The sequence below is a fragment of the Canis lupus genome, chromosome 7 (assembly GCF_003254725.2).
Source record: "Canis lupus dingo isolate Sandy chromosome 7, ASM325472v2, whole genome shotgun sequence".
Classification (NCBI taxonomy): Eukaryota; Metazoa; Chordata; class Mammalia; order Carnivora; family Canidae; genus Canis; species Canis lupus.
This window is the reverse complement of record NC_064249.1, coordinates 28,537,983-28,607,208: the sequence shown is the minus strand read 5'-3', so window position 1 is coordinate 28,607,208 and position 69,226 is coordinate 28,537,983. Positions and strand designations below refer to the sequence as shown.

The 69,226-nt window shown below is 40.2% G+C and overlaps 2 protein-coding genes, 1 long non-coding RNA gene and 1 pseudogene across 4 annotated transcripts in view; 1 reads left to right on the top strand and 3 right to left on the bottom strand.

Moving 5' to 3' along the window:
- Window positions 1–9,152: 9,152 nt before the first annotated feature.
- Window positions 9,153–30,337, bottom strand: SELL (selectin L). Of its 2 annotated transcripts, none has more exons than XM_025430423.3 (9): window positions 30,179–30,337; window positions 29,244–29,325; window positions 26,696–27,082; window positions 25,634–25,741; window positions 22,154–22,339; window positions 20,546–20,731; window positions 18,925–19,053; window positions 14,555–14,573; window positions 9,153–9,540 (listed from the first exon to the last, which is right to left on the bottom strand). In XM_025430423.3, exons 1-9 carry the CDS (start codon window positions 30,179–30,181, stop codon window positions 9,522–9,524), a joined length of 1,119 nt encoding a protein of 372 aa, XP_025286208.1. In that variant the 5' UTR covers window positions 30,182–30,337; the 3' UTR covers window positions 9,153–9,521. The 2 variants fall into 2 exon arrangements, with proteins under 2 accessions (XP_025286208.1, XP_035575258.1); XM_035719365.2 differs by lacking the exon at window positions 30,179–30,337 and adding an exon at window positions 28,560–28,639 and having other exon boundaries at window positions 29,244–29,303.
- Window positions 30,338–32,801: 2,464 nt separating this feature from the next.
- On the top strand, window positions 32,802–35,346 carry LOC112648246 (cyclin-K-like; annotated as a pseudogene).
- A 2,978-nt stretch (window positions 35,347–38,324) lies between these two features.
- Window positions 38,325–48,636, bottom strand: SELE (selectin E). The gene is made up of 14 exons (XM_025430420.3): window positions 48,514–48,636; window positions 48,099–48,182; window positions 47,147–47,533; window positions 46,476–46,583; window positions 45,900–46,085; window positions 44,903–45,088; window positions 44,614–44,802; window positions 43,481–43,669; window positions 43,175–43,363; window positions 42,791–42,967; window positions 42,184–42,294; window positions 41,433–41,454; window positions 41,253–41,325; window positions 38,325–40,339 (listed from the first exon to the last, which is right to left on the bottom strand). The coding sequence occupies exons 2-13, from the start codon at window positions 48,154–48,156 to the stop codon at window positions 41,277–41,279; spliced, it is 1,851 nt and encodes a 616-aa protein (XP_025286205.1). The 5' UTR covers window positions 48,157–48,182; window positions 48,514–48,636; the 3' UTR covers window positions 38,325–40,339; window positions 41,253–41,276.
- A 7,120-nt stretch (window positions 48,637–55,756) lies between these two features.
- LOC112648334 (uncharacterized) overlaps window positions 55,757–69,226 on the bottom strand; it is a 17,191-nt gene continuing 3,721 nt past the window's right edge. Inside the window, exon 2 of the long non-coding RNA XR_003128935.3 lies at window positions 55,757–55,966. This is a non-coding gene — a long non-coding RNA (uncharacterized LOC112648334). The remainder of the gene's footprint in view (window positions 55,967–69,226) is intronic.

Genomic DNA, 69,226 nt, shown 5'->3' with positions numbered 1-69,226 from the left:
TTGGTCATATCAACTCCCTTGTGTACCCCATCTCTCTTCTGCATCCAGGGGCAGTTCAGCTGGTGCTCACAGTCAGGACAGAGGGACGGAATATACAGAAAGACCCTCCTCTGCAATCCGACCAACCGGATATTGGCAATAACAAATTGCTTCTGAGGAAAAGTGAGTCTCTTGGCATGTCCCTTGTCAGCATTACAAAGCTGATAGCTAAATTTATCTTCACTTATACCAACACACTCTGTTATCCAAATTGTTATCTGTTTGCATTGCTACTGTTGCTACCAGGGCATGAATCAGGCTCCGACTCAGATGTTTCCCTAGGACTTTCTTCTGAGCATCATCTGAAAATGTTCGATGAGTACACTTTCAGCCAACCCGGGGGCTGACTAGCACTTGGCCAGGGAGGCTTCAGCCAAGCCTGGGCATTACTTTTCAACAAAGCAGGAAGGGGAAGTGGTGACCTGTAACCTCAGGGAACTTTTCCAGATGGCCCACCCAATATCTGTCGTCCTCTGAGGAAGTGGCCCAGCCTAGACAACTCACATATGGGAGAAATACAAACCCTAACCAGGAGAAGCAGACCCTTAGCCAGGGGTGATGGTTCAGGACCACCACCAGTTTCTGTTTAAAGTTTTTTGAAGGCATTCAGGTGTTGTCAAAAATAAATGATCTTGGGTTAACTGTAACTAGAATATTGGCTTTCCCCTTGTGGAAGAGTTGGCCAATCACATCTGTCTCTACTCATTTGCCCAAAGAAAAGAAAATATACTGAGGCTTCAGCAAGAGGGATTTAAGCTAGATGTAAAAAACTTCTTGTAATACTAGTTTAATTACATGTCACAACTACTTTTTCAGGGAGGTACTGTTCAGGATCCTTCCTGGAAAAGGAAAGCTAAAATGATCTTGCAGCTAAGCAGAACTCTGCAGGGTTTGGGTCCACAATGACATATTATCCCTGTCATGAAGTATGGTGGAATGAGTGGGAGTGTTTTGTGTTAGAATGTTTCTATTCTTGGGATCCCTGGATGGCTCAGCAGTTTAGCGCCTGCCTTGGGCCTAGGGTGTGATCCTGGAGTCCTGGAATCAAGTCCCACATCAGACTCCCTGCATGGAGCCTGCTTCTCCCTCTGCCTCTCTCTCTCTCTCTCTCTCTTTGTGTGTGTGTGTCTCATAAATAAATAAATAAAATCTTTAAAAAAAGAATGTTTTTATTCCTATTTACAAGGCATAAATAGATGGGTTACATTTTTATCTTGGTTTCACTCTAACATTTACTGAGCCCAGCTGCGAGCAGTTTTCAGGCCTTAATCATCTGGCCATTGACAATACTTTAGGAGCTAATCATCTGGAAGAAGAATTATATACCAAATATGTGACAGATTGTGATCAATACTGTAATTCCACAGAGTGTTGTTGAATTTTAGTACAGGAAGAGATGACTCCAATTTGGGGATTTGGGAGAAATCCCCTTTCATGAGCTAGGTCTTGAAGGATGAGCTAGACTTGAATAAATGGGGATCGGGAAAGGTTTAGGCAACAGCTCAAGTGAAGATTTGGAAACAAGAAAGCACAGAGCAAATTCAGGAAAGGCAACTACTCTAGGGTGTCTAGAGCCTAAGTCGAGGACCAGAGACTGCACCAGCCAGACCTTGGGCACACAGCATAATGGAGAATTGAAGTAGTGATGATAGTGTGTCAGGTCAGGTTCTCCAATACACAGGCACTTAGATGGGTAGACAGATATTTAACTCACCATCTGGTTCAAGAGTTGTGTTGAAAGAAACACCCATGGATGCTAAATGGAACAAATCAGTTGGGAGGAAGAACCTTTAGAATGGAATGCAAGCATGACTCCTATAAAAGAAGGGGGAAGGAAGGGAGAATGGGTAGCAGGCACACCAGATGGTAGCACAGCCCTGACACAGCTTCAGCCAGCCCAGCTGGGAATCCTCTAGGCAAAGTCCTGCATGAGAGGAGCCCCACACCCATACAATGAGCCTGTACTGAGAAGAGATGTGTGGGAAATATCAGAAAGGGAGACAGAACGTAAAGACTGCTAACTCTGGGAAACGAACTAGGGGTGGTAGAAGGGGAGGAGGGCAGGGGGTGGGAGTGAATGGGTGACGGGCACTGGGGGTTATTCTGTATGTTAGTAAATTGAACACCAATAAAAAATAAATTAAAAAAATAAAAAATAAAAAAAATTTAAAAAATAGCACAAAAGAACTATAAACACCATAAAAAAAAAAATGAGCCTGTACTACATGGTGAATGTTGTGGGCAATTCCCTTTTATGACTTGCCAAAAGTTTTCCTTTTTAAAAATCATAAGTTTTTTTTTGTTTGTTTTTGCAATTTTGAGATGCTTATATAGTTTTTATTTTCTAATCTATTAATTGGTGATTTATAAAGATTTTCTAAGTTAAATTCTCCCCTTATACTCCACAAATAGACCTAGATTGAACACAAGGTTATATTTTTTTGTTTTCTGTATATTTGGCTTATTAATACTATGTGTAGAATTTTTTCACATATATTCATGAGTGACATGGGACTATAATTGTTTTTTTCTTCCAAAATTTTTATCTGGTTTATGAATCTAGAATATTTTGGCCTCATAGAATAGTTGGAGAATAGTTCATTATTTTATATCTCTAGAAATTGTTGAACGTATGTGATAAAATCTGGAGTTTCTTTGTTTGCTTGCTTGAAAATTGGTAGAACCCACCTGTAGAACTATCTAAGTCTGATGTTTTATTTCCTTTTAAAGATTTTGTTTATCTATTTGAGAGAGAGAATGTGGGGGCCAGAGGGAGAGAGAAACAGACTCCCTGCTGAGTGGGGTCCCAAACTGGGGCTAGGTCCCAGGACCCTGAGATCATGAGCTGAGCAAAAGTTAGAGACTTAACTGAGCCACTCAGGCACCCTGAGACTGATGAAAACATGTGATATGAGTTTTAACTCCAGGTTCAAATTTTTTAATGATTATAGGAGACCATTCAGTCTTTCTATTTTGGGGGGAATAAAATTCTCAAGTAAATTTTTTTCTTTAGCAAATGTGTTTAAATTGATATTACCAAATGTAATTTTAGTAAATTGTTCTTACTGTTTTCTTAATTTTAAAAAAATCACCCATCGGGCAGCCCAATTGGCTCAGTGGTTTAGTGCTGCCTTCCGCCCAGGGCATGATCCGGGAGGCCCGGGATCCAGTCCCATGTCGGCCTCTCTGCATGGAGCCTGCTTCTCCCTCTGCCTGTGTCTCTGCCTCTCTCTCTGTCTCTGTGTCTCTCATGAATAAATAAATAAAATCTTTAAAAAAAAATCATCCACGATATCTTTAAATATATGTATTTTATACTTCTAATTTTGTACATTTATACCATTTTTCTTTTTTTATTAGGTTGTCTACTTTTGATCCTCTTTGATCCTATTGTCCTTTGTTTCTGTATATTAATTTCTTCTCTTAAATATATTCTTTCCATCTTTTTACTTGCTTATGGCTTGTTCTATCATTTGCTTCTCTAATTCCTTAAATTGAATGTTTAAGTTTTAGCCTTCTTGGCTTTTCTACTATAAGCATTACAATGATAAATTTTCTTTGACATTTTTTTTTGCTGGTATGCACTATTTTTAATATCATTCAATTATAATAGTTCAAAATTTTCTTTCTGATTTTTTTGACTTATGAGTTATTTAAATATATTTAAATATTAAGGATACTAGAATTTTTAAAAATTTATTTTTTTATTAACTTAAAACAAATAGAAGTCTTTGATCTGCATAATTCTAGTTCCTAGAAATTTATTGACACTTGCTTTATGGTTCAATATATGGTTTATTTCTGTATATATTCCAAATGTAGTAGAATTGCCTAATTGTTAAGTGAGATGTTCTATACACATTCATGAAATCAAGCATAGGTCTTTTTGCATGGGGTTTGCAGGTGAATACACAATCTGATGAAGATGAAAAGACTGATTATCTGTAAAGTTGGGCTTTTTTTTTTTTTTTTTAGATTTTTATTTATTCGTTCATGAGAGACCCAAAGAGAGAGGCAGAGACGTAGGCAGAGACATAGGCAGAGGGAGAAGCAGGCTTCTCGAAGAGAGCCCGATGTGGGACTCGATTCCCTGACCAGATCAGGCCCTGAGCTGAAGCCAGTTGCTCAACCTCTGAGCCACCCAGGTGTCCCAAAGTTGGCCTCTTTAAAGAAATTGCAGGGATGCCTGGGTGGCATTAGTCTGTTAAGCATATGAATTCTGCTCTGGTTGGTTGGGACCTGAGGGTCCTAGGATCAACCCCAGGGCAGCTCTGCACTCAGCGGGCAGTCTGCTGCTTCCCCCATTCATGCTCTTGCTCCTGCTGGAGCTCATGCGTGTGTTCTCTCTCTCAAAAGTTTTTTTTATTTTTTTAAATTTATTTATGATAGCTACACACAGAGAGAGAGAGAGAGAGAGAGGCAGAGACAAAGGTAGAGGGAGAAGCAGGCTCCATGCACCAGGAGCCCGACGTGGGATTCGATCCTGGGTCTCCAGGATCGCGCCCTGGGCCAAAGGCAGGCGCCAAACCGCTGCACCACCCAGGGATCTCTCAAAAAAAAAAATTTTTTTTAAATCTTGTTTAAAAATTGTAGTGTGGAAACAAGCAGTGATTTTTAAATTTCTGGGCCTTAGCTACCCCCTCTAGGCAAGAAGTCTTTTTTTTTTTTAAATCATCCATACATAAATCTGTATTTTCTCAACTAGTGGATAGTAAAAATAACTACTATCTTGCAATTTTGTAACTTTAACGAGAATTCCTCATAATAGAAAAGTTTGGATTCCTGCAGTTACATGCTTTCTAAAGAGATACTGATTTCTCTAGGAAGTTCATCCAAAACTCCAGAGGTAATTAGCACAATCAAGCATGTCTTGTGCACCATCAAACTTGCCTTCCGCTTAAGTCTAAATCCAGATGAAACTGACCACTCAGTCCAAGTGAGCCCTACCCACAGACATTTCCAGAAGCTTCCCAGCGCATTGAGACAGTGTTGGCCTGTCTGCATTAGAGTCTCTGTCAAAATGGCATTTCTGAAACTAAACTCATATTGCTTTCATTTAAGGAGTCAGAATTGATTCAAACCCACATTTTTAAGATCTTTGAGTTTGGGGGCTTTTCCTCTCCTTCCTATCCTCGGTCTCACCACTTGCCTTCATGAATCCAGAGCCATTCTGACTGTATCCCTGACTCAGTCCTATATTAACAATAAAGGAGATATGTTCATGAAGAGGAAATATAACAAAGAAGGGACTTTCCTACAAGTTCTTTGAAAAAGAGAATATTTGCATAAACCATATTTAACCAGAACCTTTGTTTTATGTTTTTCCTTTCTGAATGCTTTGTTGCAGCTCCTTACAGTTGCCCTCTCTGTCCCTCCACCCCAGCGAGTCAGAGACCAAAGCCTTGACAATGTTTCACCCTGAGATCTTCCTGGCCCCCACCCAAATCATCAGGCCTGAATAATTACATTCACTGACTAGTCTCCCTGCTTCCGTTTCTCTGGACTCTTAAACCCTTGGAAGTGAACATCTTCCCAGAATGTCACTATGATCCTGTCACTCTCTTGCTCAAGGGTTCCCAGAAACCCCAGAATAAATTTTGCAGCCTTTCACCTGGGATTTAAAGCTGTTTTATGCCTTTGTCATTGCTGGTTCTCTGCTAAGCCCATAAAACCTGTCTGACATCTCTGACTTCAATACCTTTACATTGGTTGCTTAACTTACCTTCTGGTTCCTAATTAGACCTCATTCAGGATCTAATTCTATCTATAAATTCTGCTGCCTTTTGCCATGTGATCCCTCCCTTCTCTGAACCACAGCATCTCTGGCTTGCACTCCTCAGCATGCCATGGCATATGCTGCCTCGACTTGCAGTTAGAGATACTTTTCCCTCCCACCTCTAGATGCTCTGTGTGTCCACAGCCTCTGGTAACGTTTCTCGTAATGTTCTTCTACCTGAGAGCCTTATCAAGAAAGGACAGTTTTCTCCTGATATAATATGGATTTGGATTTTTAAAATTTATTTATTTATTTATTCATGAAAGACACACACACACAGAGAGAGAGAGAGAGAGAGAGAGAGAGGCAGAAACACAGGCAGAGGGAGAAGAAGGCTCCATGCAGGGAGCCCAACATGGGACTCGATCCCAATTCTCCAGGATCACACCCTGGGTGAAGGCGGCGCTAAACCGCTGAGCCACCCGGGCTGCCCGAATTTGGATGTTAAATAAGATAAGTGGATGTCACCTAAAACAAGTTTAAGATAATTAACTTTAAAAATCCCTTACCCTAATAATATGATCATCATGCTACCTACTACTATTACAACTATTAGTACACTACCATCAGATCTGTTGCTTCGACCAAGGTACTGAGTAAAGCTTAGCTCTAATTAGCCTTTCAGGGTCACACAGGGAAGGCTGTACCTCATGGAATGCTGACAGCCACTAATAAGACAAGACTGCCAAGGCCGAAGGGAAATTAAAAAATCTCATTATTTCTACTAATTATTCTGCTAATAATTTCCCTGTCCTTTATCACAGGTAATGGATTGTTTTGGTTCTAGTGACTTTTATTCCCTGAATGGATCATGTAAACAGAGGGAAGAATCAAATTTCTAGAGTCAAGACATGGAAATGTTCAAAGAACTTTGGGAAAAGACAATGAAGAGACAGCTGACAGAGAATAGGATCTTTGAGGATGAAGAGCATAGATGTCTAAAGGATAACTTTATTAATTTTCCACAGTCTGATTTGGATATGAAGCCTTTTACTTGACTCATCTGTTTCTCATTAAATCATTATGGAGCTATGTCTGTTTCAGAGTGTATCAAAGAAGAGAGCACAGTCCTGTGGAGGTCAAGGGTGAAAACTAGGGCATACATGGGAAGTGTGTGACACTCAGATGATAGGTTTTCCTTAACAGAGCTAAGGTCATAAAATTAAATATCAATTTAATGAAATATTTCCCGAGGAAACTGCATTAATATAGCCCAGGCTCACTGAGCTCTAGTGAACAAATACATAGAAATGGGTGTATCCCTTGGACTCTTGTCAATTTCACAAAGGCTGGTATTCTGGGTTATGAGAGAAAGGGCTTATTTCTTTTACTCTGGAGCACAACTGTGTGAGGAAGATAATGGTAGCCTCATTTCATAAATAAATCTGAAATTCAGAAAGTTAATGACTTGCAGGGTCACATCATAGGGGCAGGGGCAGGATTCCCACTGAGGGGGGTTCCCCAGCCTGTGCCCTTCCATGTCACCCCAGCAAGAGTGCAGGTAGCAGAGCTGACCTGTGGTGAAAATCTAAGCACCAGGTTCCTATTTGAACACAAATGTAGAACCCTCTGGTTTCTAAGCTCAGGACAAATTCTCAGACCTGCTTCTGCTCAAGCTTATGCATAAGATCCAAAATCCTACACCGAGAAAGCATGGAAAGCAAGATTTGGGTAGAAAACAACCTATTTTTAATGTTCAGGTCACAAATCAGTTTCATACCTGACTCAATCATCGCAATAACTCCAGGAGCAAATAAGGCATATTTCATTCTTATGTTATGAGTAAGGAAACAGGAAACTAAGTCTCAGGGATGTTAAACCCAAGGTCTTTGGAGAAATTTATCTTATGAGTCCTTATTTATTTTTTTATGAATGTTGTGAATATTTATCTAACAGATGTAGCATGACATAATTCCTAAGATCACATATTAGCTTAATGGCTTAAACAAAGGACTGTGTTTTTAAGTCCATACACATCTTATTCTCAAGAAATAGCCACCATATGGGTTCTTTGATTCTGATGTCTTAGTTGAATAAGGCCTTGCAATCAGGGCTGCTGTGTGAGTCTGTGCAGGTCGTGCACTGTACAACTCTACAGGATATATCTTAAATTACATGAATGTGAATGGTATAGCCTAGATTTATATTGTATAATATGGAGAATTTTTTTCAACAGCCCATACTGTAATGCAGGATCTGAGATGGATTTGAGAAAAGAAAATATAATCATTATGAAAAAATCATCCTCACAACATGTGTAATTTTGTATGAAAGCAGTATTGGTCGTGGGGCAAGAAGGTATTTCAACTAGTTTTTACCAGGTCCCTATTCTGTTATAGGAAGCTAGTCACATTAGATGAGTATCTGTTCAAGTCATCATATGCCATGGAGAGATGTTTTACTGCAATTTATATCTAGAGTACGCTACATGCTCTTTCTGAGTTACATGAATACACAGTTACTGAGTGTCCAGTAATGAGCTAGACACTCTAGGGATGTGACAATCTCTGCTTTTAAGGTGGATAGAATTTCATTGGGAGAAAACATACACATGACAATTTTTAAAACAACAGACTAAGTAACATTTAAAAAAGACTAAATACAAAACTGCATGTTATAGACCAATTTTGCATCAAGAAGCCACAAATCTGGACCAGCTTTGAAAGGAGTAGCTATGAAAGAAGTGGGTGTGGGCAGTGGGTGGTGGAGAGGGTGCCCGAGATGGATCTTAAAGACTAGAGAGACTCTCCATAGATGGGTTAGAGGGCTGGGGTGGAGGAATCTCTTTTCACTTGTTTTAACTCTTCATGTAACATTGAAGACGTGTTCCCTGCAGTTAGCATCCTAGTGATGTTTCATTATTAACAATATAGTGGTCACTAAAAAAAAAAAAAAAAGCATCCAATACAAGACATCTTGGTGGGCCTAATAAAAAGAGCAACACTGAAAACCAAAAACAAATCAGTGCAGGCTATCTCCGTGTTCTCTCTCTCTCGGTTTCGTGCTCCTGAGATGCTACATGTGGAAGCCAGCCAACTAAGAAGAGGAGACAGAAGGTGGGGAGGCTGGAGGCAGTTAAATAGGATGGTCTCAATTTATAGCAGGTGAGGCTACCATGCAAGTAGGACTTTCTCTGTTTGGAGCAGAACCCCATTACTTTGCTGGAGTTGGAAAGCAAGGGTAACATCACTTTTAGGAACTTCTCTCTAAGAATATACCCTTAGAGGTGACTGGAGGGCAGGGGAGATCAAACATGAATATACTCCTAGAGGTGACTGGAGGGCAGGCGAGATCAAACATGACTCACAACAAAATGGAGTCTGTAAGTACACATGTATCAAGTTTCCACTGTATTTAAAGTCATCAGGTAGAGCGTTGGGTTGAAATTGGAAGTAGAGTTAAGACAGCAAAATCAGACATCTTCACAATCCATAGCAATCTTCTCCCCCCGCAGGGTCCACAAGTAAGAGACTAAAACACTGAGCTATATAAAGCACTGTAGGTGAGGGTGCGGGAGTGGGTGAGGGACACAATGGGAGCAGAAATTGCTGCTGGTCCTGTTGAAATCTTTCCAGATGTGCTGAAAGAGACGCACTCCATCTTCAATGTAGGAGACACCACCACGTACTACTATTCAGGGAGGGATTTGAAGCATCCAGGGACACTTGAGTAAGTATCCCAAGAATTTTCTTTCACAGAAGGTGCTTTAATACGGATCATCCATGCTGAATGAAAAACAGGAGAATATAAATTAAAATAAGGAGCTTAAAACTTGCAAAACTGAACAGTGTTAGCAGTAAAGGTAAATATTCATGAAGGTCAGAAGAGTGAAGGAAAATGCCTTTCCAATAGATTGGACAGGGCACAGGACAATCACTAAGGCAAAGGAATGAGAAGAAAATCCTGGAGCAATGCTTCTCACACTTGCAGCTGCTTAACCCCAGAGGTGGTGGTAAAATGCAGACAGATTCAGTAGGTTTGAGTGGGGCCTGAGATTCTCCATTTCTCACAAGCTCCCTGGTGATACTAATGCTGCTGGTCCATGGACCACACTTGGAGACGTTTCTGGGGCACGGGCTTTGACTTTGGATTGAATGAGTTCAAAGGGCATTTTAGATAGATTTTGAGCAGTGGAAATTCAGTGAGAAGTAGAAGATGACAATGCTCAAGTGGAAAGAGAAATTAGAGAAAAATCAAAACTCATGAAAGGTATGGTGGTAATTCTAAATGTCTGATTCTGGTGGGACATGTTTTAAGTGACAAATCTCATTTCCTGAAATAAATGGCACCTTTTTGTGTGTGTGACACAGTTGTCTCCTCCTTACAGAGGATGGGGGAGGCCTTTGGGAGAGAGGGAACCAAATATGGCATGTCTTAATAGCACCTTTCAAAGGGAGAACCAGATTCTAAGACTCTGCTCTCATGATGAACTGCCAGGGCAAACCACAGTTCAGCAGCTGCAAATGTGCTTGCCAATACAGAGATAAAAATGTTTCTGAAAACAAAGTTTCACATATACCCTCCACTGAGGTTGACATTGTATCTTCCTGTGTATCTTGGGTGTAGGTTTTACCCAGGCAGAATTTAGACACTAGAAACCAAATGAGGTGGTAAACAGAACCAATTTGCAGAAGAATAAAAATAACCCAGCAAGAATTGAAACCACCAATGCCCTAGGAGATGGTCATTTACCAGCAAAGAGTTAATAAAGATGAGCACAATGGATTATGAGGGTTGGCTCCAGAACTTTAAAAACAAAATGTTCGGGGATCCCTGGGTGGCGCAGCGGTTTAGCGCCTGCCTTTGGCCCAGGGCGCGATCCTGGAGACCCGGGATCGAATCCCATGTCGGGCTCCCGGTACATGGAGCCTGCTTCTCCCTCTGCCTGTGTCTCTGCCTCTCTCTCTCTCTCTGTGACTATCATAAATAAATAAAAATTTAAAAAAAAATTTTAAAAAAAAAAATTAAAAAAACAAAACAAAACAAAAAAAAAAAAACAAAATGTTCCAGTGTTTCATGTGATGGTTTTCATTTTTTTTATGTTTCTTCCATCTTATCCTTTCTCAGTGCCATCACAAATGGTTTCAGAGTGGAAAATTATACATCGTGGGTGGAGGGTGTCTGGGACTTAGAACTCTATCATCAGAGTCATGAGTCCTGAGTTCTAGAAGCATAAGGATTAAGAGCATGATCTTTGGATCTAGATGGGTACAAATCTCAGCTTTGTCACTCATTCTGTGACCTCAGGCTAGATATTTTATTTCTCTTTGCCTCTGTTCCTTTACCTGTAAAGTGAGGATATTAATAGTACTTCTCAACCACAGGTTTGTAGGCAACATTTAATTATCTCAGACACTTAAAACACTCAGAGCAGTGTGCAGCATGGAATGAATTAATGTTTCACAAATGTTTACAATTATTTTAACTATGTCACTAGCTCAGGGCCTACTGGAAAGTTATTTAACTGACTCAGTCATAAGGAAAGTTTGAACATGATGTCCATCAAGATCCTTTCAAGACCTAAAATTTTATAATTGCATGAATTAAAGTCACCTTGGTCAACAAATGACCAAAAAATGCTTCTTTGCAAAGTCCTAGAATATCTGGTGATGCGTTCAGAACCTACCTTGATGGGGTCAGCCTTCCCTTACAACTTCTGTTCACAGCTCCTCTACACCTTGGGCTCTTGGCAGTTCCAGTCAGTGATCTCCAAACATGCTGTCCCTGCCCCACTGCCATAGTATGTTTACACCATTTCCCTGTAGTCTGTCTTCCCTGCTTCTCTCCATACACCTAAATCCTATCCATTCTTGAAACCAACCCAGGGTCCACCTTCTTTATAAGGTTTTCTGTGATCACCAAGCTTCTTTGTATCAAAAAAGTCCTTTAACACAGAGTTCATTGACCATTACCATCTGCCTTATATTGTTCTGAAAATAATTCTTTTATTTTTCTGTCTTACTAGATAATAATCTTCCTGAGGTCAGGGTCAAGGACTTACTTCTTTCAGTTTTCAGTCAAGCTTAGCATTGCTCCAGCACAAAAGCACGCAGTAAACAACTGTTGATTGATTCATGTAAAAATTAGTGAGTCATTAAACTTAATATGGCAATTAGTTGAGTGTGGTAATTAATGCTAATACTCTTCCTGCTAGCCTCTCTTCCTGTCCCCCAAGGTCTTCTAAAAAACTGAATTGATCTGCTTCCATCTAGTGGCAATTAAAAACAGGTGGTTCCTGTGACAAGAAAAGGGCTCTGGGTGGATTGTGCCAGAAAAGACTTTCACTCAGTAGGTGTGAGCATGAAAGAAATCTTTACATCTTGTGGATTTCCTGCCCACAGAGATAGGCAGCCCAGCCCAGAGAAGGGTCTAGGTCCCCATCTGCACTATCAAATGGAAGGTAGGGTGGTAACATAGAATAGAACCTCCACTGACCCAATGTCCTTCCCCGGTTATCCAGTTTCCAACTGTCTCATCTCCTAGCCAAGCTTTTAAAAAGAGATGGCTTACATGTTCTGCCTCTCTACTTCCTCATTTCCACTGAATCCTCAGCGCTTGGCTATCAGACTTCCGTCATGACCTCAAACACTGAGAACAGTCTTTGCACTGACACCCTTGTTACATCCAGTGAGAACTCACCAGGCAGCACTTGAAACTGTTTCTACTTCTTTCTTTCCTTGGTATTCATAATCCAGACTCTCCTCATTTTCCTTCTGTCTCTCTGGCAACCTCTCCCCATCCTCTTTTTACCTTCAAGGACCTGTTTGATATGGATGTTCCCCTGGTTCCCACCCCTCTCCCACAACCTCTTTTTTTCTCCCACTCCACACTCTCCCCAAAATAGCAGATAACCTCCTGGAATGAGAGAACTCCGAAATCCACTCTCCTGCCCCAAGATGGCCCCTGCGCTACAGACTGAACCAATTAAATGTGGATGAGCCACAGTCACCACAGCTCAATAAAGACAAAACTGAATCTATGATCTTCACCTCCAAAACTTCTCATTCTTTTGTCTTCCCTTCTCAGTACATAGTATAGTATATAGTAACCATCCAACAGTTCCCAATAAAAAACATGATGACTTCTGATTCTTCTCTCTTTCTCAGCCAATTAACTACACTCTCACCTCATGATTTTAACTCTCACCTCAAGAACTCAACCTCATTGGTATTTCTCTAGATGGGCACCATCATCTTTAACCTAATATCTTTCCCCAAAACAGTTCTTTGCCTTCAGACTCACCCAACTCCCCTGTTTGCAGAATGATCTTTATAAGATGCAAATTTCAGCATGACATTCACCTGCTTTAGCCCAAAGACCTCAGGATTAAGTCCATACTCCTTATTATGGCTTATAAATTATTCTATGATCTGTCTTATGTTGCCTTATGTCTCTTTGGAATCTCTTTTTTAATAGATATTTTATTTAAATTTAATGTAGTTGACATATAAGGTATTATTAGTTTCAAGGGCAGAATTTAGTGATTTTTCATGCCCATTGCTCATTACATCACATGCCCTCCTTAATGCCCATCACCCAGGTACCCCATCCCCCCACCAACCTCCCCTCTAGAAACCTTCAGTGTGTTCCCCAGAGTTGAGTGTCCCATGACTTCCCTTTTGCACCCACAGCTACAGCTCACTGAACTAGTAAGGACTTCATAACAATTTGTGGTTGGTAGCATGGTTGTCTGAATAAGCAACCAATCTCCTCAGGGACCATTCTGCTTCTTCCAGCATTTCAGTTTTCTTTTTCTCTTTTTAAGATTTTATTTATTTATTCATGAGAGACGAGAGAGAGAGAGAGAGAGAGAGACTGAGAAGCAGAGAGAGAAGCAGGCTCCATGCAGGCAGCCCAATGTGGGACTCGATCCTGGGACTTCAGGATCACGCCCTGGGCTGAAGGCAGACACTCAAGTGCTGAGCCACCCAAGTGTCCTGTATTTCAGTTTTCTACCTGGGCTCTCAGTATATACCAAAGCCTCACCTCCATAGTTGTTCCTATTTATAATCTCCTTCCTAAAATTCCAAAGCAAGTCACTGGACCCCTGAACTGAGAAATGTTTGCCATCCTCACTTCTGCAGGTGGACCATGTATGGACACATGTGTACATCTCTTCTCAGTCTGTGTTTCTCCAGTTAAAAAAAAATCTGAGGTTCAAAACCAAGCTAAAAAAAAAATGCCTCACTGGGGAAGCCACAGGCAGAATTCATGTTCCCTACCTCTTCCATATTTCTGAAGGTCAATGTTTAGCAGAGCAGTAGTCCTTTACGTTCTTGTACTAGGCATTGAAGGCCTGGGTCCAGAATTAGGGCCTGGGATTTATTAGTTTCTCAAAAAATGCTTGATGAATTGAATGTTTCCTAAATACTGTACTTGATATTGCCCTTGTATTCCTCTAGGACAAGAAGAGACATATCATAAAGCTTCCAATCCTTACAGAAAACTCAGGGATAACCAGAAAGAGCTTCATTCACATAACTGTCCTTTCTTAATAGGGCATCACTCATTCATTCTAATCCCCTGGCACTGAAACAAAACCACCCATACACAAAAAAGCCAAAAGCATAGCTTTTCAAGGAGGCTAGTAGATAATCACTTTATATGGAAATTTAATTGAATGAGATCCCATGTAAATAGTTACTAAGGAGTTAATGTGTCTAGCTATAACAGGAAGTACCTCAAGGAAGGTAGAGAAAAGATCAACAAATGCAGAAACTCCTTAGTGATGAAACTTACCTTTTCTGAGACCTTTTACCTAAAAAAAGAAGAAATAGAAAAATGGCATCAGCATAAGTAGGCAATTCCAATTTTTTTTTTTAAGTAAGAGGGAAGGCAGAGTCCCACTCCTAAAACTGGCTTTTGAAGTGTATCACGCATTGGTTGGGTGGACCCCATCTGTGCGTAAGGGGATTTGAGATACTGGCTTAATGTTCTAATTCAAACAGTGGTAGAGACTCAGGTATGACTGATCCACTGATGCACATGCTTCTGCATTCCATTCCACACTCTGTGCTGATCATGAAGACAGAAGTCTAGCCCAAATTGTCTGGCTGTCAGTCCTGCTATACCCATACGCGTTGTTTACCCCTTCCCACCAACCATCTTAGCCCACCTGCAGATTCTTCCCTAAGAGACTTGGCTGCTAATCCTGTAAGAATATGTGTCATTACGTCTCACATCACTTTGTCTGTGAAAATCCACAAAGAAATTTCACTTGGGTCTCAGTGGCAGGAATTACTCATCTCATCTGAGTAACTGATGTGTTTTTATCTCACAAACACAGTAAATATTGTTAACAAGTTACACTCCCTTCTTTGGCTGCCAGGAAACAGACCAGAGCTGAGACCCTTTTCTGTCAAGTGTACAGAGCTTTGTGACACATATTTTTGTGTACCAACCGCACCTCTTGCTCCAACTTATTTTTGCAACCTAAATTTTGGGCTTCTTTTCTTATCTACTTTTAGACTAATTTTAACTTACTATGTTGAATGCATTTCATAAACCGTCTTACATAATTTCTGAAAAAAGCAGTGTATAAATAAATAGATCAATGAATGAACTGCAGGGTTGGACTCTAGAAGGGAAAAAAAGCAAAAAAAAAAAAAAAAAAAGCTTTTTGAAGAAAAAAAAAACCACCTGGAAGCACTATATTTCAGTGGCTATAAACTGGAGCTCTAGAATCATCCAATTTGGGTGCAAATTCTGTTTTATCAACTGTGGTATGTCTCTGAATAACTGCTTACCCTCTCAAGCCACAGTTCATCTGTAAAAAGAGTATGATAATTACATCTTCCTCATGGAGTTGGTAAAATAAAACGTATCCAAAGTATTTAGGCCAGGGTCTAACACATACACAGTGCTGCTTGCTCAGTTACTGTTTTAAGCCTTTAAAATATTAGAATTTACTATTTTAAAAATTTCTTCCAAAATTCAGCCTGCTGATTATATGAGCTGAATGCATTTGAGAAAGGAGAATTAAATCTGAATTACTTTCAAGTTCTGCTTGTTTATCTTCATAGAAATATATTTTCCTTTTAGGAACAATGAAACACATAACAATACATAAGCAAGAATCTGTCACTATTGAGAGAGTTCTTTGTGAAGAAAAAGGAAGTAAGTGGCATGTGTTCAGTTTCATGCCCCATTCTAACCCTGCGGGTTAATTCGGGTGGGAAATTCTCCCAACCAAGAGAAAATATAGAGCCTCATTAATCTGAACACCATTGGTGTTAGGGGACATGTATGGATGGAAATCTATCTCTCATTCTGGCCCCTGCCAATATGGGATTTGAGAGATTTGGTCTAAAATCACTGCCTCAGTTTCCTTATTTATCAAACAGGGCCAATGATAATGGCTAATCAGAGAACCATTATCTAGGGGAAAAAAAACTATTTCTAGATAAGCTCATACAGAAGGGCACGCATTTCTGGATTTGCATTTATTTCTCTTCCAGAAGAAAGGAGCAAATGCCTGGGTATCAAGACAACTAGAGCAGCGACTGAAGTGCAGGTTCAGAAAATCCATCCAAGGACAGGACAGGTATCAAGAATCTAGTTGTGGGACACCTGCATTGCTCAGTGGTTAAGTGTCTGCCTTCAGCTCAGGTCGTGATCCTGGGGTCTTGGGATCAAGTCCCGCATCGGGCTCCCCAAAGGGAGCTTGCTTCTCCCTCTGCCTATGTCTCTGCCTGTCTCTTTCTGTGTCTCTCATGAATAAATAAAATCTTAAAAAAAAAAGAATCTAGTCATTTCACTGGCTACTATGTCCTAAATATTCACCTTTCCTCTTTTTCCAGCTTGTTGAACCCAAAACACTTATTAAATCTTCCCAGTTGATAACTACTATATATATGCAGTTTATTGCTTTTCACTTTTTTCTTGTAAATGTGCCAGCTACACTGTTAGAAAAGCTCTGGGGGGTTATCCTGGGAACCTATCCATCATTCCTAACACCATTGCTATAGGAAAAACATTCTTCGTGTTGCAAAGAACTAACTTACAACTACAATCATTGGAAAACAAAGTTACTTGGAAGTTGGAAATATCAGAAGATGTTCTATAAATGAAGGCTATTAAAATGCTACATTAAAGATACCCTGACTCTCCTACAAAGTCAGTGATCTTTTGGGGCTTCTGTTCTTTTTGTTGGCATACATGTATCTAGCCTAACTGCCCGTTATCTGTTTCCTGTTTGCCACACACTTATTCCCACAGCAGAGGCATGTAGTTTTCAAGTTATCAATTTGAGATCTTGTACAGAAATGACTCCAAGGTAAAAAATTTAAAAACAACAACCCCACTACTTTTCTCAGCCCTGCTGATAGAACCACTTGAGCTAGCTAACCTCCACCCCTCACCCTGCCGCTGAATACAAGTGACTTCATTGTATTCTTTTGATTCTACTAACAGTTATTAAAAGACTGGAATTTGGGGATATCCTCCTTATTAAGATGACTCACAGCCCCCAATTCCTTAAAGGTTATTTAGAGAACAGCCCAGAGGGCAGTGTGTAATAGCCCACTGTATTCTCTACCCCTCATTTCTATCACCATTACCCAAGGTAGGAGGGAAAAAAGATGATTGGGGTCAGGGTTTGAAGACTCAATGGAAAGGATAACCAGGGACGCCTGGGTGGCTCAGCGGTTGAGCATCTGCCTTTGGCTCAGGTTGTGATCCTGGGGTCCTGGGATCGAGTCCCACATCGGGCTCCCAGTAAGGAGCCTGCTTCTCCCTCTGCCTGTGTCTCTGCCTCTCTCTGTGTCTCTCATGAATAAATCAATAAAATCTTTAAAAAAAAAAAAAAAAAGGAAAGGATAACCAATGGTGGGAGAAAAAATATCATTCTTCCTGTGCCTTAGTGTAATACTTAAGTGCTTAATATCGTGCAGTAAGATCATGGGATCCAATCTTAGCAGGATTTCCAAAAGCAGGAGCAGAGACATTTGTGCTCTCTGCTGACACTAGTGAAGTTTTAGCACATCAACAGTGCCCCCATCCATTTTCTTTCTGAGTTGGTTATAAAATGAATCTAGTGCCATTCTTAAATTTGGAATGAAAGATCAGATCATAGTAGAAGATTGATTGGTAAATAATATTCCTATAATTGGCAGTGAGGAAGGGTGAGGGGCAGCCTTTATACACCATAGTCAATGAGCAGAATACATACTAATTAATTGATGGAAGTAAAATTAAAATGGCAATCAGCTGACTCCATAGAAATGCAATGCAAAGCAGTTGGTTAGCAGTTATTTTGAGATCATCAATGGCCTCTGAACTTAAAGCAGGGATATCTCAAAAGCTGCTTAATCTCCATGAATTTCATAGTCTTAAACATTTCTGTCAGGTCAGTTTGTCCAAACGTGGCAGTGCATACCCAGGGCCTGCCAGACCGTGGGTCTCTAACCAGTAAGTCAACCCCACTTTGAGGTTGGACATACTTAGGGGGGAGTTGAGAGGAGTGATGCTGTTGTTTTTCCCTCGTGTCCCATGTACTGTTCCAGACAGCAGCTATTAGCTTCTCAAACAGTCCTCCTTATTCCCTTTTCTTCTCCAGGCCAGAGTGGAGGGAAAGCAAATACAGTGCATTTGGTTAGAGCTGTGACCTCAGTGAATAGACACTGGGGAGAAAGTGTGAGGATTTCTTCCAGGGACAGTGTAATTCCCACACATTAGAAGCCAGACAGGTATGTGGCTCAGATTTTGAGGAACAGTACCTTAAAAACATCAGATTCATTTTCTAGTGGAATTGAAGCACTGAGATCAAAGGCATGGAGACTTCTTAAAGGACAGGGATTATGCATCCTTTTTTCAGAATTAAATAAGAGCAAAGAATCATTAAAATATCTCATTTGTCTATTATTACTCTAGCATGCCTTGAAAACACTAGGCATTTTTAAAAGGTTTGTCGGATAAAAAGCACAATACAGCCAACTTGTTTTAATGGAAGCATACGTGAGTTGTTTCACACATCCCCAGGGATGATGTTTATAGAACACAGAGCTTGGTATCCTGCTTCAGTTGAATTGATCATACTTAACTTCCTGTGGGTTTCAATGTTTTTTTCCACCTTGAATTGTATTACTTTCATATGAAGGCAACTCACATACCTTTCTTTAATCTTCTTGCCAGCCAAATGATAAATGCCAACCCAGCAAAAGCAGTAACCATGACTGCCACCGGAATGAAGAGAGGGTTATAGTCACCCTCCTTGATCATTGAGAAACTCCTGTCCACTTCTGAAAGAGATCAGTAAGGCACATAGCATGAGGCCACAGCGCCACTTACTTAGGTGCCATCTTGTGACATTAGACTTTGTTCCTCCACCACATATTCCAGTAATAGCCCATTTGATGCCATTTGACAGATGAAGAAACCGCCATGGGAAGGACCATGATGAGTATTCAGCAGAGGCAGAGATGAGACAAGCTTTTCTAGGCCGAAGCCTATAAATTCTTAATTTCTAGATATGCAATTAATGGAATTCCCAGAAGAAGTGCCTAAAAATCTTGGCAAAGTGTGGTCATCATTGCATTTACTTCCATGGCCTTGTTCAATAGTTGGGACTCTAAGACACAAGGAGGATCTAAAATATCTAATATGACCTCAGAAAAAATAAAATCCAGTGATCTGAACCAGATAACATAGCAATCAAAGGAAACTATTAATGCTTTTACTTTGAAATAGCTGTGCAAACATAGGCACTTGTTGTTTACATGCCAAGAACCCACACTAAACTGTCTTTCAAATGATGTAGTCCTACCATGTATTTCTACTTCCTTCACAAATAACTAAATGGATACACCTATATATCCTCTTGAAAGGGTGAACTAAGTGCAGCCTGGGTAGCTCAGCAGTTTAGCACCGCCTTCGACCCAGGGCATGATCCTGGAGACCCAGGATCGAGTCCCATGTCAGGCTCCCTCTATGTAGCCTGCTTCTCCCTCTGTTTGTGTCTCTACCTCTCTGTCTCTCTGTTTCTCATGAATAAATAAATAATAATAAAATCTTTAAAAAAATAGAGTGAACTAAGTTCATTTGGGAACTTTTATTGAAGAAATACCCATATGAATAAAGTGTATGTTCTGATACCACCAACTAAATAAACATACTTTTGCATATTATTACAGGGTCTGTATCCCTTATTCTTCATGTTATTTTGATGAACCCTTTCAAAGTGGTCCCATCTTCATACCCAAAAATATAATAGAAAAAGGGCTCAAGTTCTCAGACGATGAAAACAGAGAACAACTTATTTGCTTATCATAGGTACTGCATCAAGTGGAGAGCCCATGGAAATGAGGAAGACATAGTCCTCCTCACACACAGATTAGGGAGGCATCGGCTTAGTGATAATAGAGAAATGTCCACTATTTGGGGAATTAGGTAGTCATTGGTGACCTTTTAGAGACATTTTAATGGCCTAACAGAAGTGCGATAGCAGTGGAATAGAAGAATGAAGAAGAATAAGTCAGAGACAATTAGTGCCTGTAGATGTTAAGAGTTAAGGTAGGAGGAGTTGAAAATCAGCTGAAGAAACAAATGGCTGCCATCGAAAGAATACACAAGAACAGCCCAGGATTTTACAGTAAATTAAGATGTACAAATTTATTTTTAGGCCATATACATTTAGCAAAATGAAATATAAAAGTTTACTCTATTTCCCCCACTATCTTCCTATCCACCAGCTCCATTTTCTAATCTTTAGTATATCAGGGCAAACTTACTTACTTTGACATATTGGTTTAGGGCTTGACCAGATTCTAGATGATTGGCAAATAGTTTCCTTCTCCCCAATTAATTCGGTTCCTTCTGAGCAGTTAAAGGTGCAAGTGGAGGTAAAGCTGAAGTTCCCCAGGGTGTGACTACAGTCCATGGTCCCCAAATCAGGGGCCTCCAAAGGCACACATTGAATTACTTCAATGAAAAAGAAAAAAAAAGCAGTATTTCTGAGCAGAGACCTTGACAAAATGTTTTAACCAATGTTGGCTTGACACAACTATAGAACCACTTGATTGAATCTAGACCTTTAGAATCTCCAATAATTAGTTCTGATAATGCTGCTTCCAGACTTTACTTTCCTGAGAATGATAGAGAGTGCTGTGTCAGAGGGGGAAGCCAGGAGCACTGACAGCCCTTGGGGGGTAGGAGGGAGGGGAAGCGGGGATGGTGCTCCAGGTTGCTACCCTAGTTTGCTGCCCAGGTTGCTGCTCCTGGTTGCTGCCCTAGTCCTGGTAACTCTGCAACACCACTGGAAGTGCCATGCTGCATGGCCTTGGCCTCCAGAGATCTTATGGAATAGGTTCAGTGAATGCAGAGAATTCCTACCGTTCCATTTCTTCTAAAGCAAACAAGGTTGAAAAACACCCCAATTGTCTGAAATAAGTCACTCAACTTTTGCAAAATTCAGCAGGTTGGTCAATTTAGCTCTATGACTTCAATATTATTTTGAGAGCTTTTCTGAGAGTTAAACCACCTAAAATTAGTGAGGCAGGTGCATAAATGGAGAAAATGTAACTAAAACGTTACAACGTTACAAGTTCAGACACCACCAGTTTTCTCCCATATAGGGATAGTTTACATGACAGTTAAAAAGGAAAAAATAAAAAATAAAAAAATTTCAAATTTCACCATATTTCAAATAAAAAAAGAAGAAGATCAAGAGACTATGTTTGTTTTTCATAGCAGTTGTTATTCCCTTGAGAGTTCACAGAGAAGGAAAAGTAAAAATGATTTCAAGAATAAACCAAATAAAACAATCAAAAAACCTCTACTCGGGCTCCTGGGTGGTTCAGTTAGTTAAGTGTCGGACTCTTGATCTCAGTTCAGGTCTTGATCTCAGTCAGGGTTGTGAGTTCAAGCCCCACATTGGGTACACTGGGCGTGGAGCCCACTTTAAAAACAAAACAAAACAAAACACCAAACCCTCAACTCCCTGAGAAGGAAACTAGTTGGTGTTCAGTAAGATGCCACATAAAATGGGTGTTACTGAGAGGACAGAAGAACCAACATTTAACTGAGACTCAGCAAGACTGGCTATTTATGCCATGCCAATGAGAAAACTAAAATAAAAATTACAGTATAGTTACACCATGTATTACTGAAAATTATATGCATATTGTGAGATGGTTTCAGAGGTATTTGGTTGTTTTTTATTTGTGGCTTTTCTTCTTGATATGAGCAACAACGGTCCCTTTAAAAACATCATGGTATGATCTAAGATAGATTAAATTATGTTCCAAAGAGGACAGAGACTTCTTAGCAAGTTTCTACTGCATTTTCTCAGTTTGTAAACCCTAGACAGCCATGACAAAGCTTCTAGTCTGAAGAGTTACTCACCTTGACAGGTCGGTTCTTGAGATGACCAGTTTCCAAAAGGTCCACAAGTGGTTTCCTCAATCCCAATGAGGTCTGTCCCCATAGAACAATTGAAGGTGCAGGTGGAGGTAAAGCTGAAGTCCCCCAAGGGGTGACTACAGTCCATGGTCCCCAAATCAGGGGCCTCCAAAGGCTCACACTGAATCACTGCAGCAAGAAAAGAAACAGCATTGGCTAGTGTGAAGCCGACCTGATGTCTGGGGTTAAATCCTAGCTCTGCCTTTGCACAAGGTAAATTACCTCTTCCAGCTGCAGTCTCTTCTTCTATGAAAGAGGAATCATGATAGTTGTATTAGCTTCCTAGAGTTGGTGTGGGAATTAAATGATCTAACACAGATCAATAACTTAGAAGAGAACCTGGCTCATAGGAAGAACTAATTAAACATTAGCTAGTCTTTTTATTATTATTGGCATTATCTAAGGAGAGAATGTTTAAACCTAGGTAGGTTTCCATGGGAATGACCAGACCAATTTGGAAATAACTATCGCATCAGAGTGCCTACGTATATTAGAGTTCTGGGATCAGGAGGCATATAAAAAGAGTGGGAAAGCTTTAGGAAGCATCTCGGCCTCAATTCTGTCTTCAACCACTCTAGCTCCTACTTTCACCCCTCTTCAGAAATTATCTATTTTCCTTCTCTGACTGGTGGTATAGTAGATCAAATTGAGCCTTGGAAATCAGTCTTCACATTTCTAGGTCCTGCCATATCATTTGAGCAAATATTTCTACTCTTCTGTCCTATTCCTTATCAAATTTGAGCCATCATTCAGACCTTACTTTTGAGATTTCAGGTAAGAGTGGACTTGAGGAGCTAGAAGAATTTTTATATTTTCCATATACAGTACAAACCCAAATTAAATTATGTTCTCCAATTCAACCCATGCCTACAAGCAGGTGTTTAATATATTCCAGGCATAGCCTCATTTTGACATATGAAATGGTAAGTACTTATTAATCTCAAGCTTCTATCAGTCTTCTAGGGGACATAGACAAGTAAATGGATGACTTCAATAAATGTGGGATAAACAAGAAAGAAATATGTGGAACTATTAGAACATGGAATAGGGAGACTTAGCTTGTTCTAAGTCCAAAGAAAGCTTTCTGAAAAAAAATGGTCCCTAAAATATGTCTTAAAGATGAACAGGTGTGCTAGCCATGTGCAAAGTGAGAGAGAGAAAACCTTGAGCAAGTCAATGAGATACAAAGAACATATGAAAAGTGTGGAGAACTCCAAGCATTTTAATGTTACTAGAAGGAAAGAGGTAGGAGATGATGTGAGATGAAATTAGAAAGAAAGGTAGGAGTTAAAGCAAAATGCTATTATCTTTTTTTCATTGATCTAATGAGTACCTACTATACATTGAGCTTTTCTCTAAGTGTGAGGAGTTCAGATTTCATCCTGTAGGACAAATGATAGTTAGAAATTGAAGGGTGTATATATGTGTGATGTTTGTCGGATTGTTTTTGATTGATCAGCCTACCTATAGTATGAATAGTATGTTACTGGGGAGTTAATTTAAAGTTGTGGAACTCAAATAAGAAATTAATGCAATAACCTAGAAGGAATGAGGGCAGTGGTAGCAGAATCAACAAATAAGAGGCAAATTAGAGAAATATTAATAAATAATTAATAATTAATTAAATTATAAAAATGAGTAGTATGTTACCTTGCATAAAGGTAAGGGGAGGTGAAAGAGTTTCATATCAGGTTGCCCACATAAATGGTGAGGTCTCATACCAAGATAAGAAATACAAAAAGGAAACCTGGCCAGGACAGTTGATTTTACAGTCTCTGGGGCATCAAAAGAGATATGCCTCGCTGGAAAGGGCTGGAAAAAGATCTGTCAGTGTGAAGCTCACATGCATTTGTGAGTCCACAGGAGTTGGTAGTTTGACCAAAACGGGGTCATGTAGAGTCCTTGGACAAAATATAGAAGAAGATGAGAAATAACAATATTGTATGGGCTTGGATAAGTGCCAGTGAAGAATCCCAAGAAGAAATGATTACAGGTAGAAAGAAGACCAGAAAAGAACGATAAAATGGAAGCTGAGACAAAAAAGAAAAAGAGTAAAATGTTTGAAAAGGAGTGAAATGGGCATGCCAAAGATAAAAGAATTAAAAAATAAAAGATAAAAATATTAAGGATAAATAAAGAAATAAACAAAAATAAACTTCAGAAGTGGAGTGAAGGTATTGGGTAGGAATTGAGTGAAATGAGTTAGACCTATTCCAGTTATTTGACATTTGACTTTAATTCCTCAGGTTTTTTTTTTTTTTTAAGATTTTATTTATTTATTCATGAGAGACAGAGAGAGAGAGGCAGAGACATAGGCAGAGGGAGAAGCAGACTCCCTGCAGGGAGCCTCATGTGACTGGATCCCAGGGCTCTGGAATCACGCTCTGAGCCCAAGGCAGATGCTCAACCACTGAGCCAACCAGGAGGCCCTAATTCTTTGTTCTTTACAAATACTGCTTTTCTCTTCTTATAATTTTTTGTCCTATGCACCAGATACTTCAACCATGGTTTTGAAACTCAATCAATACCAATCAAAGGATTTAATATTTCTTTCAGTAGTGAGTTGACTAGGTCAAAGACTCCTTGACTTTGAATCTATGTGCTCTTCTTTTCTGTTTCTACCACCATGACTGTGAATGATTTCAACAGACTCCCACCGATTTTCTCCATCTTCTCTTTTTGATCTCCAATCCATTTTATGCATTGCTTCTAGGAAAACTGCCCCAAATGTAGGTATTAAGATGCTAAGTGGCCTCCCATTGTCAAATAAAGGCCAGATTCTTGCATTAGGCAGTTAACTCCAGTTTACCTTGCTTTCCATCAAACTAAATTATGAGCATATATAATTTTCACTAGGTAATTGCAAATCCTTTATGGGCAGAATCTATAATAGATTTGTCTCTGTGTCCCCCAAAATACCCAGCCCAATTAAATGTGTTGGATTTACTACTATGTTTCTCTGACCTATATTCATATCATTATGTGAACTTTTTGGGCTTCCCTGTCATGACTTTGTGGATGACATAAAAAAGCAAGATTACCTAATGGGTAACTCATCCCCCTCATAATAAATGACAATGTTTCTTTCAAGTGTTAGGCATCTCATGAATCCAACAAATTGGCTATATTATGAGTTCCCTAAGAACAGGAATCTACCATCCTTGATGCATTATTGTCATCGTTCCAGCTTTCTTCCCAGCCCTGGGTTCTTTGTGGTAGAAAGATTTGCTAAGAAGTGAAACTTCATGCTGACTTATGAAATCTTTCAGGAAAGCTAACAACATTGTGCAAGGATATCCTTCTGATCAAAACTTCTCATTTCTCAGAATGGCTAGTATAATTTCGTCCCAGTCAAATTCCACAAGCTACAATAACCCCTGTAACTTTACAAAGGAAGAGACAAAGTCAGGAAAGGGAGCTTACCGAATTGACACTGGGGCCCATAGTAGCCCACATCACAGTTACAGGTGTAGTTATTGATGGTTTCCACACATTCTCCGTGGTTGCTACATGACGAGGGCTGACAAGAAGCTTTAAGGAGAGGTCAAAAATAAATTATTGTAATGTGATTACTTCTTAGTACTCATAGTTATTTCATTAGGAATAGATAAGTTTTTTGCTGCAACTATTTTAATAAACAGGAAAGGTTTATTTGTACATTCATAGGATTTTTGCATAAAAGCCATATGTTAGAATTTTTTGTTTATGTAATATACTGGCCATGTAGCCACAGACATATACATAGAATGAATTCACCAAGGCCAATACTGCATAACATTTTGCGGAAACTTAGTGACATACTTTGAAACTCTTGGAATTACTTTGTTATAAATATTATAAGCAGGTTAAATGATGACCTAACTATTTCTGTAATATGCTTGGCAATCCCTTTCTTTATAGAAAGTACCAGAGAAAGATTAAGAAGTCTGTGGAGAGCCCAATTTAGAAGAGATCAAATTCAGTATGTTTCAATGTTGAAATATGACTTGGAAAAATCTGAGTGTTTTAGAACTGAAAACAGAAATTTTCATCTTCCACAGATAATGAAATATGGCAGTATTTAATTATATAGAACCATATAAGATTAAGCCAAGAAGGAAACATGAGCATAAAGCCCCTTACCTTCCAATGAGGAAACGGGGGTCATGGCCTGAGCTCTTGGCCAGACCCATCTTCTGCTTCCACTTCCTTACCTTACTTCTCACATACACTCACATAATGATGTAAATTGATTTAGAATGTAATTTTTCGGTGTTAGGACCAGCCTCACATGCACAGAAGTGACACGATTTTATTTTATTTTATTTTATTTTATTTTATTTATTTTTTATTTTATTTTATTTATTTTATTTTATTTTATTTTATTTTATTTTATTTTATTTTTGAGGACTGGATTTATTTTAGACTGTACTAGGAACTCCTTTCTTTCCTACCACCCACTCTGGGATTAGTCCCATCATTCTCTCTACTGTGGCCACTCCCTACCTGTGTAACAGAGGGCTATCTTTTGTTTGAAGCAGGAGTCATCATTCCACTTTCCTGCATCTCTGGTCCTCTTGATGTAGATCTCCACACAGTCCTCTTTGGACTTTTTGTTGTTAGGCTCTCCAACTCCCCAGTTCTCTGCTTCTCTGGTTAGAGACTTGTTGGTTCCTACCCAAGTCCATATCCCTCCTACCTTCCGGATGCCTATCCAGTAGTAAGTGGGGCTGAAGGGAAGTGTCGTCTGCAGGTATTCAATTTCCCCCTTGTTTTGTATGGCAACTAAATCTGTGTAATTTTCTTTACAGAACCTTCTAGCCTTTGCCCAGTTCATGGGTTGTTCAGAATGGTGGTAAGTCCAGCAGTTGGTTCCATGATGTGCAAGGAAATCTGAAAGACACCAGTGTGAACTAGGTAGGTTCACAGTTAACAGCTGAAAAGAATCTAGAAGTAATCCAGGCTGAGCCTGCCACGGAGAGATGATGAAACCAAGACCACAGGATCAGTCATTTGCAGATTTGAAGTAGAACCTAGACCTTAGGGTTCTAATCACTTTTCACGGTAACATAAAATACTTTTTACTCATCTCTCTGTTTTAGGCAAATTTGGTGGCTTCCTAGATTAATTTTTATAACATCATTTTTTCTCAAAATTCTTTCAAGTGAAATTTCACTGACATATTTTAGAAATTCATATTTCTTTTTTCATTTATGTATAATCATATTTCCCTAAAACTTACTCTCTATTTTTTTATCCTGGGATAATTTCCTAAAAGCCAACATTTATCTTTCTATGGGAGAATAATATGAGGACAGGCATAACAACATACTTTTAAGTAATCTTTTTCATATCAAAAAGATAATCTTTTACCACAGGAAGAGCTGCTTCTGGGAAAGCCTCAATACATAACTCAAGCCTTATATATTTAACTATATATTTCTAAAAAGAAAAATTTACAAAACTAAATGAAGCAGGATTATGAAATTGATTTAGATCATGTTCTGTGCACAAAAATACTCAGCTGATGGTGTTTAACAATCATATGGCACTTTGAATATGAGGACTTTGACAAAAATAGAAATAAATACATAATCATGCCATGACCTCGTGATAGCATATGCCATTCTAAGCATGGTATGATCTATGTGAAACACAGTTCTACCATTAAGGTAAATGTTTTTTTGACCATCAACATTTGTTGAGTTTTCACCAGGTAGGACAAAAACCATGGAAGATACCAAAGAAAACATAGATCCAATTTTTACAGTCTCCTAAGGCTTATGAACAAGGAATAACAGATGCAAAGAAAGCACAATTAATTTTGATCAAATTAAATATGTCAGAAGGGAACAGAAAACAGAGAAACAGATATGATTAATGAATATAAAGAATGTAATAAAATAAACATTTGGAACAGAGTTGTAAAGAAACATTCTACCAGAATATAAGTCCTAAGAAGGAAGAAACTGGTTCAGTGTTGTATCCTCAGTGCCTACAAGAGTGTCTGGCACATTCCAGGAACTTGGAAAACACTCGTTGAATGAAGAGTGCCAACTTTGCAGGTGACATGAGGCAGACACAGTATAAGGAATATGTCAGGGGCAGAGGAAAGTACATTTGTTTGGCCAGAGCTAAAAATCTAGGCTAAAGGGTAAAAGGACACTAGATTACTTGGGAATGGCAAAGAAGGTTTAAAACAATTGCAGCAGAGTCTTCAAGGATCAGACATAAAACTTGTCACACCAATGGGAGAAGAATAAAAAAATACATAGAGGGTCTGACCTTAAGGAGCTCATACTTTAATGGTAGAAATGACCTAGATGTGCACTAAACTACTGATAAAAAATAGAAAGTACAGAGCACCTACCTGACTGGCTGAGTTGGAAGAGCATGCAACTCTTGATCTTGGGGATGTAAGTTCAAGCCCCACATTGGGTGGAGAGATCACTTAAAAATAAAATTTTTTTAAAAAAAGAAAGAACCATGCTAAATATTTGGTATGGATTCTAAATGTCCCATCAGATATTTCTTTTCTTTTCTTTTCTTTTCTTTTCTTTTCTTTTCTTTTCTTTTCTTTTCTTTTCTTTTTTTTAGATTTTATTTATTTATTCATGAGAGACAGAGAGAGAGAGAAAGAGAGAGAGAGAGGCAGAGACACAGGCAGAGAGAGCTGCAGGCTCCATGCAAGGAGCCCGACATGGGACTCGATCTCAGGTCTCCAGGATCACACCCTGAGCTGAAGGCGGCGCTAAACCGCCGAGCCACCCGGGCTGCCTCCATCAGATATTTCTTAACTGACTTTATTTCTTCATAATTAAGACTTATGTGGGATTATCAGGATCTGGACTGTGCAATGAGGGTGTGGCAGGTTTTGGATGTTTCTGAGGAAGTACTAGAGGTAACAAGAAGAAAAAGATGTTCATAGGAAAGATAGAATTAACAACTATCTACCTAATAATCTTTGCTGCAACTATGTACACCCAGTGGATATTTAAGAAAAATAAGCATTAAGTTAAAAAGGGCTTAGCAATATACAAATACCATAACGTACCAAAACAGAGCACTGTCCAGACCCAAAACTTGAAGACATACCATGAGCACCTCTGAGCGCTCTGACATTTCCATGGAAATATCTGCAAAGAAAATACAAAGCTATAGTTAGATTATGTTCTTAAGTCACAAGTTAACAGCACCTTAAGAAGGTGGCTGAACTTTCTTAAGGTTCAAAATAAAATACACTTACTTACTAACCCTGTCTGAGGTAAGAGGTTTCTTAGATGTGTACAAAAAACTGGCATTAAATTTGCTTTGAAATTGATAAAGAGTTGTTTCTTTTCTTTTTCATGTTTTAGCCTCAGGTTGCTGATTGTGACTACTCTGATTTTCTCTACATTTCAGTAATTTTTTGAATTTCCTTTCTGCTGAGCTGTTAGAGGACACTATTTGAAACTTTATATATATATTTGAAACTTATATATATATATATATAAGTTCTTTGATGCTTAATGAACTCTTGGTGTCTGGGATTTAAATGTTAAATTTTTATACTGGATTATAATGGTTCAATGCTTCAGATACTTAAAAGTATCAGATAGCCAGACACCAACAAAGAAAAGCAATTCATTTCTTTTTCCATTTAAAAGGAATACATTTTTCAGAACCCAGACCACAAATTCTCTGCACACCTTAAACCTATTTTCTCAAGTGTATCACTTCTCCAGTAACCCCAATATTTATCCACAAAAGTGCTCATTTCAACAAGGTAGTTCTCCCTCAAGAATCTCACCAGAGACAAGTCAATGAGGAGAAATCAGCACATCTGAGAAGAAAGGTTCTAAGAGCACTTTTTAGATCCAGCATTTGTAATTCTTGGCTTTGCTAAAACCAAAAATGAAATGTGTTATTTCTTGTCCTTTGCCACCTGTCTTTGAAATCCCAACGGGTTCTAGCTGAGTAACTGGAAGTCCTTGAGGCTGAAAAGCTCACCATGGCTTTGTTCTTCCTTCTTTAGTTCTTCTGGACTTCAGCCTATGAACTCAGCACCAAGGTGTCTGGCTCCTTGCCCACAGCTGGGGGTGCTGTGCTTTGGGAGGCTAGGTGGAGTGCCACCAAAAAGGCTTGCTTTCTTTCATTTCTCAGACTGAGTCTCACATCCTCCTCCCCTTTCCCCACCCCTTTCCTAGTCTAGTTTCTGTCACCACCCAGAGAAAAGAAGAGCTGTTAACCAGGGGCAATGTTGCTAGATTCTCTCCCCCTTCCTTCCCTCCTCCTTCCCCTACATCCTTCCTTCCCTCCTTCCCTCCTTCCCTCCCTTCCTCCCTCTCTCTTCTCTTCCTCCCTCCCTCCTGTCTTTCTTCCCTCCTGCCTTCCTTCTCCTCTTTCTCCCTCTCTTTGCTTCCCTCTCTCCTCCACTCCCGTCTCTCTTGCTGTCTCTCTTTCCTGCCTTTCTTTTTGAATAAACCCTGTGCTAACTCTTGGTTATCCATGGTAAAGGGTCCCAGATAACTGCAAACACCACACAGTCAAAACAGCAGCGTTTTGAACCAATTCCTGATGCCTGTTTAGCCTCAGTCAACAGTTCCTGCTCTGTCTTTCCTTGCTCGCCCCCAGGTGGAGGTCCTTGGTAATGGTACCTCCTAAAGTTAAGCCCTAATGAGAACAAAGCCCTGGGGAGGTTTTTGCCCTGTGACTTTGGGGACCTAGAGTACTTTTACATTTCTGAACTGTAAAATATGAAGGAAATAGGCTGCATATGAAATTAGGACCTATATGATGGAGGACAGTGAAAAGTGAGGATATGATCAGCTTTATATTTTTTAAAAGATAAGTAATAACAGCAATAACTGGAGAGCTCTGCCAACACTGCACATGGATCAGGTCATTGGATCTTCATGAAGGTTAAGTACTACTATCCCCCAGCCAGCACTATCATCATTCCCATTTTAAAAGGGTCTCCGAGAGCTTAAGGAAGTTGTGTTTAGTGACAAATCTAATAAGAGACACAGCTGGGGTTTTTAACCAAGGCCAGTCAGTTCTGAAGCCTCTGATCTTGATGATTAGGGGGCACACCTTCTACCAAGAACTTGGAAGACAAGTTGAAGTGGGGACAAAGCTGGAGCCAAGGAGCTCCATGAGGTGCCCATGTTCCTACTATCATAACCTGAAGGAATGTCTAGACTTGTATTTCTGAGTCTTCTCCTTCAATTCTCTCTTGACACTTGTCCAATCAGACTATCAATCATGTTGATTCCCTGAGACTGCTCCCCCAAGGTCCTCCATTTCACCAAAGCCAACAACAGATTCTCCATCCTCATGTTATCTAATCAATCAGTCTCTGGTTCTCCTCCTACCTCGCAGAAATGTTCCTTCTCTGTTTCATTTGTTGATCTCATCTCTCCACTCTGCAAATGCTTGGAGTGCTCCAGTGCTCATCTTAGTTTTCTTCTTTTCTTGGTGATCCAAGCCAGCCTCTTCACCTTGAAGAGCATCTAAATGTTTGATGACTCCCCAATTTGTATTTCCAGCAAGGACTCTTCCCAGCCAAATGCCTACTTGATATTTCCATTTAATTGTTTTAAAAGCCTCTCAAAGGGACACCTGGGTGGCTCAGTGGGTGAGTGTCTGCCTTTGGCTCGAATGTGATCCCGCAGTCCTGGGATCAAATCCCACATTAGGGTCCCCATGGGGATCCTGCTTCCCCCTCTGCCTATGTCTTTGCCTCTCTCTTTCTGTGTCTTTCATGAATAAATAAGTAAAATCTTTAAAAATGAAATAAAAGCCTCTCAAATTTTACATGTGCCAAAATGAACTTCTGAATTCCTCTTCCCAAGCTTCTTGACACCTCAGTAAATTCTAAGTCCATTCTTCCAGTTACTTAAACCAAAGCTTTTGGTGTTAGTGAGATTCCCCTCATCTTCTGACAACTTATATCTCATATGTCATCAAATTTTGTTGGCTTTGCCATCAAAATATCCAATCACTTATTAGTCAAACCAGTCAGGCACCAGCCCGCCAGTGATGCAGTCTGCAGGGCTCAGCCTCCTGGGACACAGGGCAGGGAGGCCTGAGAATGGATAGATAGTGAGGGGGGTGTGGCAGAGGGGAAGAAGATGACCAGAACACAAGAACACACATCAGATCCTCCAATGGCTTCTCACCCCACACAGAGTAAAATCTAAAGTCCTTATGATGGCTCACAAAATCTTACATGGTCAGGCACCTGCTTCCTAATCATTTTTGTTCTCTGAGATGTCCATTCTTCTTTTGTAAGCTCAGCTATTCATTTAAATAGGTTATTATAATCCACCTATAAATTTAAAATATAGCAGTAGAATTTTCAGAATATTAATTCTCCATATTTTCAGTAGCAGAAGGTCCAGCATTCTATAAATGCCAGTTGAATAAGTGAATAAACAAACTGCAAATGTCCTTTTCTTCTTTTAAGGAAAGACTTTATCTCCCCTTTTTTTAAGTTTTATTATTTTGTTGGATATCTTTGTTATTCTACTGGTTTTTGGACATTCTTACTCTTCTTTGAAAGCTGAGATCTAGGATTTTCTTAGAAAGCTGGTTTAGGGCAGTCGGCGAGGAGAGACATCGCTAAGGGGCTTGCCTGAGGTGGGGGGATTCTAACATTTTCAGAAAATCTTTTGGAAAGAACAAGTCTACTTCAATAAATGAAGGAGAATAAAGAAAATTCAAGCCCTTCAGTAACCTCAGCAAACCTGGACCACACAAAACCATGTTAACTGGGATAAGAAAGACTTGGCTCCTATACCCTCACAGCTGGAGGGACTCGATCCAGCCACTGAGGCCCGGTGTCACCAAAAAGGGGTTCTATTCATCTTTGATGTGGGCACACGCTTGGGATTACACTATGATACCCTGGCAACTGGAATAATTTATTTTAATCGCTTCTACATGTTTCATTCCTTCAAGCAATTCTCAAGATATGTGACGGGAGCTTGTTGTCTCCTTCTGGCTGGGAAAACAGAAGAAACGCCAAAGAAATGTAAAGATATCAACAAAACACTTTGTAGTTTATTAAATGATGTACAATTTGGCCAGTTTGGAAATGATCCAAAGGAAGAAGTGATGGTTCTAGAGAGAATCCTACTCCAGACCATAAAGTTTGATTTACAGGTGGAACATCCATACCAGTTTCTCCTCAAGCAGCCAAACAACTCAAAGGCGATAAAAACAAAATTCAAAAGTTGGTTCAAATGACATGGACGTTTGTAAATGACAGTCTCTGCACGACCTTGTCACTAGTGGGAGCCAGAGATCATAGCAGTGGCAGTGATGTAACTCGCAGGACGTTTGTGCAAATTTGAAATAGGAGAATGGAACCTCCAAACCCATGTATAGGAGATGGTGGGAGCAGTTTGTGCAGGATGTCCCTGTGGACGTTCTGGAAGACATCTGCCACCCAATCCTGGATCTTTACCCACAAGGAAAACAACAGATGCCTCATCACACACCCCACCAGCTCCAGCAGCCCCCACGTCCCCAGTCTACACCGCAAGCGCCACAGGTGCCACCGCCCCAGCCAGCGCAGAAGGCCTCACAGCCGCCCGCCCACACAGCCCCCGCCGCAGCAGGGCCCGCAGCCCGACAAGCCGACCCGCACCCAGTCCTCCCGGCATCCAGTCCTCCCCGCAGCCAGTCCTCCCCGCACCCAGTCCTCCCCGCAGCCAGTCCTCCCAGCACTCAGTCCTCCCCGCACCCAGTCCTCCCCGCAGCCAGTCCTCCCTGCACCCAGTCCTCCCCGCAGCCAGTCCTCCCAGCACTCAGTCCTCCCCGCACCCAGTCCTCCCCGCAGCCAGTCCTCCCAGCACCCAGTCCTCCCCGCAGCCAGTCCTCCCAGCACCCAGTCCTCCCCACAGCCAGTCCTCCCCGCACCCAGTCCTCCCCGGAGCCAGTCCTCCCAGCACCCTGTCCTCTCGCAGCCCAGTCCTCCCCGCAGCCAGTCCTCCCAGCACCCAGTCCTCCCCACAGCCAGTCCTCCCCGCACTCAGTCCTCCCCGGAGCCAGTCCTCCCAGCACCCTGTCCTCTCGCAGCCCAGTCCTCCCCGCAGCCAGTCCTCCCAGCACCCAGTCCTCCCCGCAGCCAGTCCTCCCCGCAGCCCGTCCTCCCCGCAGCCAGTCCTCCCAGCACCCAGTCCTCCCCGCAGCCAGTCCTCCCCGCAGCCAGTCCTCCCAGCACTCAGTCCTCCCCGCACCCAGTCCTCCCCACAGCCAGTCCTCCCCGCACTCAGTCCTCCCCGGAGCCAGTCCTCCCAGCACCCTGTCCTCTCGCAGCCCAGTCCTCCCCGCAGCCAGTCCTCCCAGCACCCAGTCCTCCCCGCAGCCAGTCCTCCCCGCAGCCAGTCCTCCCCGCACCCAGTCCTCCCAGCACCCAGTCCTCCCCACAGCCAGTCCTCCCCGCAGCCCAGTCCTCCCCGCCCGCTGGTGAAGCCACCGTGGTTGTTTCTCCCAAGGAAGAGAGCAAAGCAGCAGAACCACCGCCACCTAAATCCCCCAAATTGAGAGCGCTCACCCTCCACTGCCTCCGGCCCACCCACCTGCAGACCCGAAGCCTCCCGTCTGGACCCCCTTGGGCGAGGCGGAGCCCCCGAGCTCTGTGGATGCCAGTGAGCTCCCCAAAGTCCAGATTCCTCCTCCGGCCCACCTGCCCCCGGGCACCTGCCGCCCCCACCGCCCTCCAGCTGCGTGACCGCGACGTCTACCACCAGCTCCTACATGTCAGGAGGGGGCCACCAGAGCCTGCAGTCCATGGTGAAGACCGAGGGCCCCTCGAATGGCACCCGGCCCCCAGCCTAGGGCCCGCCAGCGCACCTGCCCTGCCACCCACACGTCTACCCCCCCAACCCGCCCCCTCCCCTAGTGCCCCCTCCACCAGCCTCCTTCCCCCCTCCTGCCATGCCCCCCACTCCCCCTCCCTACAACCCCAACATCCCCCCACCCCCACGCCTGCCCCCCACCCACGCAGTGCCCCTCCCCCTCCCCCAGACCTGGGCCTGCCACCCGCCAGCTACCCCCCTCCGGCTGTCCGCAACCCCCCCCCCCCCGGGAGGACCGCCTGTGCCGCCACCCATCCCCAACCCGGCATGCCTCCAGTTGGGGGGCTGGGGCGGGCAGCCTGGGTGAGATAACGCGATGCCTTTTCTTTCCCTTGATTTTTAAAGCAAAATTTTTCCAATCAACTCGAAGAGTAGTTTAAGGGGGTAAGCAGCAGGGTACCTTCTAGAATACCAGCCAGTTGCAGTGTGGGAAGACACAGACCCGACCCTGAGATGAAATCGGGAGATCGTCCTCCGCGTCGGGAGAACCGGGCCTCCGCCCTAGTGAAAATGTTAACCAGCCGTATTGGCTCAAGAAATAGCTTCAGTAAGGAGTGAATTTCCTTCTAGAGATCAGTGCCTATTTTTCCTGGAAATGCCATTTCAAATAGTCCAGTTCCATCTGAAGTCAAGCTGTTGTCCTCACTTTCATTCTGTGATGTTCTCTCCCGACACCCAGTAGGTCAGACAAACCACTTTTTTTATTTAGAGATTTTTACATCCTTTGTATTAAACTTATTTTGAAGGGGGGCGGGGAAAGCAAGCTGGTTTAGGTCGTCTGGCACCCAGCCAAAACTACCTCCAGACTCCAGACTTGTACCATGGCTACATGATACACCGAAATTTCAGGCCCTTGTCGAAGGAAAGCGAGACCTCAGGTCCAACCAAATTTGGGATTTTGGGGGGTGTGGGGGCGTAGAGGAGTTATTTAGTGACATCTAAATAGATATACACATAATTTGTTCACTTTTCTATACATTTTATATCAAGTTAGATTTTAGAGGACTCAGATCACATCAGCTTAGCTCCTCACTAAGTTCCTCTCACTGAGTTCATCAGTGACGTTTTTTGGCTTTTATCAAAGCATTTTTGTATGCATGTTTTTGAGTCATATGGATGGATTTTGTATTTATTAAAAACATTTTTCTTGAGCATTCAGTGAAAATCTTGGCTTAAAGTTAGTACACATTCATCTATACCATGGAATATGATTCAGCCATGAAAAGGAGTGAAGTATTGATACATGGTATAGCGTGGATGTACTTTGAATGCATTACACTTGGTTAAAGAAGTCAGACACAAAAGGCCAGATATTGTGCAACCTCATTTTATGAAATATCTAGAATAGACAAATCCATAGAAATAGAAAGCAAACTGGTGGTTGGCAGGGGCTAGGAAGAGAGAGGAATGGGAACTGACTTCATGGGTATAGGGTTTTCTTTTGTTGAGAATATGTTTAACTAGATAAAGGTGGTGATTGCACAGCACTACGAAATGTACCACTCTGAATCACACACTTTACAATGGTTGCTTTTATGTTATATGAACTTCAATAATAATAATTTTAAAAATAGTGCACATTCAATCTAAAGAGAAGATTTTGGGTAAGCAAGGTCATAGGACATGTTAGCAGCCACTTGAATGGTGGTCAGGAGAAGAGTGGTTTTTCGGGTATTCTGTGGTCCCCAAAGGGCAGAACTAGAATGATTAGGTGAGCATTATAAACCATCACAAAACCCTGGAGAGACTGAAGCCAATTCTGGAGGACTATTTGCCCACCGTGAGATGGTTGAATGAAGGGTCATGGAGTACCATTGACAGAAGAAGCCTTAGGTCCATAAAAAGGACCACTGGCCTTCCCTTGTGCCTATCCCCCATCACAGATGACTGCAAGGCTTACTTGTCCGTTGCTGCCAACCAAGGCTGTGTTCACTGCAGTTTCCAACATGAGTTTATCATGGGTAGAAGGAATGCATAGTCTTACCCAACAACCAGTAACCCCACAGCCTGGATGCCCAGTTCTCCAACAGCATCCTCCTTCACTCAGCTTAAACTACCTTAGTAGTTTGGTTGGACATAGTTGGACATAGCCTCAACTTTGACATCACCCAAAACTATATCAGCTCTAAAATCACATACTCCAGCATCTCACTCTTTAATTACTGCTGCCTATTCTTGTAGATCTAGTGTTCAAGTATCTCACTGGAACACTTGTCAATCGTACCTCATTGAACATCCAGGCCATTAACTAGTTCCTTTATTCCTTCTTTTTTTCTGTTCTGTTCTGTACTGTTGCCAAACATATCTTGTCTCCATAATTGGATTTTAAAACTTGCCTTCTGAGACAATTCATTCCATTTGAGAAAAAAGGTCCTGCTCCTTATCGTGAGCCCATCTGCATTTGTTTGTTCACTTATTCATTCATACATTCAAAAAATATTTGTTAAGTATCTACAGCATATTGGGAATATGCTACATTCTAGAAACACAGCAATGAACAAGGTCATTTGTTCCTACCCTTACGGAACTTAGAATCTAGTAGAAAAGACAGACATTAAGCAATTACACAAATAATTAGTTAATTAGAATTAAAGGAAGAAAGAAAAGTATGTGCTGTAAGAGCATTAAAGAGATGACCTAGTCTAAGCAGTCACTTGTCATGAAGGGACATTTGAGCAGAGAACCTGAAACCGGAGTAGGAGTCAAACAGGCAAAAAGTGGGGATCTCCTAGATGGGGAGGGTAGATAACTCCAGGTGAAAGAAGCCAACGTGTTCAAAAGCACCAAGTGGGCAGACACAGCTCTCCGTTGTGGATAGAGTGTAACGCCTAAAGGGGGATGGTGTGAAATGAGGAGTGTAGATAGGCAAGACTAGATTTTGTGTGACTTGTGGCCTGTGGCAATGACTTGGAACCACACAGTCCCTCCCAACAGCAAACTGAGACCCTGGAGACAAATGAGTTTTAGGGATTTTATCATGCAATCCAGGGATGGTGGTTAGGGTCTGTTCTGAGGCTGTCAGTGTGAATGGAATACAGCTGGTTAAGGATTATTAAAAGAGCTATTAATAGGAAGGATTTGGCACCATTGGGACATTACGAAGAAAAATAAAATCCCCTTTATTATATCCACAGCTCTGTTGTGGTGTTGGTTGCACCATCTTAAGAATATACCCCCCCAAAAAAGAATATACGCAAACTACTGGACTGTACACTTAAAAGGGTGAGTTTTATGGTATGTGAATTTTATCCAAATAAAATAGAACTTTTAAGAAAGGACCTACACCCAGATCTAAATACAAACATTTTTATTATCAAACTTTGTACTGCCATGTCAAATACAAAATAGGTATGGCATAAGCCTAAATAAATACATACTTTAAAAGCTATAAAATATTTTAAAATCATAATTTAAAATACTTTATCAAACCCAAACACAGACCACACTTACATTCCAGACAATATTTCCATTGCAGTATATACAAATATTCATATTTACAATATTTGAGCAATTTCAGAGAAAATGATACATAGGTATTCCATAGGTACCTATTCCATAGGTAGCTTTATTTCCCAGAGTTCTTTTGCCCTGTCAAAATCTCTGACGTTCTGACCCTTAGCCTCTTCTGTTTACTTTTGGCTTTGCCTTTGCCAACATGCAGCCAGCACTTAATCTGAAACTTTTATTTTTCAATACATGCTAAATTAGTGAAAGTGTGGGACAGTTTTGATTCTCACATCATTTGCAAGATGGAGCAAGAAGTTCTGGTGATGGACGGGCCAAGAATTTCTCACTGTCAATGATCAGTTGAATCTTGGAGATTCCTTAGGAATTTTAAACTCCTTTATACATAAATATAAACACTCATACAGACTTTCCTTTCTTCATGAACATCCTAATAAACAAAATAACTCAATTAGGGAATAAATATTAAAAGTCTTCACTTTTTAAAAAAATCCACTGGGCAAATCTTTTACACAGTGAGTTCCTACCATGAATTTAAAATTTTATGTAATATTCAAGAATTATATATTGACACATTGCACCTGACAAGCATCTTTGTAAGAATGCAAAGTACATCCATATTTCTATATGTTTTTTTCAACAAAGATATTCATAAAAGTGTACCTTAACTGGTTTGCATTTATGTTTACATAATACATAAATGGCCTCACGGAAGTTTTTCATCATGGAAAACCACATACCTCTGAAAAAATAGCTGACAGTGTACAAATATATGCCATGCAGGTTCTACTTTCCTGATACTACTCATATTTTTATTTTTTTTAAAGTAGGCTCCACATCCAGCATGGAGCCCAATGAAGAGCTTGAACTCATGACCCTGAGACTAAGACCTGAGCTGAGGTCAAGAGTCAGATACTTAACTGACTGAGCCACCCAGGTGCCCCACTATTCATGTTTTTAAAAGCAACTATAGTAAAAACATTCACAACTTTACACTGATTCACGTAATACTGGGGACAGCATTTGCCCCTTTTAAAAATGAATTTACTACAGATATAACATTAGAGTCCCTTCATAAACAAAGATCCCTGATAAGTAACTTTTACCCTATCATAGCTCTAACATGCATATATTTTAAAGTCTCTAAACACTTACACTGAATTAAGAATTAGGGAAAATTGTACTTTAGCCAATGCAAATAAAAGAACACTTTAAAATCTCTAAGAACACTTTAAAATGCACTGAATCCCACAGGGGTAAAAGGGATTAGGACTGTGTTTAGCAATCCTTGCACAAAGTATTAAGCAGGATTTCCCCATGTACTCGCCTGTGGGCATTTAAAATATTTTTTTTGCATGTTGGTGATAGAATATCTTTGACCAAGTTGTTTCCCCTAAACTCCTTGGCAATTATTCATCCCAGTGACAGCAACCGTGTAATCAGTAGTTGAGACACAGTGAGGAGCAAAAGAAAGAAATAATATCACAAAATACTGTTTCTCTGCTGAGATCTCACAGTGAGCAGGGAAGAGAGTTAGAACAGGGATTCGGAGATTCCAGAGCCTGAGTCTCTTCACTTTTGCCTGGAAGAGAACATGTTTTCCCTCCATCAGCCAACATTTTCCAGATGCCGAGAAGAGGAAAGAGAAAGCTGAGTCTTGCTGGTGGCAGGCTGGCCTCACCCACTGGAGTTTGGAACGTTGAACTCCTCATGGGGGCCATGCTCTCAGCTGTAAAGGTGGCAGGTTGTGGGAGGTGAGAAGTGCCAGGAACCAGAGGAGTGCTCTCTGTCTCTACCATCATCAGAGTATTGTTCTAGTTCCCTGGAGGTACCGGTGTTCCTGCAAAGGAAGGGTGCATGCCATCAGGACACTTAATATTCTGCATCAATAGCAACAACAAAATTCACCTTCTAGCACAAACCACTGTGTTCACTGTCACTGGGGAGTCCAAATTTGAACAACAAAATCCTATTCTGTTAGGGCAACTAATCTATTCTGTATGATACTATAACAATGGATACATGGCATTATACACTTGTCAAAACCTGTGGAATATACAAAACCAAGAAGAATTCTAACTAAACTGTGGACTTTAGTTAATAATAATGTATCAATATTGGCCCATCAATTGTAACAAAATGCCACACTAGCTTGAGTTGTTAATAACAGAAGAAATTGGAGCAGCAGGGGGGTATGTTGGAATTCTAGTTTTTGCTCTCTTTTTCTGTAAATCTAAAACTGCCTAAAAATATAAAGTCTATTAGTTCACAAAATCTATTCAGGGAGGACTTGATTCTTCCAAACTCCCACAAAGCTGAGCAGAGTGGCCAAAAACACAGTTCTAGATCTAGACTACCTCGGTTTGAATTCTGGCTCACTAGCTTTGAAATTTCAGGCAAGTTATGTAAAATGTCTGTGCCTCATATTCTTCATCTATATGATAAGAAATAAAGCAACAGTCCCTATCTCACACAATTCCTACCTTAGGGCAGTACGTAGAAAATAGTAAATATCACATAAGTGTTAGCTATCATTATTCTTATTAACTTTCACAAGGGAAATCACTATGTAAAGGCCAGATCCGTGCTGCTTTCCCCTCCTTCTACAAAGAAATGAAACAGCTTTCCATAAAACACTGTGAAGATGGTAATACTCTGCCTCAGAAAATAGGCAGGTTTGGAGAATTCAAGGAGCAACAGAACACGAAGGACAGATACGTTCTCTCAAAATCGTATGTGATTTCAAATCTTACCTCATTCCTTTGGACTTAAAATAACTACAAAGGCATGTGATAGGATCCGTCTGATTGAAGGCTCTGGCAACTGCTGTGGAATACATGAGAACACTAAGTCAAACACTGTTTTCCAACACAAACAGATAAAAAAATGTACAGAATAGTCAATGGCATGCTTCAGACAAGGATACAACTCACCTGGCAGGAACAAATTTCTTTGCTGCAAGAAAAAGAAAACCATTAATTTGGACTAAAAGACTTTTAAGAACATATCAAATTCAGAAACAATATGGCTCTATTCACCAGGGAACACCATTCCTTTGGGGACCCTGTAATAATCAGAGCGCAAACACATCTTGGTGACATGCAAAGCACACGCTCATCCTAAGGGCTCAGCGGATAGCTGTAGCCTCAGCTTGTCAAGTTCATCTGCCAGTTTTTCATGAGAAGTCCCAAATCTAGATTTTATGTGCGATTTCCCATTTTATAAATGTCAGAATTTAACTCGAAAAATAATAAATATTCTGTAAGCCAAACAACTCATAAGTGTGGCTAGATATGTTTGCATAAGTCCCCAGGAGATACCCCACATTTAAGCCTGTATTCCAAATAAATATTTTGGAAATGTTTAGCCATTTCCTGGGAGCACTAACTACATAAGTCTGACTGCACAGCTCCCAGGGGAACCACAGAATTCCGGTGAACAGCATCCCTTAGAGTTGTCCACTGTTAACTTTTATTTTTCCTAAAACTCTTCCCACTTTGAGTTGTACTATACACCCTTTCTCTAAGACCATGGCTCAATTAATGGCAGTTTATTAGTGTTTATCTAGCAACTCGAGTCTAATTACTATTTAAATGTGCAAGAGAAAACAGGATTCATCAGTGAGGGGGGAAAAGACATTTTTCAAAAACATTTTGGGTGGGATACACTCACAAGCTCCCTTACCTCTCTTCCGCAGGCGTTTCAGGAGCCAGAGGAGAAATGAGGCTACTGTCAGGAGGGAGGTCCCCCCAGCAGTGAGTCCAACTGCCAAGGGAATGCTGGACTCCGTGGGAGCTAGGCAAACAGTGGAGGAAGAACTGTCATGAGAAGGAACTGAATTTAAAGTCTTTCTGTTTTGGCCATTTGCCCTTTCCTTTGCACATTGATTAGCCATCAACTTCAATACATAAGGAGGAGGCATGGTAGGTACTAAAGGCCTCTGAGGTCAGCCCAAACCACCCGTGCCAGACGATATCCCGCCACTGCCATGAGAGCTCTTATCTGCCAGAACCCACTGCTCCTCGGTCAATACTGCATGGGTGCTCTCTCCCTTACTTGGTTTCCCTTCTTTGACCGGTATCTCCCCTTTTTCCACTTGTCAGAATGTTACCCATTCTGTTACCCGTACCCCTTGTCACTTGCCACCTCTTCTGTTTCCTCTGTATCACCACAAAATTAAATATTCTCCAGCTTATTAACCTTGGGAACCTTTCTGATTTAATGAATGGTTCATTGCTTTCCCCTTCTTCTTTCCAGTCCCCCAGACAACCAGTGCCAATCAGGGCTTCACCTTCACAGGTAGGCAGCATCCCAGACCAGTGTCCCGTGGCGTCACACATCAGAGCTGCAGAGCCATTGAGTGTCCATCCTTCAGGACATGCAAACGCACATACAGCACCAAACACAGGCTCCCCACTGCAGCTTATGTTCATCTTTCCGGAAACTGCCAGACTTGAACATTGCACCACTGCAAATGATGAGCACATAGGTAGATGTTAACAAAAATCTCCTGGGAAAATGGCTAAAACTGACTGAAAAGTCATCAGTAAACATAACATATAAGCACTTAGTTTTCAGCATGTAGGGAATTAGGATCAAGCCCCGTGGGGCAATACTGCTTCAGATACATACAAAGTATTTGACCTAACTCCTTAAAGTCTAAACTCAGTCCTACCTTGGCAAGAGGGGACCTCCTGTGACCACCGTCCCTGAGATGTGCACTCAAGCTGAGCTGACCCATGTAATTCAAAGCCTTCCTCACAGCTGAAGGCACAGGAGGACTTGTAGGTGAACTCTCCAGTAGAGGAATGGGCACACCTCACCAAGCCGTCCTGGGGCTGCTGGACAGCATCACATTTCACAGCTGGAAGACATGAGTGAGCACATTAAAAGTCTGTATCAGGCAGCAGCAGGTGTCTCACATAATCAAATCCTGAGCTCTTCAATAGTTTTTATCTTAATATTAAAGCAAAAACTTTACCTTCACATGTGGGCTCTTCACTGTCCCATTTGCCTGTGAGGCCACACTGGAGTGTTTTGGATCCCTTCAACACAAATCCCTTCTCACAGAAGAACTCACAGCTGGACCCACTTTGGAAACTTCCAGAAGCACCAGGAAGACAGCTCATGTAGCCTCTCTCTGGGCTGGACAAGGCCTTGCACTGAGAAGCTGAGACATCAAAATGATGGTCAGAAAAGATTGCAGTGGAACTGGCGAGTCCTTGGAATTTGATGAATGAATCCATTCATTTTGGACAAAGCAATGCTCAGAGATACCAAGGCTCTTCATTAATCCCTGGACAACCGGGAAGATGACTGTTTTCTTTGAATGCCAGCCCCTTCATTGATAATGGCCCTCGGTAAAGGACAGCCTTTAAGAGAACCAGTGGATCCTGAGCACTGTTCTGACATTTGAAAGAAGTTACAGTCAAGAGAAAGATTTTACATAGTCAGAGACCAACTTATGGGTCCTGGATGCTAATGGATGATGCCAAAATATAAGGAAGGTAAGGAGGCAGCACATAAAATGTGTCTGCTTTGCAGTTTGGCTTTGGTCTTGTGGCTTCTTACCACTAGAAATGATTGTGTACAATATCTGGCTGTAAGAATACCAGTTTGTGATAGCTTGCTTTCAACATCACTGCTCTTGCTTTAAAATGAATTAAGTTTTAGCACTTAGGCATGTATTAAGGGTGTCTTTATGTATGACACCACACTTGGTGCATTCTCATCACTGCTAATTATGAGCAGTTTCAGAAGAAAAGTATTAAGAGTTTTAAAATCAAGTCATGTTCTCACAATCCCACTTTAAATCTTCTCATGTGATTTCCCCTTAGATTAAGCTCTCTGCCCACTCCATAGCAATGTCTACAAAGCTCTATTTGCTCGGCACAGTCAAGAAACCTGCAAAGCATGCACTCTCAGTATATACAATCCTTTCCCCAGGTAAGCTTTGGTTCTTTTGTATGAAACTCAAAATAGAAGATGAATGTTGCCCATCACATCTGATTACTCTAGTCAAAGTAGGCATCTAGTTTCATTTTAACTGCCCATGTTTGAAGATCGCTGCCCTTTCAGGAAGGGGATGTGTAAAGGAGGAGCTCTTGGGCTTACCTTTACAAACTGGGACTTGCTGACTCCATTGTCCTTGTGCAGTACATTCAATTTGGGCTGGCCCTTGCATCAGGAAGCCTTCGTTGCAGGTGAAATTGCAGGAGGATCTGACGGTGAACTCACCAGCAGGGGAATGGCTACAGCTCACAGACCCATTCTGAGGATGGCCGATGGCACCACATGTCACAGCTGTAACATAGGTAATCATGGACATTAGCAAGTCTGACCATTTAAAGTACAAGTTGAGAAAAAAATGTTTACAGTAAATCTTGCTATGGAGCCATTCTACCTTTACATGTTGGCTTCCTGTTGTCCCAGTTCCCGGATGAGGTACACTGGAGGCGCTTGGGTCCCATTAGTTCAAATCCTTCTTCACACTCAAAGGTACATGTCATGTTCCATGGGAAGTTTCCAGAGCTTTGGAGACAGTCCATGACTCCATTGGCAGGATTTGTCAAAGCACTGCACTCAACCACTGAGGATTGAGAAAGCATCATGAATTTTACAGAAGAATGATACGTTCACTTCCTATTGAGTTGAAGTTTATAACAGGGCAAGGAAGCAGCCTTCGAACAGCAGATCCCAAAGTCCTAGGTTAATTCTTGGAAGCATGCACAGACACAATAAAGCTTTTATGCTTTTTCCTAATACCTTCATCTTCCCTGATTGATTTATACTTTGACTATGCTGAGTGGTCTCTGGCCTGTGTTAACATACCTCATCATGTCTCTGATCTATTTTAAGGCAAAAACAAAGAAAAATAAACAGATTCTAGATCAGGATTTATGACTAATGGTGACAGCAAGAATACTGACATACACAACACATTCATTTATGTCAGCCCAGCAGGACCTGGAGACAAAAAGTTTCCATCTCCAGCTTAGAAAGATAAGCCTGAGGAAACAAACAAACAAACAAACAAAAAAAAACGCTGTCAGGACTGCTTGACTACCATGGTCTTCAATTTATGTACTGCATTGAGAGAGGCTGGGCAGGGGGAGAGAAGTCATGAAGATTTCTCAAAGTGTGGTGCCACTGCTAAAGGCATTCCCTTACACACCACCAGAGCCTCAGAAGCACCCATCTCAAACATGGAATAAAAAACTCTCTCAACCCAAGCAGGTGCCCTATTGGCCACACAAGCTGGCTGGGAGAAGAAGTCTTATTAAAAACAATAACAAAAAGAACTTTCCCTGGAGTTTTGAAAATGTTGTAAGTTGGATCAAAAACCAAGGCAACAGGGATGAGTTAGAGAATGCTGTGTGTGCATTTGGAGAGAGGTTTACCATTGCAGGCTGGAGGAGAAGCACTCCATTCCCCTGTGGAAGTGCACTGTGTGGCTTCCGTGCTGCTTGGGAGGTAACCCTTGTCACAGCTGACAAAGCAGGAAGAATTGTAGCTGAAGGTCCCCAGAGGGTGAGTGCAAACCAGGCTTCCGTGCTCAGGGGCCTCCTGGGCTTGACAGGTCACAACTGAAAGGAGAAACCACGTCAGATCTGCTCTCTATCACCCAGCATAAAATAAGAAAGTCCTGGAAACTGTAACTACAATTTATCAAATGCCTCCTATGTGCCAGGCACTATGCATTCATTCACATAGACCTAACTATTGGGGTTCATACTATTATTACCACCCTCATTTTACAGTGAGACAGCTGGCACTCAGGGAGTTTAACTACCCAGTCCAGGTGCTGTAAGTAATAGTGGTTTTGAAGCCAAGGCATGATGGCCTTGGCTCTTACGCACCACATGACACTACATGTCCCAGGGAAGGGAAGACATGCACACCTGATACCAAAGTCATCTAGGACACAGGATAGTGCTACCAACTCAAGTGAAGGAATGGGTGAAACGAGGACTTACCTTGCTCACACCTGAGACCTCTGAAGCCAGGGTGGCACTTGCATGTGTAGTTGTTGACAGTCTCCACACACTCACCATGGCCGCTGCAGGATGTAGGGGTACAGGCAGCTGCAGAAAACACAATCCATGATGTGGAGGATCATCATTGTGCTTGTTATGCTTTCCCTTGGACTTAGGATCAGCAGTGTGTGACAGAGGTGTCACCAATTATAGGGACTGCCAGGGATTTTAACTGAAGTGCTTCACATAACGCCAGGGCTCAGCTATCTTAAACCTTGAGGTTAATGTAGAGATATTAGGGGTATAGCTGTCACTGGCATCAAGAATAGAAAATTCCCTTTATCATAAATTTGAAAGATAGTTCTCCTTCTACACATAAATGAGTAAAGTGTGTTGTATGTGTATACACTATACACATACATATACAATATATATAATACTATATATGTATTGACATACATATATGCATATGTGTACACATATGCTTTCTTGCCTATATGCTTTCCTACATTCACACAAAGAAGCAAAAAGATATAATGTACCAAATAGAATGCTTTAAAATTGTATTTTTTAGAACAGAAAATTACCATAGTAGAGACCAGATTTTTCATGCTGTCAACAACTTGTCAAGATGCCCACAGCCTGAACCTCTCTCCCACAGCAGCCCATACCTGTGTAACATAAGGCAAGCTTCTTTTTGTCACATCTCTCGTCATTCCACTTCCCCGAGTCCTTGTCCCTCTTGATGTAGATCTCCACACAGTCTTCATCATTTTGCTTATTGTTTGGTTCACCAGGAGCCCAGTTCTTGGCTTCTTCGGTCAGTAGCTTCTGGGTCCCTATCCAGGTCCACTTCTTGTTGACCTTCCTGATTCCAATCCAGTAGTAAGTTGGTGTATAGCTGAACATGGAGTTCAGGTATTTAATCTCTTCCTGGTTTTGAATCGCGACAAGATGTGTGTACCTTTGCTGACAGTAAGTACTAGCCTCGTCAAAAGTCATGGCTTCTGTGGAGGCATTGTATGACCAGGCTCCACCCTCTTTAAATAGGAGAAGCACTAAAGGGGAAAGGATGAAAGGCATGGGAAGGTTAGCACTGCTATGGTTTGACTGTATTAACTGGGCTTTTTACAATCTTATTGTCATCATACAGTGTCCTTTGGAATGTCTCAAATTTTTTTCACCTTTTCCAAAGTAAGAAGGGGTACAGATGAGAAACTACCATAAACTACACCTATCTTTAGTGGTTGAGCCTCCCTGCGCTCATCCACCATAATCTATCAGTATGTCCACTACGGTAGAATAATAATCAGAGTAACTAAGCTTTTTGAGCACTTAATACACACCATTAAGCACCATCTGATGCCCTTTCTGTGATGCTGGCTTCTCACAATGCCTCTGGGAAATAGGCTATCTATGATCAACACTTTATACATTAGGAAGCTGAGACACAAAGAGGTCAATTGCCCCTGGCCCAGGCTGGAACACGTTGTGTAGAGAGGCCAGAGATGCTGCTAAACATCCTACAATGCACCAGCTCCCTGTGAGGAGCAGATATTCTGTCTGAAATACCAGTAGTGTCAAGGATGAGAAACTCTGGTCTAACAAATGACACTGACTTACCAAGAATAAGAGCAGGGAGAAGCTGTGAAGTGATCATGACTTCTAGAGTTCTTTTCATCAAAAAATTAGTCTTGAAATGACTTTCTGTGGAGAGAGGGAGTACAAAATTCATTATAGAAAGAAATTTTAGGTAGCCGGTTACTGAGATCATTCTACAATGATGTTTTTAGCAGTATCATGAGATTTTAGGTAAAGGATAACAGTGCCATCATCTTTGTTTCAAAGAAGTTGACTGGATTGCACACATACAAAATTAAAATTTTCATCATGTAGATGAAAGAGAAAAGCCAGAGTTTAATGAGTCTGAATATAACAAGAACCTGAACAAGTCTTTTTGTCAAAAGGCTTTCTGCATCTCTATTCATATGGATAATCTTGTTTCATGGCCACCCCCATAAAGACACTTTGCACTTACTATTCTGTGAAGCGGTGGTTTTGATGCCGATTTGATTCTTGATTGTGTCACTGCTGCTTCTGTCTCGTACCAGTTCACAGGTCTGATGTGAAGTCAGCCAAGAACAGCAGAGCACTGCTCCTGTTGGAGCCCCTTTATAGGGAAGCTCGCTTCCTGTGAGTAATAGGAGGATATGTCCAAGCCCAGTGAAGAGGAATTCCCCAGCAGCATCCAAAAAGTTTCCCGGGAATATCCATAACGCCAAAAAATTACAGTGATGTCAGAAACTCTAAGCCTCCAAACTAATTCTTCTTTGCTCACATGCCCTTTTATTTTACATTAATCCTATTAATATGGCATACATTTGGGGTTTAAATTTTAATAACATAAAATTGATGTCTTTAAAAAGTTTAAAAACTTTGCTAATTTAGCAGCATCTCTCCTGTAATTGTGGTGGTAACCAGAATTCCACGAAAAGAAGCAAAACTCAGACTTAGTTTTATTATCTGTGGACTACCATTCTTAATTTTCTCACCTGTAGCTGTCAGCTGTGGGCCACCAATCTTTTCTTTTCTCTCTCTCTCATCTTAACCTACAGTTTTAACCATTTTAACCTACAGCGTCTCACAGAGGAATGAGTCACAAGGTATATCCTCAGATCTTGTGCATAATGATAGCTAAATTACTAGAAATAATATCTCCCAGGTAAATATTTGAAATAATTCCTTGTTTCTTAAAAACAACAAAAATGGGAAACAGATTTAGTTGTCCATGTCTGGAAAACATTTATTCATGATTTGTTCAGTTAAAAAAAAAGATGAAAACTATATGTGTTCATAATTAATTGACTCAAATTTTACTTAAGAGTTTTAAATTATGTATGTGTAAAGAATAACAAAACTGTACCCAAATGTTAACAGTGGCTAACTTTGGGTGGCAAGACTTGGGGTAAGTTTCTTCATGAATAAATTCTTCATGAGTATTTTCAGCATTTTCCAATTTTGGCAATGGCTCTCTATTACTTTTATAGTAAAAATAACACAGTTTAAAGGATCCTATGTCCAAATGCAAGTGAAGGGGATCTATATAATATCACTTATTCTACTCTTCATATTGACATTTCTTTGGGGTGATAGCATATCCCCTTCTCTGCATCTTGTCTAATTTAAATGATAGACACAGTAAATGCAGATCATTTAAATTTCCATAGGGAAAGTTGTTGACCCCTACAAGTACCTTCCAGAAGATCCTAATTGTAAAGGAAAATTCTCTCTTTGGCTAAATTTACGTTGAGAGAACTTCGGGGAGATAATCCAATACCAGAAGGAGATATAAGAGAATAAGAAGTGGAGTAAATTTGAGAGGAAGGTACTTTATTATCAGACTCATGATATTCCAAACCCACTCACCCTTAAAGTTATCCTGCATTCTCCCAAAATATTCCCCTGAGGTTGGGTCAGCAAATCAGGTACCCAGGTACTGGGACCTAGAGGCTTTCTTCAGGCTCCAGGGTTGCTGCAGAGGCCATGAGCAGACTTAGCCTCCCTCTCATGGAGACCTCAGCACAGTGAGAGGCAGGAGGGGGAGAGACAGCAACTGTCAGGATCTGATGAGGGCACCCACTTGCTGGAGATGGAGGATGAGTTGAACAATTGAGCAAGAGCTGAATAGCTGGAGATTTTGAGCATAATCTCCCCCTCCCCAAATAAACCTATGTTCCCTGAGTAATAGGCTGACTAGAAGTGCCTGAAAGCCCCATCGAATCTCCCAGGTTCTGAAGATGTACGCCGCAGTCCCTCTACTGCTTAGTTTAAACTCTGGCTTCGTATGGATTCCTTTACAGCTTGCACGCTGGGGAGACTAAGGGAAGAAGAAAGACAATGCAAACCTGAGCTCAGTCCAAGCTCCAGCACCAAAACTATTTCATCTGTGAGGCGCCACACATCCTGGCTTCTTCATCCCTTTTCCTGGAAGTCATTTGTCTTCTTCTTGCCAGCCTTTAATGGGCATCAAGAACTTTACCGACCTTCCCTTCATTGCCCAGACTCATTCTCACCTTTATGGTGAAGAGTATCGCTTAGGGAGTGAGAGACAGCCAAGAAAATGATATGGGGGTTGCCAAGACAAATGTTCCAATTTTATCCAAAGCCATCCTATATACTTCCAACAGCTAGGGATAAATAAAAGGTATGTACAGGAGACTGTTGGGTTTAATGGATGGTAGCACCAGCCATAACCACATGGGGCAAGACCAACTTTCAAGGCATGAATTTGGCTTTGGTTCCTCACTGCTGAAGGGAACTGCAAGGCATGGGCAGTAGCCTTCTGGGGGCTCTTGATTGGTTCCCTTTCCCCTGAGGAGTATTGCTGGGTACTTTTTTTGTTTTAGTCTTGATAGCTTCCTCATCACATTCTACTCTGCCAACACCTAATGTACTTCTGCAGAGTTTAAGGTAAGGAGAGGAAATCCCAATATGGACACAATTCTATTTACAGAATAAAAATGTGGTATTTCTCATATACCCCGATTGTGAAATGAAATTAACAATATAATGATTTAAAATGTAATTTCTTCATCAAAGCATAAGCCTATGGAAAGCTGGTCTTGTTCCTTTTGAATTTATTCCCCAGGAAGGCATATTCACTCATTTGGGATTTGTAGCTATCTTAGAACACCTGAGTCAGGTGAGAGCCCCGGGCTCTTCCTCAGTCTGAGCTCCCACGCTCAGAGGGAACAGTGGGGTTCAGACACTTCTCTCACAGGAAGAAGTCTCACTGTGCAGCTTGTTTAAAATGTGTGTCTTCAGGTCCAATGCTCAGAGACTCTGACTCAGTGGGTCTGGGTGGGGCCCAGGAATCTTCATTGTCAATGAACATCTCAGATAATTCTGAAACAGATGCCCAAACCCCACCACACTTTGAGATATAATGGCCCAGGGCCACCCTAATTTAGGAGAGAATATTAAGAAGACCCTATGGCTGGTGCTTAGTAATAGGTACCAGAATTTTGACTAAAATGTCACTGTAGCTAATCCTGATACCCTCTCTGCTGGATGGCCAGAGACCCTATTTGTAACAGTGCTGGGACCAAACAAGTAATATTTGGGATGAGTGGATGCTCTGAGTTCTTATATGTGGAAAGTAAGTGGATTTTAACTAAAGAAAGAGAACAACTGCTTGAAGAAGTGATGTAAGTATATAGATATTCAGGTATTATCCTCCCTTCCTTCAGAAGCACTCTGTAATTCCACAAATTTCCCATTATGAACTTCCTAAACAATTGTGAGACTTACAAATTTGATGTGTTTCCTTGCTTCCTATTTGGCAGCGCCTTATCTTAAAGTTTCCTCTTTCTGTTTTGGGATATAAGAACTAACTAATGGGAATATCTTCAAAATGAGCCAACTGCGGTGAATTCCCAAAGCGGAAGAAACAAGTGCGGGCAGCCTGGTGAATTGACAGAGCTTTTCCTGAGTGTAGCCAGACTGTTTGCCGACACTGGTTAACTGACTGAAAAAAATGTCCCTAGATTTTAGAAAAATCCCTTTGCTTGTTTTCCTTGGCCATAGTGCTGCCTGTTTTGTAACACAGAGATTTCCTAAAGGACTATTCTTAGCTTTGCTCTCAGTGCTTCATATCAGAAAAATTGGGGTCTGGTCAGTCTTTGATGACAAGAGATTACTGTTTCACACTAGTTAGTTCCATGACTTGGAGCAAGGTTTTTTTTGTCTCTTTAAGCCTCAGATTTCCCATCTGAGAACCAAAGGTGCTTGACTGAAGTCCTGGCTGCTATAATATATTATAACATAATGTATAAATATAGGAAAAGACACCAATTTAGGTCCAAATGTTCATTATTTTTCCTTGCTGTGACATCTTTAGGTAATAATCAATAATGATATCATATATAAAGTGTCTACTGGATACCAAGTGCTTTACATACATTACTCCATACAAATTTCACAAAATAAAAGCAGACATTATTCATTTCATTTCACAGAGGATGAAACACGAACCCAGAGAAGTTAAACAACATGCTGTGATTTTTTTGAGTTATTAAATGATCAACAGGGATTCAAATCCATGTTTGTGTTCTTCTAAAGACCATGTCCTTTGTGTTCATTCCATGCCTGCTCAGACAAAAACCCCAGCAGGAAATATACCTTAGTTTTTGCATGTAAAAAATGTTAAAGCAGCCTCTTTGACTTTCCATACCCATGGCTGGCCCTGTCAATTCAGTGTCATGTTGGGATCCTTTTAAAGTGGACCCTAAGACAAGGATGTGGATGAAAGTCATTTATTTGGGACATGATCCCAGGAAGCACAGTAGGTGAGTAAGGAAGTATGACAGGGAAAGCAAGGAACCTGGTAAAGGGTGTGCTAATAAGCAGGTTACCACTGTGGGAGCAAGGCCTCAGCCAACCAGGGAGCTCTGGGAGATGTCTAAGATTTGCCCCAAGAAGGGGTGAAGGAATTCGGGTGGACCCACTAACTCCAATCTGTCATTGGCTGAGAGCTGAGTGGGGAGGATGTGGTTAATTCCTCTGCACTTTCAGAGGAATTGTCTGGATTCCTGAGGCCAAAGCCCTCCACAAAGAATGGCAGGTGTTTACAGGTGGGAATGACATGATCTGGCTTCTGTATGCAGTGTTGGGACAAGATGGGTTTGTTAGTTTCCTACTACTGCTGTAACAAATTACTACAAATTTGATGGCTAAAAACAACTCAAATTTATCATAGTTTCTGTAGGTCAGAAATATGGTGGATGGCTTCTTTACTCTGGGTTTCACATTGTCAAAATCAAAGTGTAAGCCATTTTGGCTCTTCTTGGGAGATCCTGGGAAGAACCTACTTCCAAGATCATTCAGCTGGTTGTCAGAATCCAGTTTTTTTGTGGTTGCTGGCTGCCAACCAGGAGTCACTCTCAGTGTCTGGGGCCTACATCTCTTGGCCTATGACCCTTTCTCTTTCCAAACTCAGCAATGGCTGAATCCCTCTCTCAAATCTCTCCAACTTCTTCTTCTGCCTCATTGCTCTTCTGTCAACCACTTCTGCATGGATTTGAAACAAGGGAGGACAGAAGGACCAGTATTCCCAAGGACATACTTTTTTGTTGAAAGTGCTTTAAAAAGGAAAATTGCTATTTTCATTTACATTTCATATTTCTATACATATTATTAGAGGTCAGCTATTTTTAAGGATCTCAGATGATCTAACCAGCCTTCAGTGTGTATCCTGTCCTACTTCTGACTCTACTTATGGTGTGACCATTTTTGCTATAATCTCAAAGGAGAAAAATAAAACTTATAAAAAAGGCAAAAACAACAACAAAATAATCTCATTCTGAGCATTCCAGTAACTTTTTTATGTTTATACTTAGCTGTACTATCAATAGTTGGTTTGTATAAAATGGTTAGCAAGGCCAAAGATAAAAGCTTTCTTTTTCTCTCTTTTTTGATCTGTGAACTTGCTGCTTATTTTTTGGCCTGTGTGATGTATATGTGAAACAATTTAGTCCAATAATAAACTGGAATTTTATTTTGCTGAGTCATCCTAAAAAAGAGAGATATGTAAGGACTGATTCACTATTTGGAGTCATTTTCCAATACATGATGTTTGCTATAACCTAGTTTTACTTACTGTCCATTAATTGCTGGTGTTCAAATTCTTACTGAAAAATTCGGGTAATTCTGGACATCATAGAGTATTTCATTTGTTGTTGCATCCCCAGCACCTGATTCAGCCTGGCTTTTAGTAAATGATCACAGATATTTGTTAAATTAACAAATGAATGAAGTCACTTGAAATCATGACTTTTGCATCCTAATCATGAATTTCAGAATAGTTGGCATCCTAAAAAGGAAGTGTTCTTTCTACTTCAATCTCATACAATGTAAAGACAGAAAACCATATGGGAAAAGCCTCAATATCTCCTAGTACCAAACTGAATGCCAAATTTGAGAAGCTAAGTGAGAGGTTTGATGAACCTATCCATGTCCTTCTTCATGCTGAGAGCCTACCTATAGTCAAATCACAGAAAAGTAAGGAGCACTCCTTTAGGGGGATACTTCCACATGGAAAATAATGAGGCTCAATTATTATAAGTGGTTTTTATCTTTAAAGCCAGTAGGAGATTTTTCTCAATAAGAAATGATTCTGACCTATGCCATTCGCAAATCTTCTTTAAAATACCTTAAAATTCTAGGATGCCTGGGTGGCTTAGTTGGTTAAGTGTCCAACTCTTGATCTGACCTCAGGTCTTGATATTAGGGTAGCAAATTCAAGCCCATTTTGTGCGCCACACTGGACATGGAGCCTACTTAAAAAAAATCTTAAAATTTTACTAGAATATGTGGAACTTCCCTACCTAGTTCTGGGAAGTTATAGCCTTCATGTCAAAACTGGACAATGCCAGAACAAAGGTAGGAAACCAATCTCTTTTATGATGAGAACGTCTAGAGAGAATAGCCCTCTGGACTCCTCCCACACCAAGTCAGCACCCTGGCACTGACTCTGTGTGTGTATAACTATGCCTTATCCACAGACAAGGGCCATCTATCTATGATGTAGCAATCAGGACAGTCAGCTGCATCCACTTCACCTTGTTTGCCAGTGTTACAGGGGGGCAAGGTAATGTTTTTGGGGAAGCAGAGTATCCAGGGTGAATAAATGATAAACCGGACAATGAGAAGCTTGCACGAATTGTCCAGAAAGAGGACTGCGGAAGAAGATTTGGGGCTAACTTCCAAAATAGAATTTTCTTGCTCTCTGGATGTTGGCTTCCTTGACCTTTGATGGTTAGAGGTTCCTTTCCTTGTTCAACAATGTTGATTTTGGAGAGAAAACAGAGCTCAAAAACCCACAGGTCATCCCCTGAGGAATGTTACTGGAATACAAAGGGCAGTTTCACAAAACCAGCAAGGACTCATCTCTGCTTCTAGTAGATAGGAAGAGAGGAAGAGATGAACAATACCTTTTTAAGAAGCTCAGTTTTATCGCTTGATCTTACAAAAAGATGCCTCCAGTCAGTCTAGCTAAAGGTAATCAGCATGGGAGCGTCTTTATGATTCCACCAAGTGGAATGTTTCCCTTAATTAAGAGAGCCTCCCCTGACTTGGGAAAATGAAATACTTTCTCTGATGTGAGTGTCGGACAGCCATAATTCCCATTGACCAAAAACTCAGGAAAATTAAGGCAATTATCTGAAGTGATCAGAAATGAGTCCTTTTCCTCCCTTGAAATATTCAGAAAATTGAAGCAAAAGTACATTCTTTTGGGTTTTCTTTATCTAATAGATAATTGATGACAGTCTTCACTTTGCTGGATTACTGGGAAGTAGCATGAAATAGAAGAAAAATCTGCTCATTGTAGTTATGAAGGTCAGCAAAACAAACAAACATTTTGGCTAATGCCACAAACTGGTTGTGTGATCTTCAGTGAAGTATTAAATCTCTCTGGAGTTCAGATTCATCATCTGTAAAACAATATGGTATCTGTCAAATGTGAATTCTTTCTACATTGTAACACTGTGGGTTTTTTTATAAAGAAAGTAAAAAAAAGGAAATAATATGAATAAAACACTTGGCTATGGATAGTCACTCAATAAATAGTGCCATGTAAAATAGTGCTAGAAATGTACATTTTATTTTATTGTGGGGGGTGGGGGGCAGAGGGAGAGGGAGAGAAAGAATCTCATGACCCTGAGATCACTACCTGAGCTGAAATCAAGAGTCAGATGGCTTAACCATCTGTGTCATCCAGGTGCCCTAGAAATGCTAATTTTAGAATTAGCTATTCAGAGATGGCTGAGCTGTCTATGCTAGATGGCAACTGAGAATTTGCCTGGCCTTTATACCAGGACTAAATAATTGTTAGCAAATGCCTGAATCCTAAATTAGACTCTATCCACCTGGGCAGGTGGAAAATTTCCAGGCTAGTGTTCTGTAGCCCTTTCCTTGAGAAACAGATCCTGGATTGAATGAAGGAAAAGAAATAGGAAAGACTGCCCATGATAAAGCAATACAGTTCTCTGGAAAATTTGGAGAGGATGGACTGAACCCCGGAAGATGAAGTAGAAAAGATACTCCACCTTCCTATGAAGTGGGTACCAAGGTCTACCAGAGTTCCCAGTTGTATATAATGCCACCCACAGCAGTAGCTTACAAAATATGTTCCATAGAACACTACTTTCCACTGATGTGAAAAAAATATCAGAGGCAAATAAGTTTGGAAACTCTACATAATACAGCTCCCTTCTTGAAGAGTCTCAAAGAGCCTGTTAAAAGCTCTGAGAAGTTCTTCAGTATAGTGGATATGTGTTCTTAATTCAATAGGTTCCCAATCTACTTGATTATGGATTCTTTTTTCCCTACAACACCATTCTCTGATGTACCGCTAACAGTATGAAAAACTATCCACAAGGTTATTCATTATAGCCATAATTTTAGTAGCAGAACATTGGGAACAACCTAAATTAAAATGCACAGCATTTATCCTTTCTCCATAATCTGTGTATACATAATTAAAACTCATAGAGCCCTAGAGAGAATGACTCAGCACTAGCTAGGGGACAGTCTACCAATGTATACTTGCCTTTCTTGTGTGCTTTGTAAAACATGCAAATTCCAGTCTTTGCAAAATTATAAATTACCAAATGTTGTGTCCATTCAACACTCAAGTCTGCAAATAAATTGTCTTAGTAAGCGAAGGGCCCGCTGTATAGATAAGTGTTTCTGTAAACATTGGTTCTTCTTTAATGAAAATTGTCTTGTTGATAAAAAAAAAAAGGAAAACATTTTGTACAAGAATAAAATTCTCCAGCCTACTACCTACATAAGCAGAAATATAAGATGTTTTCCTATCATTTTTTCCCATCTATTTTACAACCTTTGACGTTGACTTGGACACTCATTTTCCCTTTTGTACATAGTCATGTAAAAAAAGTTCAAGGTAGGAGAAACTTGTTTTGAAATTTGTTTTGCCGAGTAATTGATCCTAGAAGAAATTTGGCTTTGCTTTTGCAAAGTTCAGCATAATAGTGTGCGAATTTTTCAGAGATAATCATTTTTAAAACTGTTTTTATTTGGTTAAATGTTCTAAGACTATGAAGCAGAGCCTTCTTGCCTTAGACCAGACTAGTTACAAATAAGCAGATTCTCTCAAAATATAAATATAAAAATTCCAAGGCAAATAGGATACACTCCTCCATTTGTGCTATTTCTGGAGATTTAAGAGAACCATAGAAAGTCTCAACAAAGCAAAAAAAAAATTATAAAAATTATGGAAGGTGAAAGGAAGAAGGAGAATCAGGACCAGATGAGATCAAATTATTTGAAGAGGGGGGTCTTTTCAAAAGTTTGACAGCACACTTATAGTGAGACTGAGGGGAAATGTCACTTGAATGTTCCTGGTGTGGATGGTACCACTGTTATAGAGAGGAATTTGGGTGGGGCACCTGGGTGGCTCAGTGGTTGAGTGTCTACCTTCCGCTCAGGTCATGATCACAGGGTCCTGAGATTGAGTTCCGCATCAGGTTCCCTGTAAGGAGTCTGCTTCTCCCTCTATCAATGTCTCTGCCTCTCTCGGTGTGTTTCTCATGAATAAATAAATTAAAAATCCTTTTTTTTTTTAAAAAAAAAGAGGAGTTTGGAAATATGTAGCAAAATTACAGGTGCACTTTTTCTTTATTTTTAATACATTTTTTAAAGATCTTATTTATTTATTCATGAGAATACACAGAGAGGAGAGAGAAGAGAGGCAGAGACACAGACAGAGGGAGAAGCCGACTCCATGCAGGGAGCCTGATGTGGGATTCGATCCCGGATCTCCAGGATCACGCCCTGGGCTGAAGGCGGCGCTAACCGGGCACTAAACCGCTGAGGCACCCGGGCTGTCTGCGCTTATTCTTTAACCAAACAATCCCATTTCTAGGAATTTGGGGTGAAGATATACTCCAAAAGTATAAAAGTATATATGCACAAGTTTATATACTACAGTATAATTTTAAAGCAAAATATTGGGAATATTCTAAATGGACAAAATAGGAAAAATAATGAATGACAATAATACATCTTTACAATGGAGTGCTGTTCAATTATGTTGTTAATTTTAAAAACTCAAAGTGCCAAAGGGTGTATGGTATGCCAGCTTTAGTATAGAAAATGGGAAATAGGGCAGCCCGGGTGGCGCAGCGGTTTAGCACCGCCTGAAGCCTGGGGTGTGATCCTGGGGTCCTGGGATCGAGTCCCACGTTAGGCTTCCTGCATGGAGCCTGCTTCTGCCTCTGCCTGTGTCTCTGCCTCTCTCTCGCTCTCAATAAATAAATAAATAAATAAATAAATCTATCTTTGAAAAAAAAGAAAATGGGAAATAAGATATTTATGTATGCATCTGCTTATTTGCAATAATAAGCACAAAAAGTTTAAGTCAGAAACTCATAATATTGGTTATCTCTTGGCATTAGTGGGGACAGGATGGAAGAGAATGAGGCTTCTTTGAGTATGTATTTACATATGGTTTTGACTGGGAAACCCATATTCATGTTTATACATTAAAAAATAAAACCAATATAAACTCAGAGAAGAAAAAAAAAGAACCAATTCAAATACCAGTGGAACATAGTGCTCTGACTGTCCATACTTAGTGGATATATTCTAAGGACAAAAAGAATTGTAAAAACATCTTGGACTTTGGCTTGTAGGATTTTATTAGTAGTAACATTGATGCCTAATTCTGAAACTACTTTTTGAGTATTACAGGGTTGAATAAGTGAATAAATATATTGATGTTATGAGGAACTAAAATTATCACTGTGGGAAAAGAAAAATATAAATGTAGATTTAACAAATGAGAGAGAGAGACCTTGTGATGAGATATCCTTATAAAATCATGGTTTTTTAAAAAAATACATCTCCTACCTTTATCCACTGACAGGGCCTACACTCAGTAATATCCTAGTGGAAATAAGTGCATCTATTGCTAAAAATGTGATTTCTAAGTACCTTTCTCCAAATGGTACAAGGTTTCCTTAGGGAAATAACTGAATCCAGGTCTGGAACAGGTAAAGTACAAGGTGAGCCTGGAATTTCTTGCTGTGCCAGAAATAAGCAAGTGTGCAAAAACTTAGGGGAACATGTCAAAAGGACACATGAGACAGCTGGAAGTAATAAGTCTCACGGGCCTGAATTGGGACAACTTGAGCATTAAAAAGAATATGAGGGGTGCCTGGGTGGCTCAGCAGTTGAGCGTCTGCCTTTGGCCCAGGGCGTGATCCTGGAGTCCCAGGATTGAGTCCCACACCGGGCTCCCTGCATGGAGCCTGCTTCTCCCTCTGCCTATGTCTCTGCCTCTCTCTCTCTCAGTGTCTTTCATGAATAAATAAATAAAATCTTAAAAAAAAGAATATGAGATAAATAGATTATAATACTTTGAATAAAAAAGAATCCATGGCCCATGGAGGAAAAAGGGAGGGGAAGCTTATTGAAGCTTATTGAAGAATATCAAATAACAAATAGAGAAGTAATGACAGAACTGGAGAAAAATTGTTTTGCAAATGACATTTGTAATAATCATTTTAAAGACATCTGAATGCATATATAAAACTGTTGTTTTGTAAAAAAAAATAGATAATACCATATGCAAAGTTTTTAAAACGATAAACCTTATTATATCTGTTGGTAGATAAGGTCGACCACATGTGAACCTGTTGACGACAAGCAGACATTTTTGTGCCTCTTTATGTGATATAGTAAGAAGTATACACCATTATGTATGAAGTATTCTTGACTAAATAAATGAACCTGAATCTAGAACAAGCCTCTAAATCTAACCATCAGTTTATAGAAAATACTATCCCATATCCATTAAAATGATAAAACTTGGTAAATCTGATCTCAGCAAGCTTGGTGAAGATATGGAACATTGGAAACTCTGACACCCTAGTGGTAGAGTGCAAACTGGCTGAAATGATTTGAATTTGACAGTACTTAAATAATGGAGAAAATCACCTTCTTTCAGGCAAGAATACACTAATGGATGTATTGTCATTGAGTAAAGATAATTGGGAAATGAGGTATTCATACAGTCTCAAGATATCACCCTATGGTATCAATAAATTGATAACTTATTAATTACCAATGAGAAGAGGTGCCTTTACAATGGAGAAATCTGACAGATACCACCTTATTTTAGTGTTCAACTGAACATCACCAACAATAAATCAAATTGAATTATGTGTTTCCTAAAATGATGCACTGGAAAGAATACAAAAACATCATCAATGTCATATTTTTTCCTTTTGAGCAAGCCACCTAAGGGGAAGACCAAATTTGTTAGCTACTTTCTGGGGTTGTTGATTTTAATTTCAGGATGTGAGATTCCTTATTTTCTTGGCAGGTCAGTAATTCATTTAAGAAGATAGTTTTCATCTCTTATTCAGTATGTTGGTTGTTTGAATTTGGAGGTTCATCATATGGCCAGAAATGGAAAATGGCATGGTTTTTTTGAAAACGTCTAACTCTATACTTCTTTGTGTGTATCATGTAGATTCATACAGGCCTTTTGCCTAGTAATGTGATAAGGGCTATAAAAATGTTTATACCCTTTAGTTCAATAAGAAGACTCTTGAGAATTTATTCTAAGGAAATAATATAATAGTAACAAATGCTATTAGCATAAAACATAACAATTTGATTTGGGCAACCAAATACTGGAAAGAACCTAAATGTCCATTAGGGAAATCATTTAGTGTGCAACCACTAAAATGTTTATTATGAAGACTGTGCTAACGTGGAAGATAATTCTGATGCTAAATTCTAAAAGCGGAACATAAAATTTGTGCACATGCCAATGGCAACTTCTAGCAAAATATGTGCACATAAGAATAAGATGATACACAAAAGGTAGTTGCTAGAATGAGGAATTATGGTTGATTTTGTTTTCATTTTTTTCTTTAATACTTGGTGCACTATTTTAACTTTAAAATGCAAAAGAATTCTTCACTTCAAGGGAAAAAGAGATGGGTTTGATTATTCTATTCTTCCTGGAGTCCTGGCAGTTGCTTCATGTGTAAAATGAGGACTTTAATTCCAGTTTTGATGACATGATATTAAAGAATCTAACTCGGTAACCGTCACATGGAAAATAGTCAATAAATGGTTATCAACCTTTTTTTTTCCCTCATACTTAATCACAGTAAGACAAGGGGTGAAGAGGGATCAAGGCCCCCTGAGAGGTCCAGCATGGATGTGGCAGCACCAGCCCCCAAGAGAGAGGATCTTAGAAAAGATGACAGTTCCAGAGCAGACAGCTACGTGAGAATTCAGGAGCCAATGCTTCCATCAAAGAGCTATTTTGCTGATTCCTTTTCAGGAACTGAAAATGAACTTTGCTTACCCTTTCATGAATGGAGGCAGAGGAAAGGCATGCTCCTAGCTGTTTGTGCTGCTTAATCTGACTTCGGTCTTTCTTGGCCATACAATGGAAAGTAGATCTGTATTTAAGTTCCTGTTCTGCCATTTACAATGTGACCCAGCAAGACCATTGTGTTCTCTCAACCTCAGTTTCTTTGCTTGTAAAATGGGAATATTAATTCATACCCCACTTGCCTTTTAAGGGTTTGTAAGTTCTAAAATGCAAACACAGGAAAATTGCTATTCTCATTATGTTAGTAAAGTTATTCTGAGAGATGATTGGACAATTGTTGACTTAACCTCACTGGCATGTTCCAGGTTTATCTCGAAAAAGGACTTCCATCCTTTTTTTTTCATCTCCATCCCCTACCACCACGCCCTGAGGAAATGCTAAACTTCACACGGTTAAAAATAAATCTTGCATAATGTCTGACATCCACATGTTCACACCATATATTGGAAAACTATTATATTTGTATTTTCTGCATATAAATTTTGTAGATATTATTAAGGAGATAGAGGACTACACATGTTTTAGTAAATATTTCATGTTTCACAGCATGTCCCAGACAATAGACAGCTCCCAGTGTTTTATGGCTACTAACCACACTGAGATGTGGATGAATGGGGAAGTCAAATTAGAGCTCTTACAAGTCTCAGTGAGGATAGGTACATGATCCAAATGAAGAGATAAGAGTTAGTTAAGTGTAAAAATTGTGACAATATGTTCTGGAAGAAATGTTGTCAATAGCTATCAAAATTCTACCTATTGACCCAGAAATATCCACGTAGATAACCATATAAAAAGTTGTTCATTGCAGTATTATTTGTAATAACAAAAAGAAAAAAATTGTGACAACATACATAAAATGTAAAGTTGGGAGAGTAAAAAATAAGTTCTTTTAGAATGTCTTCAAACTTAAGTGGCTATCAAACTAATACAAACTGCTATATACTTAGGATGTCATTTGTGAACCTTATGGTAACCATAAACCTCAAACCTATAATAGATACACCAAAAATAAAGAGAGTGGAAGCCAAGCATAACACTACAGAAAGTTGTCAATGACAAGGAAAGAGAATAAAAGAAAGGAACAGAGCAATTAGCATAGTGGTTGGTATGAGAAAAAAAGGCTCAATAAAAGCTTGGAATGAACTAATAAATCCATTAAGAATAGGAATAGCAGCTCTCATAGAGAGAACTATGAGCCAAATATTTGACATCATCCTGAAAGTAGAAGATTTAGTATAGGCAGAAAGTATGCACTTAGAATATAGAAAATGTGAGTTATGGCCAGTAAGAGAAACCTCATCTTGGTCTTATCTTACCAACCACATTGTCAATTCCACATGTTTCTGACGGTTTTATTTCTTTTTTCCTTTTTTTCAGTTATATTCAATATTTCTGTTCTTCAGATTGAATAGTTCTAATTTAACTAACGCAAGTTCAAGAACTCTATTCTTTTTTCTCTAATCTGCTGCTAAGTCTATTCAGTGAATTTTTAATTTTAGATATTATATATTTTTGTTCTAGAATTTCCCCATGGATTTTTTTATAGTTTCCATTTCTCTGTGAAGATTTCCTATTTCTTCATTAATTAGGATCATATTTTCCCATTGATTTCCCAAATAATTTTTGAGCATGATTATAATAGCTGCTCTGAAATAATTGTTTCAAATTTCAACACCTGCATTATCTTGGGCTCAGTCTTTTTTAAATTGCCTTTTTTTAAAGTATGGGTCATATTTTCTTGTTTATCTATATGCATAATAATTTTTGGTTGCCACCTGAGCATTTTGAACTGCTTATTGTGGAGACTCTGGATTCTCTAAAGAGTATGAATTTTTTCCACCAGGCAGGTAACTTGATTGAATTCAAACTCTGAGCTCTAGCCTCTCAATAATGGACAGCAGCTGCAATCTTTGTTCAATTCTTTAACCATTAATCATATGTTTGACATCTGCCATGCATATATACAGTTCATGGGTAGGCTAAAGATTTGGACACATTATATACAGAATTTGGGGCTCCCGTTTCTAGATGTTCAAGATGTGTCATTTTGTGGATTGCCTCCTTCCAGTTCTTATGACTGGTCTGAGTTCTGCCCTTTGGGTTCTTCAAGCTAATAAGATTTTGGATTTTCTATCTAAATTTTAGCTTGATGAAGCTTCTGCACAGCAAAAGAAACAGTCAACAAAACTAAAAGACAACCTACAGAATGGGAGAAGATATTTGTAAATGACGTATCAGATAAAGGACTAGTATCCAAGATCTATAAAGAACTTATTAAACTCAACAGCAAAGAAACAAACAATCCAATCATGAAATGGGCAAAAGACATGAACAGAAATCTCACAGAGGAAGACATAGACATGGCCAACAAGTACATGAGAAAATGCTCCGCATCACAGGCCATCAGGGAAATACAAATCAAAACCACAATGAGGATGTGGAGAAAGGGTAACCCTCTTGCACTGTTGGTGGGAATGTGAACTGGTGCAGCCACTCTGGAAAACTGTGTGGAGGTTCCCCAAAGAGTTAAAAATAGATCTGCCCTACGACCCAGCAATTGCACTGCTAGGGATTTACCCCAAAGATACAGATGCAGTGAAATGCTGGGACACCTGCACCCCGATGTTTCTAGCAGCAATGTCCACAATAGCCAAACTGTGGAAGGAGCCTCGGTGTCCATCGAAAGATGAATGGATAAAGAAGATGTGGTCTATATACACAATGGAATATTACTCAGCCATTAGAAACGACAAATACCCACCATTTGCTTCGATGTGGTTGGAACTGGAGGGTATTATGCTGAGGGAAGTAAGTCAATTGGAGAAGGACAAACATATGGTCTCATTCATTTGGGGAATATAAAAAATAGTGAAAGGGAATAAAGGGGAAAGGAGAAAAAATGAGTGGGAAATATCAGAAAGGGAGACAGAACATGAGACTCCTAACTCTGGGAAATGAATAAGGGGTGGTGGAAAGGGAGGTGGGTGGGGGGTGGGGGTGACTGGGTGACCGGCACTGATGGGGGCACTTGATAGGATGAGCACTGAGTGTTATGCTATATGTTGGCAAATTGAACTCCAATAAAAAAAAAAAAGAACTATGAAAAAATTTTAGCTTGCTCTGAGTGTAAAAAAAAAATCTAGAAAAAAAGGGAAATTTTTTCATCTCTGCGTTATTCCCTTCTTCAAGTGTAGACATTCCTCTGATGCCTGCCTACTTTAGGTTACTCTCCAGAGTTCAGAATTTATGGTTATTTTCTATGGGAGAGTTAGTCTGATAGGAACTACTGCTCCATAACTAGAAGCTAGAAGCTTCTAAATATACCTGGTTTCTGAATGGTATTTTTCTTTGGAAAGGACTTTCAGCTACTTCCTGTGTACTTCCTTATTTCCCATTTTTCTCAGTCATATTCTTTTTATTTCCTTACTTCCTAAGTCAGATATTTCTCTTTTTGTAGATTTATTGACATTATCAAGTGTCCTCTATATGGTTAAATATAATTTCCCTTGTGGTAGTTAGAAAAAGGAAAAATATTACTGCTTATTAGTGAACAATGGTATAGTATAAGAAAAAAGTGCTGATCTTTGTAGCCAGATAATTTGGGTTAGGATCTCAGATTGTCACATATTAGCTGAATGGCCTTGAGAAATTAATGTAATTAATTTAATCTTTACAAATAACAGGCTTCTAATTTGCAGAATAAAAATAATAATGCCTAGTTCATTGGATTGCTGTGAAGAGATAACTAACATAGCCTAACCTGTTGCCTGGCACAGAATAGGTACTCCAAAAATAGTAGCAATTTTAAAAACAGTGGCATTTTTCAAAACAGACTTTATATTTGGAGAAGTTTTAGGTTCACAGCAAAATTAAGCAAAAAGTAGAGTACTCATATAACCCTTTTCCTTCCTCCTACCTGGCCTCCCCCATTATCCATGTTCCCCACCAGAGTGACATACCTGTCACTATTAATGGATCTACTACAGTGATACATCATTACCATCCAAAGCGCACAGTTTACACTAGGGCTCACTCTTGATGTTGTACATTCTATGAGTTCAGACAAATTTATAATGATATGTACCCACCACTGTAGTTCCATACAAAATAGCTTCACTGCCCTAAAAATCCTATGTGCTCCACCTATTTATCACTCCCTCCTCTCAATTCCTGACACCCACTGTCTTCATAGTTTTGACTTTTACAGAATGTCATATAGTTGGAATCCTAGAGTATGCAACTTTTTCAGATGGTCTTGTTCATTTAATAATATGCACTTACATTATCTTCATGTTTTCATGGCTTGATATCTAATTTCTTTTTAACACTGAGTAATAGCATTGTATTTATGTAATAAATAAATACATAATAGCATTGTATTTATGTAATAAATAAATAAATAATAAATAACCTGTATGACAGTTTATTTATCCATTTACCTAGTGACAGACATCTTGTTTATTTCCAAGTTTGGCAATTATGAATAAAGCTGCTGTAAACACCCATGTGCAGGTTTTCATGTGGACATAAGTTTTCAATTTGTGTAGAAGTGTGATTGTTGGATTGTATGGTAAGGGTGTATTTGGTTTTTAAGAAACTGCTTTCCTGGGATGCCTGGATGGTTCAGTGGTTGAGTGTCTGCCTTTGGCTCAGGGCATGATCCTGGAGTTCCGGGATCGAGTCCCACACAGGGCTCCTGTGAGGAGTCTGCTTCTCCCTTTCCCTATGTCTCTGCCTTCTCTCTGTGTCTCTTATGAATAAATAAATAAAATCTTAAAAAAAAGAAAAGAAAAGAAACCGCCTTCCAAACTACTCTCCAAAGTGGCTATACCATTTGCGTTCCTACCAACAATGAATGAGAGTTCCTATGTAATGACAGTACTGTCTTTTGTTAAGAATCCATCAATTAATGAGATACTCTGGCCACAGCTGGTGTTTTTAACGATTATCCTTTTCTCTCCCATCCCCTCCACCACCTCCGCCTCTGACATGCACAAGAAGGAAAGGAACTTTTCCTGTGTAATTAGCTCACACTGGTTTTATCCTCTTCAATCTGCCAGTGAGCTGAAGCATGACTTTTGGTTTAATTAAATGAATTTTGCTCTGCACTGGTGTCAAACTGCTTCTAGTGCCATGTCTCCTGACCTGCACTATAAGCTCTCATAGAGCAAAACCTATATGTATGCATGCTAGCTTGACACCATGGCACACATCGAAGTTTTTATGTATTGTTACATGAATTGATTCTTTCTGAATTAAAGATAACTTCCACAGTAGTACTTCCACATCATTAATTCCTCATTTCACACTCAGGCCCTAATCTATGAAAAGTGAATTGGATCAGGCTGAGAATTAGATCACCATTCACTGCTAAGGTTGTCTGAGAGTCTTCTATGTCATCAGTTCCTTCCCAGTCCTCTTCTTTTTTGTGGACAATGTGAGTGTGGCTCAAGAGAAAATTCAGTAGGTAACTTTTCTCAATGCACAACTTCTCTATTACCTCTTGTAGTTCACAAGTGAAATAGGACAGAGCATCCAGTGCCTTGCAAATTGTCTTATATATAGTAGGCACTAAATAAATGTCTGTTGAATAAATCAGTAACAAATCCTTACCTTTAGAAAATATAGTAGGTGGAGTTATGGACTCTCCCCTCCCAAAATGCTCAAACTCTAATCCCTGAATCTTATATACTACATTACATGGCAAGAGGGACTTTGCTGACATGATTAAGGGTAGAGACCCTGAGACTATGAGATTATCCTAGGTTACCCATGTGAGCCTGCACTAATCATGTGAGACTTAAAAGCAAAAAACATTTCCTTCCTAGGTTGTAAAGAGATGAGATAGAGGAAAAAGAAGAAATTTGAAGTGTGAAAGTGAGTATACCCACTACTGCTGGCTTTGAAGTTAGAGGAAGGAGGTCTCAAGCCAAGGAATGTGGATATATTTGAGAAATTGGGAAAAGTGCTCAGCTGACAACAGTCAAGAAAGCAGGGACCTCAATCCTAAGAACTGTTTTCAGCCAACAACTCAAATAAGCAAGGAAACAGATCTCCCCCTCAAGCCTGCAGAGAGGAATGCAGCCCTGCGACACCTTGATTTTAGCCAGGTGAGAGACCTGTGTCAGACTTCTGACCTACAGAACAGTAAGATAATAAATTTGTGTGATAAGCTGCTAAATTTGGGGTAACTTATTACTTCAACAATGGAAAGCTAGTATAAGAAGAATTCATTGTGAGCTTTTTCCTGAAAATTTTGCAGATATCTGCGCCTATGCTGGACAAGCTTCTCAGATGATTAGCTGGCTCTTTGGCAAACTATTATGTCCAGATCTCCAGCCTCACTTTCTTAGGCTCACTTTATATCCAGTATATCCATAGGAAAATCAATGCTGGATCCTGAGTAGCTAGGAAGATAAATGGGATTGGAAATGAGTTATGCTTCAAGCAGGAGAACAAGTGGTAGGAAACTGGCTTCTCTCATGTGACTTGGGCTGCAGTCACAGTGCCTGATGGAATCTGGTCATAATGAAGGATATAACAGTAATAATGGCTTTATCTTCCAAGGTCTCCAATGTCCCATAGCACTAGTTGGACAAAACTGGTTGGAAATGAGCTTAAATGGGGGATTTCCTGAACATATTCCCTATTGTTACAAAGCTGAGTTGGCTTCCTCATCTACAATTATGCCAAGTAGTCACACTACACAGTCTCTAGGGAGATTATATTAGTGATTTCTTTCAACATAAGCAACTTCTTAATAGATATTTATACTAGGAGCAAAAGAGTCAATGGCTTTTCCACTGGGAGTAAATTGGCTATCCAACTAGAAAGGAAGATTGGTAAAGGGTGATCTCCAGGAAGCCACCAAGTGGATTGCCACCTGACTGTGTTGTGTACTTCCTTATTTTACTTCTCAGCAGACTTTATTCCAGAATATCAGTTTGATTTGTATTAACTCACGCCCCTTAGGTTTGATCCGAGGAGAATTTGTTCCATGGACAAGGAAGATCTAGTTTGGGGTCTGGAGTCATGTGATTGACTCCAGTTAAGTGTAGCTAGTGAGTGGCAGTGAGTGATGACGCTCAAATTGTATTTAATGCCTGAAGTGCTGAGCAGGAACAAGTATGTTCTGGCCCATTTCACAAAGCACTTGAAAATTTCCTTTAGAAATCCTAAACATAGACACTTAGTAACTATTATGTCAGCAAAGCATAATTATTATTAACTAAACTCCTAGGTAAGTATTTTAGTTACTATTTTACAAATTATTATAATTGACAGTGATCCAAGCCAGCAGACTATGCTATAC

Coding starts and splice junctions, on each gene's coding strand:
- SELE (XM_025430420.3), bottom strand. CDS start 48,156: ATGAAAAGAACTCTAGAAGTCATGATCACTTCACAGCTTCTCCCTGCT. Junction 46,584..47,146: donor GCTTGCCTTATGTTACACAG/GTATGGGCTGCT, acceptor TGTTTTCTGCAG/CTGCCTGTACCCCTACATCC. Junction 45,089..45,899: donor TTCTCCTCCAGCCTGCAATG/GTAAACCTCTCT, acceptor CTCAATCCTCAG/TGGTTGAGTGCAGTGCTTTG.
- SELL (XM_025430423.3), bottom strand. Junction 27,083..29,243: donor CTGGACAGTGCTCTGTTTTG/GTACGTTATGGT, acceptor GGTGTCTTTCAG/ATTTCCTTGCACATCATGGA. Junction 20,732..22,153: donor TCAAGAACCGACCTGTCAAG/GTGAGTAACTCT, acceptor TTTTCATTGAAG/TAATTCAATGTGTGCCTTTG.